This window comes from Schistocerca gregaria, chromosome 3 (genome assembly GCF_023897955.1).
Source record: "Schistocerca gregaria isolate iqSchGreg1 chromosome 3, iqSchGreg1.2, whole genome shotgun sequence".
Lineage (NCBI taxonomy): Eukaryota > Metazoa > Arthropoda > Insecta > Orthoptera > Acrididae > Schistocerca > Schistocerca gregaria.
The window spans coordinates 303815118-303887206 of record NC_064922.1 but is presented as its reverse complement, the minus strand read 5'-3'; the positions used below and the strand labels follow the sequence as shown (position 1 = coordinate 303887206).

At 37.7% G+C, this 72089-nt stretch overlaps 1 protein-coding gene across 1 annotated transcript; it reads right to left on the bottom strand.

Annotated features, from left to right (window-relative positions):
* Positions 1–13575: 13575 nt before the first annotated feature.
* Positions 13576–40259, bottom strand: LOC126354351 (protein TRC8 homolog). The gene is made up of 2 exons (XM_050003925.1): positions 39453–40259; positions 13576–16363 (listed from the first exon to the last, which is right to left on the bottom strand). Exons 1-2 carry the CDS (start codon positions 39688–39690, stop codon positions 14541–14543), a joined length of 2061 nt encoding a protein of 686 aa, XP_049859882.1. The 5' UTR covers positions 39691–40259; the 3' UTR covers positions 13576–14540.
* Positions 40260–72089: the final 31830 nt, after the last annotated feature.

Here is a 72089-nt window from a genome sequence, read left to right as displayed (position 1 = left end):
TCAAAGTCTATTGCATAGCATGTCCACTAAAGTGAATAACTTCAAAAAACAGTGCCCACATACCAAGTGGGTGATAGATTGTGCATGAAATGGAACATACCAAAACCAATTCATACGTAAACTTCAAGCCAACACTTATAAACATGTGACTGCACACGCATATAATTGGTCCAGTTTTGTAACTGTGTACACATGTCAAAACAAGCAATTGTTGAAGTCTCAGGAAACATTTTTCTGTGTCCAGTTTCGTTTTCTTGTTATTAGTTGTCTGTGATGAGCATTGTTTGAGTGGTGGCAAAACAACTAAAACAGGACCTTCTTATGCAGACAAAATGTGGGAGGGGAGGAGATACTGACAACGTATTATAAGACAGTGATTTTGTACTCGACAAAGAATCAGAGGGACATAGCTGGAATGTAGAGAATGCAGAAATTTACCATAGTGAAACTATAACTTTCAAATATATTTAGTGGCACTGCAAAATCAGAAGATATAGGTTATAGTGGAGTTGAAATCAATGATGGTCAGAAACCTGCACTGACAGGAGTAAATAAATAAAACAGCTGACACCTGGTATTAAGTACTATTTGACATGCACATTGTTTATGTACTAAACATGAATATTTGCGTATTATTCTACTAGCACATCAGATTATTTTGAACTACTACTTACATATAGCATATGAACATTTGCAGTTGAAGTGATCGACATTGCAGTGAATATATTTGAGAGAAATTATGAAGGACTGATGTACCATGTGCAACTAAATATCTACTAGCGTACAAAAAAAGAGGAAGGGAGGAAGGAATGATGAGGTAATTACAGGTGAAGCACACATTCAGATTAGGAAAGGGTGGGAAAGGAAATCAGCCATGATCTTCTAAAAGGAACCATCCCAGCAATTGACCTAAAAGATTTAGGAAAAGATGGGGATTTGAATCACTGTCCTCCAGAATGTGAGACCAGTGTTTTAACTACTATGCCACCTCCCTCAGTAGTAAGTATATGAGAAATGTTTGTCTTCTTGGAAATTTCATTTTCAACTGATAATATATATTTTCAAACAATGGACCAATTACAAGACTGCTGAGTAAAAAATCTGCTATTTGAAAATATAGGATATAATTACCTTATGATTACATTTTGTCAAAAATTCATAGCTTGGACATCTCAACAGTGTGGTCAGAAATACAAGGTACTATGTACACTAAACTACACTGCCTGACAACAAAAGCGAAGCATCCAGAATAAGAGCAGCAAATCAAATGAAACTTTGCAGGTTGGCGTGGTATGTGATGTTATTTCAGTGATTACAAAATTGAGTCAAATTTGTAAAAAAATTGGCAGTATGAGCCCAATTATCAGTATGACACTGCCTGGACACATGAACTGCTTCAGTTGTGAAGGGTGCTGAAAAGCTGTTGTATTACTCTCTTGAGATAAACTGGCCTTGGTAGGCAAGATACTGGCACTAGGAGAGAGTTTACATCTAAGCTGGTCTCACACTGCTCTGCCATTCACACTTATGTGCCTTGCAGAGGATTCATTGAATCGATCTTCAGACTATTTCTCAATTGTTCCACTCTAGAAAAGAGTGCAGGAAAATGTACACTTAAATATTTATGACCAAGCATTCATTTCTATTATTTTATTATAATCATCATTCCTCCCCATGGAGAGGGGCATCACAAAATATTTTCACAATTGGAGGAGGATGTTGGTGACTGAAATTTCCTGAGAAGATCTCACTGCAAGAAAAAAATACCTTTGTTTCAATGATTACCATCCCAACTCGTGTATAACATTCATTACTCCCTCTTCCCTGTTTCACGATAATACCTTTCTTTGAACTTCTTCAATGTTCTCTCCCTATCCTATTATACTGCACAGCAGTACTCCAGAACAGGATGGACAAGCATAGTGAAGGCAGTCACTTTATTAGATTTGTTGCACTTGTAAGTGTTCTGTCAATGAAACACAGCCTTTAGTTCACGTTCCTCACATTCCTTATGTGATCATTTCAATCCAAATTGTTCGCAACTGTAATCCCAAAGAATTTAGTCAAATTTACGGGAGGGGGGGGGGGCAGGGGGGGGGGGGGAGTGGATGCGCCTGCAGGTGTTGTTTCTTGGTGTCTGTTTATATCAGCGCCGGCCGCAGTCCCCTTTGGACCGGATTGCCGAATTTTCCTAATTGCAGGATCCCAAACTGTACAGGGATGGTAACCACTGTCTCGATTAATTGAATTTTGATGCAGACGAATTTCAACCACTTCTTTTATCACCGAATCCCAAAATCCAATGGTGCAGCATAACTTTTGTTTCTTCAAATTCAATGGTATGCTTTTTGTTGATGCTGTGTTCCACCACTGCGGACTTGTCAACCAGTCCAAGATGCACATTTCTTATATGTTCCGTATGGCACTGTATAATGAAACATTGTGTCTGCCCTATGTATTGCATTCCACATTCGCATCCAATTCTATGAACACCAGGTGTCATTAGTCCTACTGGGTCGTTGGTCAATCCAAGGATAGCCTCGATTTTCTTTGCTGCATGAAAGACAGTTTTCACTTAGTGCTTCTTAAGGATTCTTGCGATCTTCGCCATTGGTGGTCCCACATACGGCAGAAACACACAACCTTTTGTGTCGTCCTCTTCTGGTCTCTCTCCACCTCTCTTCTTATTGTTCCTCATAGCGCTTCCTATTAGTTTCTCGCTGTAGCCGTTTCTTCTGAATGTTTCCTTTAGATGTTGTAATTCAATCAGTAAGCTCTTCTTGTCGCAAATGGACCTCGCCCTGTGTACCAAGGTGTTAAATACAGAGCTGCGTTGTGCTGGATGGTGACAGCTCCTAGCGTTGAGATTTAGGTCCATATGTGTTTTCTTCCTATCTACCAAATGTTCCAGAGTGCCTCCTGCATTTCTAGTAACCAGGATGTCCAGGAAGGGTAAGCTTCCATTTTTCTCTATCTCCATGGTAAACTTGAAGGATACGCAATCCACTGAAACGTTGCAACGAGAAGACTATGATACTCGGCTGATAACCCGTGAAGATTTCATAGCTGAAATATACCGAGAAAGCCTGCAATCGCATATAGCCTTTAGATTTGTGTGACTTATTGTGTAACTGAAATCTACCCAACTCCTTTTAGTACTCATGTGTATGACCTCATACTTTTCAATATTTAGTCATCTGTCACTTCACACAATATAGGTATCTTGTCTGAATCCTTGCCTGAGCAATTTAGCAATTGGTTTTGATTATCTGGATCTTCACTATATGATACAAGAGAACACCACCTGCAGGAAGGCCAAGGGGTCTGCTCAGGTTGCTTTCTAGATCATTTCCATAGATTAGTAACAGCAGAGTGCATGTAATACTTCCCTGGAAAATGCCAAATATCACTTCAGTTTTAATCACTGATTTTCCATGAAATACTACAAACTGTGACTTTTGTGACAAGAAATCAGAAATCCAATCACGCAATTGAGACAATACTCCACAGGCATACAGTACAATTTGTAGCTGCTTGTTAGGAATGTTATCAAATGCTTTCTGGAACTATAGAAAGATGGAATCAGTTTGAGATCCTCTGTCAATAGTTTTCATACCTCACATATAAAGAGCTGGTTGTAGTTCACGAAAATGATTTTTCTGAATATACAACTTATCGTGAGCAGTTATCTTGATCAGTTTGACTACGCAAGCACATTTCCCATCCAACCCAAATTCCCATGTATTGCACACTACTTACATAGTGTCCTCTGTCTATTATTTTCATTGAGTGCAGCTTTGCCTGATTCCCACAAGAGCTCAAAAGATGAGTGTAACTGCACTGAAGCTATCACTATTTGCTGTCAAGGCACATACATTCAAATGTATGGTGTCTGTTCTTTCAGACATGTCTGAAATCATAATGTTTGAACACAGTACTTGTGCCAAAATGCTACTGTGGATTGACATCAGTGATGAAGGTACGAAACTTGGCTGATTACTCCTTTTTCCTTTCTTGAATACTGGTATGACCTGTGCTACTGTCCAGTCTTCATGTACAGATCTTCTATTGAAGAAGTATATGACTGCCAAATATGGAGGCATTATAATCATAAAGGAATCTAATTGGTGTACAATCTTGACCAGAAAGCTTGGCACAGTTATGCGATTTAAGTTGCTTCACAGCACCGAGGACCTCTGCTAATACACTCATCTTGCAGATATTCAGTTCCAATTCTGGAATATTTACTTCAACCTCTTTCATGCTTAAATTTCATGAACTGTGTTTAGTTACTCTGCTTTAGTGGCAGTGTCATCGATAACATTATCTTGCTATCATGTAGTGTAGATACAAACTGCGTCTTGCCACTAATGTACTTTACACATGACCACAATCTCTCTGGATTTTCTGCGTAATTTCAAGACAGAGTTTCACTATGGAAATATTAAAAGCAATTCACATTGAAGTCCACACTTATTTTGAGCTTCAGTAAAACATTGCTAATCTCTTATTAAATTATTTGGTACATCTCTCTCAATTTCTTTGATTTTATGTCTCATCACGTCTGCACTTATATAATTTGGAAAAGTGGAGTCTCTCTTAGGAAGGCATCTAGCCAAATTTTATCTGGTTCTACATGTTCTATTGAGTACAGCTCTGGGGAGTTTGCTGACCGTGGGAGTACCTGAGCATTATTCAGACAGTTCATACAGACACACACTACGCATGGACAGGCAATGCTCTGTTGAAAAAACGATGCCACACTGTCGCATAAGCAGTAAGATATAAGAATACAGGAAGTCTGTGAGGTACCATTGTGCCCTCTGAGTTCCTTCAATCACTACCAGTCTTGACCTGAAGGGATACCCAACGACTCCTCAAACAATAACAGAAGCAACATTGCTGTGTCTCTCCAAAATAAAGCAAGAATGGGACCACCACTGAGGTCCTCACTCAACAACAACAGTCTTTCAGCATAGTGTGCAATGTGATGCCACTCATCAGCAGCCCATGCTTCCGCATCATGGCAGCAATCCAAAGGCACTGTGCTGTTCACGGTAGCCTACAAAAGGTACACTGATTCCCTTGACAGGCTGCTGCTAAGTCTCCAAACAATTACATGGGATGACACAATGTTGCATGGAGAACATAATTTGTTCTTGGATGGCAACTGCACATGTGAAAGTGTTACAATGTGGTTGGCACACAATGTGATGATACTCCCTTGTGGTGGTCAGATGTGGTTGATCAGCACCTTGGCAAGAGTATTCATGCCCCCCATGTTTCCGTGAAATCCTGTCCCATCTTGACGACCCTCAAATCTGGATAATGAACCGTGTAGACACATTCAATGAGGCCCCTTTCAAACTCTGGCAAGTGTTGATAATCCTGTCTCTCACAATATATCTCTGGATCCTTCACTGTAATCTTTCAACATCTGACACTGTTCACACTCCATATATACCCTACCAGACCAGGTAACAACACTATTGCACTCTGGTGGTCATTTTGTCACACAGAACTGCAATTCTAAGCATTTATATACCTGCCAATGTATGCAAGTGTATGGAGTTGTACTGACATCCACACATGTTTCCTGATTGCTTCACTTCTTTCGTCGGCAGTGTATTTCAACAGTGTGTGCCAATTGTATTGTCTGAGAAGAGACCTTTCTTTGGATGAATAATTAATTATTTGGTGGTAATACATAAAGCCAAAAGCATAAACAGGGCATCAATATATACAAGCTCAATAATCCAGGTGCTTCTGTAACAAAATATGCTGTTTAGAAGGGGTGTTTGATGACATAGGAACAGATGGGGAGTCATGCTAGAAAAGGGGGGGGGGTATTTGCCTTTTTCAGAGAAGCCATACTCTGAGAACAAAATGAGTACACCACTTTAGAGGTTTTCAGTTCACGCTGGATTTACTGTTGCAACAGTGCACACGGAGTATATAAAAGGATAACATTTACAGATCAATAACACAAGTGGTTCTGAGGTACCAGATAGCAAGCTATGCTGAAACACCCACTGCACATCATGTTTCATGGGCAGTGTGTGGGCAAGCTTTATCCTATTGGAACAACACATCACCTTCATGTTGCAAGAACAGCAAAAGAATTCGTCTAACAACATTCTTCATGTACTGAGCACTTGTCAGCATCCCCTACAGAAACATCAAAGGTGTATGATAGTTGTAGTTTATCATACCCCAGACCATAAGGCCTGGGGTGGGGTCAGTGCATCTTGGGTGAATCCACTCTATGAGACAGTGTTCACCAGTTCACTTTGAACACACATATGACCACCACCTGCATGCAGGCAGAATCTGCTTTCATCACTAAAGACTATGGCACGCCATTCCATTGTTCATGTGATACTCTAATGGCTTCACTCAAGCCATGCAGGTCGATGCTGTGGCGTGAGTGGAAGATGGGCTAGAGGTATGCATGCCCATAGTCCCTCTGCTAATAACTGGTTCACAACATTTCATGTAGACATGTCTGGGCTAGCAAGCCCTCTTATCTGTGCTGTAGTGGCTGAATAATCTGACACTGCTGCCCTTACAGTACAACTATTCTGGCAGGTGTCTGTGCTGTGTGGATGTCCAGAATATCCTCTATGGGTGTGAGAATGTTCACATGACTACTGATACCAGTATCATTGCACAACTAACACAGGACATCCAACTTGTGAGGTCATTCTCCCAAAGGACTATCCTGCCACTCTGAAGGGCACAATTTGATGCCTCTCAGACTCGCTTAGCTTGCTGTAAGAAGCACGAGTGCTCTTTGTAGCGTGGTTGACTACTTGATTCACACGTCTGCACACCACACAGCCATCTGGCTACGAGCATTCCGAATTAAAGGATTGACACAGATGGCTCTCTGGCACCTATGCACTATGCTACCTGTTGGCTGATGACACTGAAACCAATACCAGTATATCTACCATCCCACATGTGGCATATGTCGCCATTGTATAAAAATTCTTTCTTTCTGGCTTAAAAAAAGTATTCTTTCATAAAATTGATACGCTATTTTTCTGTCAGCATTACTTTACACCAAATACTCAGTGTAAAGTGACAATGTACAGAGACATAATAAAATAATAAAGAGAATACTACTATCAATGGTGATTGCAATAGGTAAACGGAAGAGACTTAAGAAAAATGCCCAGAGTGGGTTAATCAACAAGTAATTTAAGTTTCTGAGCAATATGCTCACAACAGTCATTTTCTGTAATACTGTCAGAGGCAATGAGCATTGCTGAGGTAGCGTGGAGAAGGCGGTTATTGGAATGGAGCAAAGCCACCCATGCAGTCAATTCTTGGATTACAAATGGGTATAAATAAATATATTTAAGAACTGCCATACACATTTAATGAACTCAGAGTGATGAAACTTACACAATGTGTTGTTATGTCCTTTACATGCCACGATGAGCAAAGTTTTTTATTGTACTGCTACTATGTTGTTGTTGTTGTTGTTTTCAGTCCAGAGACAGGTTTGATGCAGCTCTCCGTGCTACTCTATCCTGTGCAAGCTTCTTCATCTCCCAGTACCATTTGCAATTATTAAATAGATTATTTTAGTACCCTCACCACTGCAAATCCTGATGGACAACCTTGCATGGGTAAAAAAAATGTAGTAGTTCAAGAAACAGCCTTTGAGGCCGTACACATCGCATCATGAGGGCAGACCCATTGACACGAGTGTTTACTTCGCAGCAAGATAAGTGGAGCAGGCCAGTGCTCCTGTGGAGTAGACTGCAGTGGATCTAGCCAAGCAGTCATGCCAAAGGTTGTCATGAGCTCAAGTCATTAGCCGACCATGCCAGCCACGTACCGAGTTACTGCCATACATGTTTATCTCCATGGGTATGGGCACTCTGCTTGCCGAATTTAAATTCGCTCGGCGATTTAGTTCCATTCACAATGTTCTGTTAACCAAGTGTTACTAAGTCACTGTCTGACTGTGAAGTACCATGCCAACCATGTCAAGTAGTGGTGTTGCCACACCTCCTGCAGATACCAAAATTATGTTTAGATAACAGCAAGTGATATCCCCCAGTGGTTCACTGAGTATGTGCCCAGGTGTAGGTTTTGAGCCCAAGTGGGTCTTTGGTTTTTTTTTTCTGCCATCATCTGGCAATGATATGTTACTGTAAAAAATGCCAAGCTACACTGTGGTATGGAATCCAGTTTAAACTGGCAAGTCAGTTCCGATGTTGGGCGAAGGCAAGGGCATACCAGAACCAATATGACTGTGCCTAGTAAAGAACAGCAGTAATCAAACCAACCTTCAGGATGAGGACAATTGTACTTTTCTATGTCAATGCGAATATTAGAAGTTGATTCCTTTCTGAAACATCTATCCTGTCATCAAATGGAAGATATACAGTATACCGATGTATGATGAATCTGCAAGATGAATGTAGCTTGTCCCAAAGAAGTCCAGTTTTGAAACCATAGACAGGTGGAGGGAGGGTACTTTCTACTTTCCATAAAAACATTGTTTAACAGTTTATCAGGTTAACTTGTTGGCTTCTGTGCAGCTATCAAGAAGAATAAAGAGTAAGGGTAACATGCAGAAGTGTCTCTTTATATTTCATCCCAGAATGGAGTAAATTGTGTGTGTGTGTGTGTGTGTGTGTGCGCGCGCGTGTGCGTGTGTGCGCGTGTGCGCATATGCATACGCCCACCCCTTTTTTTTATATGCTTCACATGCATGAATTTTTGTCACATTTTGACAAACAATCTACAAAAGCGCAAATTCAAAGTTTAAATCAACAGACCCCATCCGGTTAGAATGCTATACCTCAATTATTGAATTTGCAGCTGATAATTACAATAGAACTCACAAATCTACATCAAGTAGATTACTTTCAACTTGCATGGTAGAGAATGGATGTGCTGTGTTCTACATCTCAAACTGCCGAAACAAATGTGGACACTTAATTGTTCACTTAATCCAAATATCTTTCAACATGAAATCTTCAGTTAACATTACCACAGTGTACCTGGATTTATACTGTAAATTAAAGAGTTTTGGAAGGCCAGTCTCTAACCTACTAATCAAACTTAACTTTATGGTACATACATACATACATACATACATACATACATAATTTAAGAGAATCTTTAACATATTTCATTGAACTTTAAATTGTACAACTGCCCAATTATCAAATGTAGAGCAGAGAAGGTAACTAATCTAACTGCCAAAACATTTTTGTTTCAAGGAGAGCAAGAACTATTTGGTGGTAAGAATTCAAACCAATTTTTTATTATTTTGTTAACTGTTGACAATGATTAACATTTTCAGTTTCAGCAACTGTTTGAGGGAACCAAATTTTGAAAAACAGAAAAGATGTATGCCTATGCTGAGTTGTTTAATGTGATCTAAGACATATTTTTAAATAAGTTGCTAAGCACTTATAATGCTGATAAAAAATGCCTTGCTTTCTTCACTAAAGAATCCAAGCATAGCACAAAGGTCCTTTTACTTTCTTTCACTCAAGTACATGACAGAAAGCATGCATGAAAATACTTTTGCTCTCACAGAATGGAAAGGACTTCTCATTTCATAATAAACTCTTTTCTTCCACCGTTGGAGGTCACTAGAGATTTTCTTGTAATAAATGACTCTTTAAATATTTTATTTTGATATACAGCTGTGAAATCAGCCCGACAGTAAATCTCAACGTGCCTAGATATTTTCTTGAGGTACTGTCAAAACTGAAGCAGCTTTATCCTGTCCCACGCAAAATCTTGTGTAGGAGATTGTTCAATGCAGTAATGGCAATGTCTTCCACATTCAACAGTTTAAAAATTTCCATGTGTCTCAACTGAGCAAAATCACAATCCAAGGCAGAGAAGCTGTGTCCAGAGATAAGAAACTTATGTTCTACAGCATCAAATGTTTCATTAGTGAAAAGATAAACACCCAAAAACAAATTCACTTCATTTTTATTGACTGCACAGATCTCACTCCACGTACTGACTGTCACATTAATCTCGATGTTGTAAGAAGACAACTGGAGACTTTAACACATACTACTGTAAGTTTTGGGTCTATACACATGATGTTGCAGGTCTGTAAGTTTGAGGTCTATAAATGAGATGCTGCAGGTCTATACACTCCTGGCACAGTTCTACTTATAAAACCAATTTTTATGGTCTTAAATGCTTGCTGTTGGTTTACTCACAGTGATGATGATGATGATGGGAACAGCTGTTGAAAGAGCAAGAATTTTATTATAAATGATGTGGCTTGAGGATTTTATTAACTTTCTCCACTCTTCTAAGCCCTGTTGTAACAGCTTTCTTCTCTAAGACCTGTTGTAGTAGCTTTCTTCTCCCACAATATTCCTGTCTTGAAGAAAGGTATGAGTGCCACAATCATATTTGAATGTTTAAATATCAGTTCACAACTGTGGTAACCTTTTTGAGGCTTTATGGGAAATGTTTGCAGAAATGTTTTTATACACCCTTTCAAATTTCCCTGTCGATCTAGGACAAAGCTTACAGTGTATTGACTATGACTCTGATAATTATCCACCATGGCAACATCTTACAATTGGCATAGTTAGCAGCAGTCTCCATCAAATAACTTCTCTGAAGGTTTTGGCCTCATAATAATAATATAAAAATCTCTGAGTGCTTCTTCATCTTCATTCCCTCTAATTCCTTAGAACTATATCTGCACTTTACCTTAAACAAACAGACAACAAATTACTAACATTTCATCAGGAAAATAACTTTTGTTCTTACTGGCTTATCTTTAAATAATGAAACACTATTTCCAGGATGTCTGCAAATGCAACAGCAAATGAACATAAAAGCTTCAAATGACACTTTAAAGACGTGTAAGTAATAAAAATATTTAAATCTTTGCAAAAATAGTAATAGAAACTAATATTAATGACCTTTAATGATGTTTGTTTTGCCATTTTTCTTTTGTTTACTTCAGCAGTGCAGAACCTCCCACCAATTGTTATGTAGCAGCTTCCTTTTTCACTTCTCCTTCCCATTTCAACTCACACTGAAAGCTTCAACATCCACTCACAAGGTGGTAGATATGTCATGGCACTGTGATCTCTTCGGTGTGCAGCTGCCTCTGGCCATAGCAGCAGCACCATCTGTTAATGTCACAAACCACTACAATGGACGAGTATCCTCTTTAATCACACAGTTCTTCATTGGCGTCAATGTGTACCTTACTATTGAATAAAACATGCTAACTGCCCAATTTTGGAACTTTGATCTATTAGCTTCCTCACTCTACAAATACACTCCTGGAAATTGAAATAAGAACACCGTGAATTCATTGTCCCAGGAAGGGGAAACTTTATTGACACATTCCTGGGGTCAGACACATCACATGATCACACTGACAGAACCACAGGCACATAGACACAGGCAACAGAGCATGCACAATGTCGGCACTAGTACAGCATATATCCACCTTTCGCAGCAATGCAGGCTGCTATTCTCCCATGGAGACTATCGTACAGACGCTGGATGTAGTCCTGTGGAACGGCTTGCCATGCCATTTCCACCTGGCGCCTCAGTTGGACCAGCGTTCGTGCTGGACGTGCAGACTGCGTGAGACGACACTTCATCCAGTCCCAAACATGCTCAATGGGGGACAGATCCGGAGATCTTGCTGGCCAGGGTAGTTGACTTACACCTTCTAGAGCACGTTGGGTGGCACGGGATACATGCGGACGTGCATTGTCCTGTTGGAACAGCAAGTTCCCTTGCCGGTCTAGGAATGGTAGAACGATGGGTTCGATGACGGTTTGGATGTACCGTGCACTATTCAGTGTCCCCTCGACGATCACCAGAGGTGTACGGCCAGTGTAGGAGATCGCTCCCCACACCATGATGCCGGGTGTTGGCCCTGTGTGCCTCGGTCGTATGCAGTCCTGATTGTGGCGCTCACCTGCACAGCGCCAAACATGCGTACGACCATCATTGGCACCAAGGCAGAAGCGACCCTCATCGCTGAAGACGACATGTCTCCATTCGTCCCTCCATTCACGCCTGTCGCGACACCACTGGAGGCGGGCTGCATGATGTTGGGGCGTGAGCGGAAGACGGCCTAACGGTGTCCGGGACCGTAGCCCAGCTTCATGGAGACGGTTGCGAATGGTCCTCGCCGATACCCCAGGAGCAACAGTGTCCCTAATTTGCTGGGAAGTGGCGGTGGGGTCCCCTACGGCACTGCGTAGGATCCTACGGTCTTGGCGTGCATCCGTGCATCGCTGCGGTCCGGTCCCAGGTCGACGGGCACGTGCACCTTCCGCCGACCACTGGCGACAACATCGACGTACTGTGGAGACCTCACGCCCCCCGTGTTGAGCAATTCGGCGGTACGTCCACCCGGCCTCCCGCATGCCCACTATACGCCCTCGCTCAAAGTCCGTCAACTGCACATACGGTTCACGTCCACGCTGTCGCGGCATGCTACCAGTGTTAAAGACTGCGATGGAGCTCCGTATGCCACGGCAAACTGGCTGACACTGACGGCGGCGGTGCACAAATGCTGCGCAGCTAGCTCCATTCGACGGCCAACACCGCGGTTCCTGGTGTGTCCTCTGTGCCGTGCGTGTGATCATTGCTTGTACAGCCCTCTCGCAGTGTCCGGAGCAAGTATGGTGGGTCTGACACACCGGTGTCAATGTGTTCTTTTTTCCATTTCCAGGAGTGTATTTGTTTCAGAGAAGGACTCATCTTTCTTGGTATAAATTCTGTAGTGGCAAGTTCTGGATGAAACACAAATATGGAATGGGCAAAGGTAACCACTCACTGTACAGCTGAGGCACTGAACAGTCAACATGCAAATAAAGGCTAATACCATTGCTTAGCTCTCAGTGTTCTACCTGACTTGACACTACAAACACGTAGCATGTGCAATTGTATGTGTGTGTTTTGTTAGCTGTTAGCTCACAAAAAGAATATTGCCCGGAAGCTAAGGAACAAACAAGATTCAAAGTGTTCCTGTCAACTCCTCGATTATACAGTAAGTGGTTACCTTTAATTCCATTATTTCTTCACATACAACTTGCCTTGTATGCAGATTCATACAACAACCACACTGGAAGTATGAGTTTCACTATGGATTCTGCTCCTAATGAATCATCTTGAGCAACATTTTAATAGCAGTTACTTCCAACTTTAGTAACAGTACTAACTATTTAGTACAAACAGCACATTTACAATATTTTGAAAAACAATAAGGAACATCAAAAACTGATGAATACTATATCAATTAAGATGACAGTTGGGTACTATTGCAATTCAGGTTCACAAATGCAAATGTCATTATCTTTTGCCTGTAATCTGCTTCAGAATATGCACCAATACATACAAACCATTCACACATGTTCAATGCATCCATCCTCTATACAACAGTGCAAGTGGAGGTACCTGTTGAATACTTCTATCTCTGTGGAATTTTCAACTGAAAATACTTACTTGTCCCTCTCTATTTCTGGCATGAAATTTAACATATTACATCGGGCAAACTGTGATCTACTGGTACTTCAATAAATCAAACAATTTAAGTAAGTGCAGTAAATCCAAAAATGTTTATATTTTCATATTTCAGGACAAGTTCAGAATGCATTAGCATCTAATGTAAGTGCAAAATTTATTTTTACTACGTACACAGTAATAAAATATTGGAACTTCAATGTGTTTGAAAATAAAAAAATTTGCTTTGTCTCACTAGTTATGCTATCAGTCTCATTAAATGCATAGAACCAACAATACGACAATTCTAAAAAAAATAATTAAAAGAAAATAATTTATTTTCACACATTAAACAGTTTACACATCTCATTTCTCAAACTGCTGATTTAAAATATAATAAAGGTTTCTATGTACAGTCACTTCAAACTCAAATAAATTAAGAAACTAAAATATGTTTCAAAAAATTCTGCAACAGAAACAGAAATATCGTCCAGTCTAAAATCACAGTTTTTGAAAAAAACATCAAATAAAGACCTCAAAAGCAAATTAATTTGTGGTCCACAAAACGCCCTTTGCTCCCAGTACTTTTAATTTCTGTTTTTTTAGTAAAATTATTAGCTTCCCTTTCTATGAAACCACTTCACCAAAAAATATTGTTTACCAATATCGGCATCAATGACTAAATAAAAATAAAGCAGAAGTCTTCAAAAAATAAAGAAAGCAACACAATGAAGATGTGTAATTGCCAAATACAACTTGATGATCTGAACTTTTAACATTGATTTTGTAACAAATCAATAATTTCTTTCAGTAGATGATAGCATGTAGCATCTCTGACAAGAAACTGAATACATTGATGGTATAAACAAATAACAACACACACATCATGCATTAAAATTTTCATGACATTATGGAACTGGCAGTCTAATGAAGGTTCCTGATTTCCAAACAAATTGGTAACACATCAGAACCTGGAATTTTGTACACTGATGAATGCACGAAGTGTTCAACATCGATGTCAATGTTCAAAAATATTGCTCCATAAAATTTATTTAACTTCATCTTGGTACATTTTCTAGGTCTTCTTGTCTTTGCCTCACATCTGGTACCCTTAACGTACGATCTTCTTCGATGTCATTTATTCTTGCTTGCAGCTGTGCAGCTACACCATTGGCAACCTCTGGAACATTTTGTGGATCCTGTGGAGCAGCATTGTCCTCAATGCCTCGTGCATCAGTCCCATCTTTGGGTGTGTCTACCTGATAAAGGATATTGTGACAGAGGGGGCACCTGTCTTGCACATATAACCATTTCCTCAGGCACACACCATGAAAAAAGTGATTGCAATGTGTAATTTTTGCACTTTTCATCTCTTGATAACAAATGGCACAGACATCATTTAACTCAACCAGCTGTTCTGGTGTGGCCTCAAGAAGTGAATTTATTTTATTTACTGCAGTGCGTCTTTTCTTAAACACGCTCCAGCCAGCTCGAGCTTCACACCAAATGTTGAAATATGCATGGACACACATCATTATGGCACGTATTGCACCACCAGATTCGAAAAACAAAATCCACGCTCCATTGAAAAACAGGAATATGCCAAAGCAGAATTCTACTGCATTTCCTGAAGCTCTAATATAATATACATAATCATCCAACTTCTCCCAGAATGTACTGCGGTATGCATCAATTAAAAAGAGAGAGTATATCAGGAGTGATACAACCACTTTTACTATCACTTCTATACTAAATGCTGAGACTGCAAACAGCCAAGTGCTGGTAGCATGCTGAGACCAAAGGTAAGTAAGGAGAGAAATTGGGAAAAGTATGAGGAAAGCACAGACTAACAATGCCCTAACATGTCTGTGTAGTGACGGATTGTGGGAAGCACTTAGAGACATTAACAACGGATTGACAATATTGTGTATAAAATGTAATAGGGCTGTAAATAAAAGACAGAAATTACGGCAAAGCCGAACAAATCTTTTCTCTGGGTCCAAACCAGTAAGTCCAGTTTGTAGCGCCAATATGTAAAACAATATTGCAGAGACAGTGCCAATACTTCGATCATCATCTTCCTCTATTAAGAGGACCCACTGGAAGAAACAACCAATATAGTGACAAATGTAAGAAACAACACTTGCCATTCCAAGAACAGCCATCAATGTCTCGCAACCACTTATTAGAAGGCTTTTTGCCATCCCAAATAGTGCTCCTATTGCTGTAAGACTGCTTCCATCTTCTGCCAAGTGATCCACAAGCAAGATGCTGGCGTGTTCCCAAACTCTGAGAATCCAGAAAGTGCGAAGCACCGTAGGGACATTCAAACGGGTCCATTCAGTTTCTACAAGTGCTGAGAGCCCGTAATTATTTATGAAAGTCCTTGTGTTTTGGTATCCACTGAAAATTGTCTGAACAACTGCCAAAGCACTGTACCACAACACGAATTTCACTATTGCTAATGGAAGCAAAGCTGCAAAAACAGGTGCATGGTGCAGTACTGATGGTGGTAGTACTGGTAGCACTGCAAGGACCGATGGTGCCATAAAACTCACAGGTATGAGTTTTTGCACCAAACTGTACCTTGGACCGAGGTGAACATAAGTAAAAACAAAGGCTAGGAGGCACTGTATGAAATAATTCTGAACTACTGCAAACCCGCAACCATTTGGATCAAACAGTTTGGTCAAGTTCAGAGAAAGAATATCTTCTAGGATGCTAGTATCACTTTCATCCACCATTGATGTTATAACAGTCTTCATTGTACTAACATTTGTCCAGTATGAGACAAATACAATTCCAACAGACATCAGGTACATATAAACAATCATCAGATGCTTCGTTCGCAGCATAAATACGCACATGGCTGCTATGATACCTGGAAAGAAAAGAAGAAAAAACAATGGTAATTAAAAACATTGAACCAATCACATGTACAACAAGTTACTAATATATTCAACATTTTTATGAATTCCCCGTCTTCTGAAAAATGATAAAACCCCCCAATGCCATAGGTGGTGAGGACAGACAAAGAAGTTACTATACTGGTACATACACTCCCAGTGATATTGTATGGTGAATGGCGGAGACTATGTACAAACAACAGAGACTGGGCAGATAAATTGCTACTGCAATAGCATGACAGCAAAATTTAACAAACTGCAACTAACTTACTAAATTTCTTGCACATCTAAAAGATCACATAAAAACAGAACTGAGATAAAAGGATTAATGATTCATATTTACATTCTGTGTTATTTTACTGTAGTATTCCTTATGCACATGAAGTGTGCACCCTGCAAACCATTTAACATTTGTTTGAAAATACAAAATGTTCTTAAAATGAACTTTCTCTAAACAATATTGAATTGTATAATGGTGAATCTATTTTAAATGTAGTGATGCAGCATAAACATAAGCTTCATAACACTGAATTTTAGTTGGTCAATATCATCCACATTATTACAGACGGTGTTTAAAACATACAATACCCAAAGTACCTGCCACCACACACTGGAAAGTAGGTGTCTGTGTTATTTTGTCCATAAAGCAAGAAGAATTTACGTTTTAAATGTTTTTGTGATGATTAAATATACATTTGTATGATGACTACACTCCATAAAATGTGTGTATTGTAACAAAAAATGCATTTTGACACCATTCAACAGCCAACGTAAATAGATTATTTTTTCTTTTGTTTTTTAACTAAAAGATCTGCATTTTCAAACGTTTGAATATTGTGATAGATAAATAAAAATATTAAAGTCACATAACATCTACTGCTACATCCTGTCTCTTACCACCAAGTTGGTGAACCCTGGGAACCCTTGTGAAGGATTGGGTACCCTACCCCAGCAGGAAATGGGAGTCAGGGAAGACAAGAGCAGAATAAATGGTCCTCTGAAAGATAAGGGTTGAATGTAGGGCCAACACCACTCCCTCAGAAAAAAATACTGTTGCACATAACTTAGCAGAGAAAGCCAGACTGCCATCCTGGAGACAAAATAATCTAAGGAACAATGACATGGGAATAGGACTCAATTTGGAGAATGAAATATATGTACCTTGCTGCAAACAGGAGCAATGAAAAATGTAGCCAAAGAAGTGTGTTGAATTAAGGATTGGAATTAGTTGCCCTCCAAGAGATCAGATGGAAGCTTGAAGGAGAAATACGGAAGCAAAATTTTACATTATATTACTCTGGGAGAGATGATTGACATCGAAATGGTGTTGGGTTCATGGTAACAAAAATATGCGCAAATCTATCCTTCCCTTCATGTCATGTAATGACATAATATGCATCCTCATGTAATATCACATTCTACTATGGAAATAATTGTGTCGTATTCTGTGTTGTGTTTAAGAACTAAATATGTTGCTCTTTGCATAAGAAAAGTGAACATTATCTTTGCATTATCTCTGATTTTTATTATCTCTGTAAAATGTAATATTAATGATTATGGTTTTGCTATTACCAAGATAAAGATGAAGGGAATTTGTAATTGTGAATATTATGTATTACAATTCAATAGCAAGAGCAAAAGTTTTATTTGAGGAAGGAAGAAATGAGTGATCAGCTCTGATAAATAATTACATGAAGCTCAATGTAAATATTACTTTTTCTAGTTATTCTAATTACTACAGAAAGTTTCAACTGCATTGTGTCAACATGTAATTGGAAATACGCAGGGGAGCATGGCGCACAGATGTGCAAATACACATGGCGACTTTTCAACGGACTCCAGAGCATGCAACAAGAAATTTGACGTAGTTCAACATATTACCACATGAGAAAACACACACACACACACACACACACACACACACACACACACACACACACACACACAGAGGCACGTTTAGTTTCATTGGACATTTCAGTACACTGTCTGAAAAATAAGAATACATGCTAATCTTTTCTATAAAACCATAAAATACAATAAAAATAATAATAATATATCAGAATAAAAGGAAGATTCCATAATACGACTTTTGCAAACATGTAAACTCCAACAGAAGGATCAGATGAGGATCTGGTTCACAAGTTTTACAATCAACTGCATGAAGTCTGTGAAAGGTTACCTGCATATGATGGGGGGACTACAATCCAAAGTTTCAAAAAGAATGAACTTTTCATGCCAATTTTGGTAAAGAAAGCTTATGAGGAACCAAGTGCTAGTGGGCCAAGACCTGCCCAGTTTGCACCTGCCAATAATCTTAAAGTAATAAGCATGTTTCCCACAAAAAATATTCACAAAGGGCCCTGGAAAACTCAGGAACAAACGATAAAAATCAAAGTGACCCCATATTGGTATCCAAAAGGTGGGCAAGCAACACTAAAATGTGCGCATATTTCAGGGAGCAAACTCAGACTCTGCAAAAATGAGGCGAAAGACTGCAAAGGCATATAAAGGGAAAACTAGGGGAATTCTGAAATGGAAAGTAAACAAACTGGGAGACATAGGTACAGTATTTGGATATAAGAATAAATTGAAACTAAAACTGCAGTTTGTGGAGCACAGTAATGACATAGATAAGGAATGGGAATGTACTAAGAATATAACTGTGACAAAGGGCATAACAGATGAATCCAGAATGACTAGAAATGAAGAGTGATATGAGGAGGGATGTGGTGCAACAGAATAAAAAGCAAGACTGAAATGCCTGCAATGACATATGAGAATTAACCAGGAAATGTATAATGAAAAGAGGGTAGAGACAGCAAGGGTATGCAGAAGAAAGAAAAAGAAAAGTCTTAAAAAGAAATGTAAAGACATGAAAGATCATTATAATAGGAATGAGAGTACAAAGTTTGGTAAGAAGTTAAAAGAAGGAACACGAGGATACATACTTAAAATAATAGGATGCAAGGATAAAGATGGAAACCTGATGACAAAAGAGGCGTGATGAACAGATGGAGAGAATATGTTAAATAAATGCTGGATGGTGATCACACTGAAAAGAAATCAACCGATATACCATACAGTAGAATGAAAAATGGAAAAGCTTGCTTTTGCAGAATTACAGAAGGTGGTGAATTGTAAAAATCACAAATCTCCATGAAATGACACAATAATTGCCGAACTGTTAAAGAGAGGAGACATTACACAAACAGATACATAAACTTATCTGTTTAATCTGAAATTAAGAAAGAACTCCAGAAAAATGTACTATAGGCGTAAATGAACCCATACATAATAAAGGCTACAAGGCATGTTGCTCTAAACTGCAGAGGGATCACACTGTTGAATGTGGCATACAGGATTTTATCTGGATTACTATACAATAGTTTAGTCTATATGCAGAAGCTATATTGCATGATTATCAGTGTGGCTTTAGGCCTAATAGATCAACTGTGGACCAAATATTTGTTCTGAGGCAAATACAAGAAAAAGTGTATCAAAATAATTTAAAATTCAACAATATCTACACAGACATTAAACAGGTCTTTAATAGACTAAACAGAGAAGAGATGTTAGAACATACCAGACTGTTTGTATAGCATCCAAATATATTTCTGTTATTAACACAACCCCGGCTGATTCACAGGCAAATGTGAGTGGGTGTGGAAATAAGGGATTGTTTTAATTCCAATAAAGGTTTTAGGCAGGATGATGATCTTCCCAGAGTGTTTTTCAATTTGACTTTAGAAGTAATTTTATGAAAACTGCAAATATCTGCACAAATAGGCAAATTGGCTGCATATGCTGATGACATTTCAGTTGCTAGTTGATGAAGAATGTCACTGGAAAGAGTAGTGGTGGAACTGAAAGAAGTTGCACAGCACAGCGAACTGGAAATTAATCAAACCCGAAACTAAATATATGAAATTCCATAGAACAGGGGACAATAACCTGGATAACTTGCCAGCAGAAGGTTTTAATTTTCACATGCAGAGGATTTTGAATACCTAGGGACTAATATTCACAAAGTAAATTCTATGTCCCCTGAAATAAAAGCCCGAATTGTAAGTGATAATAGGCGTTGTTATACATTTAAAAAGCTAATGACAATGAGTATGATAAACTGAGAGGATAAACTGACAGCTACAAATAGTTATATGTATGGTTACTGTGGTGTCACTGCCAGACACCACACTTGCTAGCTGGTAGCCTTTAAATCGGCTGCAGTCCGGTAGTATAAGTTGGACCCGCGTGTCGCCACTATCAGTGATTGCAGACCGAGTGCCGCCACACGGCAGGTCTAGAGAGACATCCTAGCACTCGCCCTGTTGTACAGCCGACTTTGCTAGCTATGGTTCACTGCCTACTTATGTTCTCATTTGCCGAGAAGATAGTTTAGCATAGCCTTCAGCTACGTCATTTACTACGACCTAGCAAGGCGCCATTATCAGTGACTATTGATATTATGAATCATGTACCGTGAAGAGCGATGTTCGTCATTAATGGATTAAAGTTAAGTATTCCACCAGCTACGTCCGTTGTTTCTAAATTCTAATTTCCTTGTCCAGTTCCAGACCTCACGCCAGCCTGCGCGAGCTAAAACACGTGCGTTTTGCCCTCCTCTGGTAACACAGTGTTGGCTCTCCTGCCTACCACAACAGTTATGATTAGGCCAGTGATTACATATGAACGTGAAACATGGACACCAACCAGCAATGACGAACAACTCAGAGTATTTGAATGAAAAATACTACGCAAAATTTATAGAGGTGATGGTACTTGGAAAGCAAGGACCAATTATGAGTTGGACCATCTTGTACAAGGAACTGATATTGTCGCAGAAGAAGCTGAGTAGCACAGTCACCGTGGTTTAGTGGGTATGATACCAGACTGTTGCATGGAGGGTCAGGAGATCAAAACTCACCCAAACTGTAAAATTTTAATGTCTATATTCAGTTTGAGTACTTTCTAAAAGCATCCACAAATGTCAAGAATCATTATACTGGAAGGTTCTGTAGCTGTACATATACCGTACGTGTCCTGGTCAGAGGCAGTTTGCTCCGCACTCTTGTATGGGCAAGTGCTGAATAAACCTTTGTTAAGTGAAGTTAGTGTTCGTCATTCATCTAATGTGACATTATTCTGGTGGAGAATATGGATATTGGAACTTGTGATCGTGCAAATTATCGACAACACAGACTGAGCTGCCGTTTGTATGACGAGAAACCCAAGTTCGAGCCATATTCAACAGATCGCAATCTATTGGAGACAGAAGAAGTGACATTACGACAGCAACTGTGTGCCACCACATGAGACATCCTTCCAGGTTCTCTGGTGACGATGGCCAAGATCCAAACAAGCGCAAAAAATGCAAATGGTTCAAATGGCTCTGAGCACCATGGGATTCCAAACAAGTGACTGAAGGTATTATAGTGTATAGACAAACTTAACAAATGGAATGACACCTTGTGTTTGGCTAACATTTTTTTTTTTTTTTTTTTTTTTTTTTTTTTTTTTTTTACTTGGAGTGTAAAGGAAAAGGACAGTGTTCTGCTCATGGGTGATTTTAATGCCAGGATTGGAAATCAAACAGAAGGGTATGAAATGGTTATGAGTAAATTTGGAGAGGATATGGAGGCCAACAGAAACGGGGAATAACTCTTGGATTTCTGTGCCAGTATGGGCTTAGTAATCACAAACTCCTTTTTTAAACATAAGAACATTCACCGGTATACTTGGGAAGGCAGGGGAACCAGATCTGTCATTGACTATATAATAACAGATCAGGAATTCAGGAAGGCTGTGAGGGACATACGTGTATTCAGGAGATTCCTTGATGACACTGATCATTATTTAATCTGCAGCGAAATTGGTATTGTGAGGCCGAAATTGCAGGAGGTCAGGTCCATATGTAGGAGGATAAGAGTGGAGAAACTTCAGGATAAGGAAATCAGGCACAAGTACATAACAATGATTTCAGAAATGTACCAGTTAGTTGAATGTAGTCAATTACAGTCATTGGAAAAGGAATGGACAAGGTACAGGGACACAGTACTAGAAGTGGCTAAAGAATGTCTTGGAACAGTAGTGTGTAAAGGTAGGCTGAAGCAGACAGCTTGGTGGAATGACACAGTCAAGGCAGCCTGTAAAAGGAAAAAGAAGGCATATCAAAAATGGCTACATACTAGAACTCAGGTAGACAGAGAAAGTTATGTTGAAGAAGGAAACAAAGCCAAACAGATAATAACAGCATCCAAGAAGAAATCTTGGGAAGACTTTGGAAACAGGTAGGAGATTTTGGGTCAAGCTGCTGGAAAACCATTTTGGAGTGTAATTAGCAGCCTTCGAAAGGGAAGTAAGAAGGAAATGACAAGTATTTTGGACAGGTCAGGAAAACTGCTAGTGAATCCTGTGGATTCCTTGGGCAGATGGAGGGAATATTTTGAAGAGTTGCTCAATGTAGGTCAAAATATGATCAGTAATGTTTCAGATTTCGATGTACAATGGGATAAGAATGAGGATGGAAATAGGTTCACATTTGAGGAAGTGGTGAAAATAGTCAATAGATTGCAGTGCAATAAAGCAGCTGGGGTGGATGAAATTAAGTCGGAGCTCATCAAATACAGTGGAATGTCAGGTCTTAAATGGCTACACAGGATAATTGAAATGGCCTGGGAGTCGGGGCAGGTTCCATCAAACTGGACAAAAGCAGTAATCACACCAATCTTTAAACATGGAAACAGAAAAGATTGTAACAACTACAGAGGTATCTCTTTAATCAGTGTTGTGGGTAAAATCTTCTCAGGTATTGTTGAAAGGTAAGTGCGAGTGTTAGTTGAGGACCAATTGGATGAAAATCAGTGTGCGTTTAGGCCTCTTAGAGATTATCACGACCAGATCTTTAGCTTACGGCAAATAATAGATAAGTGTTATGAGTGGAACAGGGAATTGTATCTATGCTTTATAGATCTAGAAAAGGCATATGACCGGGTTCCTAGGAGGAAGTTATTGTCTGTTCTACAAGATTATGGAATAGGAGGCAAACTTTTGCAAGCAATTAAAGGTCTTTACATGGATAGTCAAGCAGCAGTTCGAGTTGACGGTAAATTGAGCTCATGGTTCAAAGTAGTTTCAGGGGTAAGACAAGGCTGCAACCTGTATCCACTGTTGTTCATATTATATATGGATCATATGTTGAAAACAATATGACTGGCTGGGTGAGGTTAAGATAGGTGAACACAAAATAAGCAGTCTTGCATATGCGGATGACTTAGTTGTGATGGCAGATTCGATTGAAAGTTTACAAAGTAATATGTCAGAGCTAGAACAGAAATGTAAGGCCTATGGTATGAAGTTTAGCATCTCCAACACGAAAGTAATGTCAGTGGGAAAGAGGTATAAATGGATTGAGTGCCAAATAGGAGGAACAAAGTTAGAACAGGTGGATGGTTTCAAGTACTTAGGATGCATATTCTCGCAGGATGGCAACACAGTGAAAGAAGTGGAAGCGAGGTATAGCAAAGCTAATGCAGTGAGCACTCAGCTACGATCTACTCTCTTCTGCAAGAAGGAAGTCAGTACCGAGACTAAGTTATCTGTGCACCGTTCAATCTTTCGACCAACTTTGTTGTATGGGAGCGAAAGCTGGGTGGATTCAGGGTACCTTGTCAGTAAGGTTGAGGTTACGGATATGAAAGTAGCTAGGATGATTGCAGGTACTAGTGGATGGGAACAATGGCAGGGGGTATCCACAATGAGGAAATCAAAGAAAAACTGGGAATTAACTCTATAGATGTAGCAGTCAGGGCGAATAGGCTTAGATGGTGGGGTCATGTTACATGCATGGGAGAAGCAAGGTTACCCAAGAGACTCATGGGTTCAGCAGTAGAGGGTAGGAGGAGTCGGGGCAGAGCAAGGAGAAGGTACCTGGATTCGGTTAAGAATGATTTTGAAGTAATAGGCTTAACATCAGAAGAGGCACCAATGTTAGCACAGAATAGAGGATCATGGAGGAATTTTATAAGGGGGACTATGCTCCAGTGCTCCAGACTGAACACTGAAAGGCATAATCAGTATTAAATGATGATGATGATGATGATACTTGGAGGGTAATGCCAAGCGATGGTATGAGAACGAGAAGTTCACAAGCTGGGAAGTATTCCAGGCGGAAATGCACAAGTATTTCGGTGATACACAATGACTGAAATACAAGGCTGAAGATAAAATAAAGTGCAGGGCACAGCATCCAGGAGAAACTACAGCATTCCACATTCAAGACATCTTGCAGCTGTGTACAATAGTGGATACTAGAATGAAGGAAGAAGATAAGGTTGCACATCTCATGAAGCTAGCCGCTGGAGAGGACGCTCCCCAACATGGCGATCGAGGTCTCCATCATCGTTCAGAAACTCCAGCTGATCACCTAGCTGCCGCAACCTGGGAAACTAAAGGGTGCAACCTTCCTTTGAGGTGAAACTGCCGAAGAGATCACTACAAAAATGACAGGAAACTATGTTGATATCCTCATGGATGGCCGACCTGCCCAAGCTCTTGTCGACTCCGGAGCAACATACTCAGTCGTTTTGGAGAAGTACCGTTGCCAGTTGCAGAAAGCTGTATTCATCGACACCAAAACATCTCTGCTATAGGTGGATAATGGGAAATATATAAAACCTACAGGAAGATGAGTCATTCATGTGGGTGTTGGTGGCCATACACAGCCCTTAGAATTCATCCTCTTACAAGAGAGTGTGGTCATGATGTCATTCTTTGATGGGACTTTTTGAAAGCTTCTCAGGCAAGTATAGATTGTGGTTGCTCAAAGATTATGCTACATGACACAAGACACTGTGGATGAGAAGATGCACATCTGAGTGCGTGGAGACTGTGCGCTGGATGAAGTGATCATTCCTGCAGTCAGTGCTAGAAAAGTAAACGTTATGTGTCATGCCATGCATCAACATACGTAGTGGAATGTAAGAGAAGCACACCACTGAAGAATAACTTGGTCATCCTAGCCTCTGTCATCTCACTTAACAATGGATTCGGTGAATTGTGAATAGTTAACTGTTGCCAAGAACCGTAGAACCTTCCAAGACACATGTGCGTAGCAAATGCTGAGCCGTTAACTGCTGAACAGCTGAGCGTCACAGAAACCTCCCATGCCGAGTCTGTGAGCGAAATTGGCGCTACCACTATGAAACAAAATCTCCTAGCTCAACTGTCACCAGATCTCACTACGGAACAACTGAAGAAGCTACTTGCCATTCTTCAAGAGTTATTTGAATGCTTCATCCACAACAGAAGAGCAAATTAGACAAATCGACAGTGAAGCACCGGATTAGCATTGGAGACCATCAACCAATAAGCCAGAGAGCATATCGTGTGTCAGCAACGGAACGTCGAATTATTTGTGATGAGGTAGAAAAAAGGATGAAGAATGACATCATTCAGCCTTTTCAGAGCCCACGGTCATCACCAGTGGTTCTCATCGGAAAGAAGAATGGCAGTTGGCGATTTTGTGTTGATTAATGGAAGCTTAATAACATAAATAAAAAGGCCGTTTACCCCCTTCCAAGAATTGACGATACACTAGATTGTCTAAAGGGGGCTAAGTTTTTCTCAACCATGGACATGTACTCTGGATACTGGCAAATCAAAGTAGATGAGGTTGATCGTGAGAAAACTGCCTTCATCACCCCAGAGAGCCTGTATGAGTTTAAGGTAATGCCGTTTGGTTTGTTTAATGCACCAACAACTTTTGAACCTGAAGTGGACGATGTGTCTGTTATTTAGATGGCAGTATAGTGTTCTCAGACACATCTGATGAACACATAAAAAGACTGAGGATCATTCTTAAGTGTCTCTAACAAGCTGGACTGAAACTTAATCTAAGAGAGTATCTCTTTGGAGCAAAAGAAATCAAAATATTATGACACCTTGTGTCAAACAAAGGTGTGCAGCCAGACCCAGAAAAGGTGAGATCTATAACGAGATTTCCTATTCCTAAATGTCTGATAAAAAACTTTTGTATCAAAGCCAGTCGATACTATATTTATCTGAGATGGTGCTTAACAAGATTCTTTCAATGTGCTGCGAAAAGCTCTGACAACTGACCCTGTACTTGGTCTGTATGATGAGAGAACATCAACAGAACTACACACAGATTCCAGTTGGTATGGGATCGGTTCTGCTTTGGTGCAAATTTTGCATGAAAAAGAGAAGGTTATAGCCTATGCTTCTACGACACTTACAGAAGCCGAGAGACACTATTTAACTACATAAAGAGAATGTCTTGCTATGACCTGAGCCGTGTGCAAATTTCAACAGTATCTCTATGAAAGGCCATTCTTTGTTGCTACAGACCATCATTCACTTTCTTGGTTGACAGGTCTTAAGGATCCAACAGGACGACTCACCAGGTGAGCACTATGTTTTCAAGAGTACGACATTACCACAGTGCACAAAAGTGGAAGAAAACACCAAGTAGCTGACTGTTTCTCAAGAAATCCTGTGCAAGACAATCAAGACTTTGATGAAGATAGTGACTGTCTCGCTGCACTCCAGGATCTCTCTGCTGAACACAAGAAGAATGTCAAGATATCTCAAATTATGCTTGCCTTAAATTGGTCAGAGGATGTGAAAGGACAATTTAAGGTAGTTAATGGATTACTTTGCAAGAAAAACTTTGATCTGTTCAGAAAGAGATGGTCACCAATTATTCCTAAACACATGAACTTAGATGTTCTAAAAATTCCATGATGCATGTGAGGCCGGACATTTAGGATTTATAATAATTCCGATCCCAAAGAAAGCAGGTGCTGACAGATGTGAAAATTACCGAACAATAAGTTTAATAAATCACGGATGCAAAATACTAATGCATATTCTCTACAGACGAATGGAAAAACTGGTAGAAGCCGACCTCGGGGAAGATCAGTTTGGATTCCGTAGAAATATTGGAACATGTGAGGCAATACTGACCCTACGAGTTATCTTAGAAGCTAGATTAAGGAAAGGCAAACCTATGTTTCTAGCATTAGTAGACTTAGAGAAAGCTTTTGACAATGTCGACTGGAATACTCTCTTTCAAATTCTGAAGGTGGCAGGGGTAAAATACAGGGAGTGAAAGGCTATTTACAATTTGTACAGAAACCAGATGGCAGTTACAAGAATCAAGGAGTACGAAAGAGAAGCAGTGGTTGGGAAGGGAGTGAGACAGGGTTGTAGCCTATCCCCTATATTATTCAATCTGTATATTGAGCAAGCAATGAAGGAAACAAAAGAAAAATTTGGAGTAGGCATTAAAATCCATGGAGAAGAAATAAAAACTTCGAGGTTCGCCGATGATATTGTAATTCTGTCAGAGACAGCAAAGGACTTGGAAGAGCAGTTGAACGGAATGGACAGTGTCTTGAGAGGAGTATATAAGATGAACATCAATAAAAGCAAAACAAGGATAATGGAATGTAGTCGAATTAAGTCGGGTGATGCTGAGGGAATTAGATTAGGAAATGAGACACTTAAAGTAGTAAAAGAGTTTTGCTATTTGGGGAGAAAAATAACTGATGATGGTCGAAGTAGAGTGGATATAAAATGTAGACTGGCAATGGCATGGAAAGCGTTTCTGAAGAAGAGAAATTTGTTAACATTGAGTATTGATTTAAGTGTCAGGAAGTCGTTTCTGAAAGTATTTGTATGGAGCGTAGCCATTTATGGAAGTGAAACATGGATGATAACTAGTTTGGACAAGAAGAGAATAGAAGCTTTCGAAATGTGGTGCTACAGAAGAATGCTGAAAATTAGATGGGTATATCATATAACTAATGAGGAGGTATTGAATATGATTGGGGAGAAGAGGAGCTTGTGGCACAACTTGACTAGAAGAAGGGATCGGTTGGTAGGACATGTTCTGAGGCATCAAGGGATCACCAGTTTAGTATTGGAGGGCAGCGTGGAGTGTAAAAATCGGAGAGGGAGACCAAGAGATGAATACGCTTAACAGATTCAGAAGGATGTAGGTTGTAGTAGGTACTGGGAGATGAAGAAGCTTGCACAGGAAGAGTAGCATGGAGAGCTGCATCAAACCAGTCTCAGGACTGAAGACCACAACAACAACAAGACTTATGACAGGATCCATGGGAGATTTTTCTGGCCAGCTTTATTGAGCAGTGTCCATCACTATGTGTCGCACTGTTGAGAGTGCAAAAAGCTGTCGAGAGTGCGAGAGGAAAAAGGCAGTGCCTCAGGAACCACCTGGCCAACTCACACCAATTCCACCAGCCGAAACACCTTTCCAGCATGTTGGGACTGACCTCCTCGGATGATTTCCAATGTCTGCAATTGGCAATAGGTGGATCATTGTTTGCACTGATTATCTGACATGCTACGCCATAACAAAAGCTGTGGAAAGAGCCGATGCTTTCGAGGTAGCCAAGTTCATCGTGGAAGACATTGTATTAAAACACGTTGCCCCAAGGTCGTTAATTACAGATTGAGGAAAAGTTTTTCAATTGAATCTTGTGACAGAGATTAACTGTCAGTGCAACATTACTCATCACATGACGACTGCCTACCATCTGCAAACTAACGAGTTTACTGAACGCCTTAGTAAGACCTTGGCCAACATGCTATCAATGTTCGTCAATGTTGAGCAGAGCAACTTGGATGAAGTGCTACCTTTCATGATGTTTGCCTACAACACCGCCAAACAAGACACCACATGATTTGTGCCATTTTTCCTGGTGCATGCGTGTGAGGCGACTACTGCGATGGACACTGTGTTCCCGTTACATCCTGATGACGTGGACGATTACTACATTGGTCAGGTGTTAAACAGAGCTGAGGAAGCTCGGCAGTTAGCTTGACTCCAGACACTGCGGGCTCAAGAAAACAATCGCCGAAGGAATGACACGAGCCGCCACCCTGTTGTCTACCATCCTGGTAACCTCGTCTGGATCTCCACTCCTGTTCAGAAGGTTGGTCTCTCTGAGAAGCTCCTCAGGCACTACTTTGGACCTTATAAGGTTGAAATACAGTTGTCCAATACTGCTTATGAAGTTGAAGATTTTGACCCCCGACACAAGACGAAAGATAAGAGATACGGACACGTGCTTCTAATGAAGCCCTATAAGGATCCTGTAACCCAGGGTAAATTTGAAGTTCCAGTAAGCATAAAGATGATGAAGAGCGTAATGGCAAAGGAGGTTCTAAGAAGATCACCACCACAGCAAATATCAGTCATTGAGAGTTAGAGTATGCACGACCGATTACCCGTTCCCGGACTAGAAGGAAGTAACATTGTGACACTGTTCTCTTAAGGAGAGAGTAATGTCGCAGAAACAGCTGGACTGCAAAGTCACCATGGTGTAATGGGTATGATACTAGACTGTTGCATGGAGGGCCAGGAATTCAAAACTCACCCGAACTGTAAAATTTTAATTTCTATATTCAGTAAAGTACATTCTACAAGTATCCACAAATGTCAAGAATCATTGTACTGGAATGTACTGTAACTGTATAAATACCATAAGTGTTCTGGCCAAAGGCAGTTTGCTCCGCACTCTTGTATGTGCAAGTGCTGAACAAACCTCCGTTAAGTAAAGTTAGTGTTCGCCATTCATCTAATTACACCTTCTTCTACATGAAAATATCATAAGGCTAATTAGAAGTAAAAGAATAGCCTGGCTGGGACATGTCCCGAGGATAGAGGACACAAGAACTATAAAGTAAGTCTTTCAATGGAAACTAACAGGAAGACTATGTAAACAATGGTTGGACATTATCCTGCACATACAGATGTCCTGTGGGTGTCAGTTGTGGATGTTCTCACAAAAGTGAATCCATTTATTCCGACAGGGAGAACACACATTCTTAATGAAAGTGATGTAAGCCAAACCCAGTCAGCTTTATTAAAATGTAACATGTGAAGTTCCAAGACAATTTATTGGGAAACTGCTTTCAACTAAAAACTTAATTTTTGTCTCAGGTTAGTGTTAATGTATATTTTATAGAAAGTTGTTTCAAAATTACTGTTAGTACCTATTGTGTTAAATTTAGCTATGTACAGATACCTGTTACTCAAAAACAAGCATTATGTATTTAATTTGTTTAATAGTTCCATTTCAAACATCATAGACCAGAACTATTATGTAAACACTTGTACTTATTCATACTTTATTTCAGTTTGTAGTTAAATGCTCAATTCTTTGTTTTTGTTATATCAGTTAATATACTGTTAGTGAAGTTGTATGAAATTAAAATAAGCAATCAACTTAATTATAAAATATGCCAATTAGTTTTTGTTTAAAAAGGTGATGTTTTGATATTTCAAATACTTTTTTACTTACCTTTCAGTATATTTTAAAGAAATTCCTGTTTGTTAAAGGTCAGTTTGGTCAAACTAGGGCCGTTAGTGAAAAACAAGAGTCTGAAATTTTTTTTTTTAACAATGAACCCATCATCATCCCAGATTTATATTTTGCCATGTGATTTACAACAGTATGAAGTAGTTATGAAAATATTTTTAAAATTTTGAATTATGTACTTTTTGTAAAAAAAAAAAAAAATTAAATCAAAATATTAATTAGTATTTTGAAAAAGGTTATTAATTAGAAGCTATGTTTTGTTGTATATCCCTGGAAAGATCATGCAAAATGACTCCTTTCCAAGTTTCCAAGTTCTCTAGCTCAATTAGGGCAGCTCCTATGACAATTTAAAAAAAAAGTCCATTAACACATTTTTGGCTGGTTTTTGAAAAGTTTAGGAATGGTTTGAGATAAAGATTGAAATTTGGTATTTTTCTTAGTCTCAGTGCCCACTATAAGTATACCAACTTTCAGCAAAATCTAAGAGGGTGAGGTAAAATAGGTGTGTTGATTTGACATTGAGTGACTCAGGATGTCTTTTCTGAAAGTATTTGTATGGACTGTGGCCATGTATGGAAGAGAAACATGTACGATACATAGCTTAGACAAGAAGAGAATAGAAACTTTTGAAATATGGTGCTACAGAAGAATGCTGGAGATTAGATGGGTAGATCATGAAACTAATGAGGAGGTACTGAATAGAATTGGGGAGAAGAGGAATTTGTGACAACTTGACTGGTAGAAGGGATCGATTGGTAGGACATGTTCTGAGGCATCAATGGAGCACCAATTTAGTAATGGAGAGAAGCGTGGAGGGCAAAAATCGTAAAGGAAGGCCAAGAGATTGAGTACACTAAGCAAATTCAGAAGGATGTAGGTTGCAGTCGTTACTTGGAGATGATGAGGCTTCCACAGGATGGAGTAAGCAGCATGGGGAGCTGCATCAAACCAGTCTTTGGACTGAAAAAGAACAACAACAACCTTTGCTGGTTACATTCCATGTACTGACTAATCAGGCATGGCTGTGTAGCAGTAAAGGACGTGACTGGAAACAGAGGTTACAGTATTGAATCCCAGACAGATCACAGCAATTTTCAGTATCCTTTTAATCTAACCTTTACCTCTCCATGATGAGAAGAGAGACCAGGAATGATACACAATTTGAATTTCATGTTATACCATAGGCTTCCTTTCTCTTATTAATAACTGGGATAGATTGGGGACATGCAAATTGTTGAAGTGGGGTCCAATTGGATGACATACATTGGTCATTGAGTCACACAAAATTATTATATCCTGACTGAGCAGCAATGACAAAATCTAAGTGACCAAACTTCAGACTAGAGTGACCTTTCTTTCACTCAATGTGTCCAGGATTTATATTTTTTTTGGCATTCTTATTGCGATTAGGCATTCTTTCGGAAAAAAAGCACGCCATTATGAGGCAACTGTGTTTCTAATTGCACCATGATGTACCTTACGAAGAAAAATAAGGGTGGGGGGGGAGGGGGGGGGTTAACTTACTGGAGTGCTGCTGCCAACATTATGATAATACAGCACTGTTTGGTCTCAGAATCTACATCATATGCCATCATCTCTATACAAACACTCTGCTATTACAAACTACTTAAAAACATTGTGCATCAGTTGAAACTTGCTATGGGTTATGGCAGGAACCTTCCTTATATACTGGACAACTTCATGATGGCCAATGTCAAAGAGAGGTCAGGCATTGCACAGCAACATTTCAGCTAACTTGTGGATGGCATTCCTAGGAGGATTCAAGCATTTTAAAATACTCAAGGTGCTGCTGCATTTCTACAAACATGAAGATTGCAGTATTATTAAAAATCTTTACCATAAAATGAAATTAAAAAATCCAGATTGAAGGCAACCTGTTTGAATGTGTATATCTGTGAAATTTATAACTGCTACTGGATAATATTCAATACAATCTTACTAAAACTCAAGCATTTTAAAATGCTCCTATGACCCACACCACATTTTGACTCGTCTCTAGCATGTCCAATCTACTACATACCAGAAAATAATGAAGATCATTCCATTTAGTTGATTCCCACCACACGAGGCAGATGTGCTGATGAGCCATCATCATGCAAGATGAACCCGTCCCCAAAATGGGTTGAATGTTCCTGTCAGTGTGCAGCCCTCAGATTATGCTCAACAGCGATGAGATAAGCCATAAATCTGGATGGGATACCGGCCCGAAATAAGACTGATTCACCTCCCTGCCAATATGGGACTGCATGTCTGTGTCGTGCAGTGGTATATGGCCACCCCAAAACCATTATGGTGTTCATCAGGAGTCAGAAAAAATTAAATCTGTCAGTGTGGATAACTCAAAAATCGAGTGTTCCCTGTTCTACTCCAGACTCCCCCCCCCTCCCAGAAACCATGGCTGTGACTGATCGTGTGGAGAAGGTTGCAAACCGTTTATTGACACGGCCTTCCCAATTGCTTAAAAAGAAGATGGTGTGCAAATCTCTTACTTTCTCCTCTGAGTACCAAAGGACCATAATTTGTAGGTACCAGTTATCAGCTTGTGTTGCATGCAGGCACCCCACTATGAGGCAGGACTCTCAACAGTGACTGAATGGTGTCTACTAGTGTATGAAATATTCTGCAGGCAACTTCCCATGTAAAAGTTATGTAAAGTGATAATGCTTGCATGATTAAGCTTGAAATCACCCTCCAGAGTATTTCTCAGGACTCTTGTGTCCTCCAAGGTCATTGTTGCAGTGCTATACCATATTTTCTGGAGGCAGTTTACCACAGTTACACTTGTCAATAGCGCATTTCTAAATTCTTTTATTTAACTGAATTCAAGGGGTCACCAAATAGTCAATTTAGATTAAAGACATTTGAGTTAATGAGTTTTCTTGTAAAGCTCTGTGACTGTTCAGTTCACTTTTTCTCTTGTTATGGATACCAACAAATGACGGTGGTCTATTTTCAATACCTCTAAGAAAAGATTAAAATAACTACTACATTAATTCCATCACTTTTGTAATTGAGAAAGAATATGTACATACTGCCAAATGCTTGAAATTTTTTTAAACAATACAATTATAAATATATCACTGAACAATATTGTACCCTTTGAATAATTAGTGGATCATATAATATGGCAAATGATAATCTTGAGAAACACTTCAGTTTACAGTTATTTAACACACTAAGTTTTAATCACAGCATGCTTAGCTTACAACTACTTAGCCATTATACATTTTACTTCTATATATTAATTTGGATGGAAAAAACCATCAATTGTTGTTTGTCATAATATTATTGCACTCTCTGACGACACAACATCCACAGCGGCCTGAAATGCCATGGAGACATCAGGAGTGGCGGTAAACCTGTCAAGAACACCAGGTGCAGCTGCAATTTCAGTGCGGGTTGATGGTCTCATTATGTTCCTCCTCAGATGATGAGGACAGTAAAGCATTATCATTCTCTTGTGCATCATCAGTAGAACTTGTCAAGAGTTCTTCAGCAGCGCAGATTTTGTCATCTGCTAGCATTCTTTGTTCCATATTAAAGGTACAAGGGGGGGGGGGGGGGGGGGGCACCAATAGGCTTTACGCCTGTACAAGAGCAACACCAGAACCTAAAGTTGTACCCGCATTATGAGGAAGTTCAGATACTGGATGATCAGTTCCCTCTTTAGTCTCAGCAGCATTATCAGTTGCTGTCCAGGCCTTCTTAAAACCGGTAGTTATGATGTCTGTAGTAGCTTCATCCCAAGCAGCAGGTTATGTTGTGGACAGCTTGCAGTACATTCCAATGTGGAACTGCTTCTTGTATTTCAGTTGTACTGATAACATCCTTAAGAAGTCTGCATCTAATTATGCTTCATTGAGGCAATTATTCTTTGGTCCAATGGCTGCAGATGGCTCGGTGTTAGCTGGTAAGAAGACAACTTCCATGTCTGGAAGTTCCAGGTCATCAAACTGATGTGCAGAGCAGTGATCCAAAGTTAGAAAAACATTTCTGTTCCTCGCAGTCATTTGTTGCTAAACCTTGAACAACCAGCATTGGTAGAGAGATGTGGTCAGCCAAACTTTATTGTTATTCTCATAGTCACATAGGAGATTGAATAGGTTGACATTTTTTAAACCAAGTGAATTTTTGTATTTCCTGATCAGTAATGGTTTGAGCTTCTCAGATGCATCCAAATTACAACACAGGATCACTGCCGACTCTCCTTACTGAGTTTTCCTCCGTAACATTTTTCACACTTGACATGTAATGTTTTTTCAGGCATCAAGTTGCAGAAAATGCCAGCTTCATCCTCTTTGCTTCAAGCATGGGGCAGGATAACAGGATATGATGTGAGCTCCATGTGTTGAAACCATTCAAACAGCGAATCACCCACTTCTTCAGATTTGGCTCCCTTCATGTGCTTGCCATTATCACTAAATAAAGAGCTTCCAGGCTTGTCTGCGTCTGCTTTCTTCAACTTATTATTGATGAGAGAGAAGACTTCAGGATACGAAAGTGTTCTCTCCAGTGCCCACCATATGTAGAAGTTGCTGCTTTTGTTTTAACACCAAAATTTTATGAGGTGGTCTCTATTTTTGCTACACATTATGAATGATTGTGTTTTTACTAATCACTGTTCACAAAACAGATGAAGAACTCTGTGGATTGTGGCATGCTGAACACTGTGTGGTCTGCTGAATAACCCATCTCTTCCCCAGCACCTTAAGCTGTGGAAGTGACACAGGAGCAGTAAGCAAGCAGTTGGGCCACTGCTGTGAAATTACAGTACAGTATATTATTGAGAAAAGCATGTGAAGTGCATTATGGAAAATACTGTACTGCAAAGCACTACGTAAGTGCACATTTATTTGTGTTTAGACAAAGAATAAGATATGGAGGAATATGTAATGCGGGGCCCAAATTTTAGTTTGCTGTATGAATTACCTGGAATTTGGTTTGAGCGGTACATTTTTAGAGGTAATTCGTCGGGGAATGAACAGCTAGTAGGGTCAACCAAGTTTTAGTGTATGCAATTTCAAAATAACGAAGGTCTACAGTATCCCGCTATAAGCGGGAAATTCAAAGTACTGAACTTCCTCATTATGATCAGGTCAATCCTCAATTAACTTATGATTATTTTTTTTAAAACTCACAGACACTGTGATAAAACAAAATGGCCCTTTTCAAAGTAAGAGTTGTTTGAGTAACTGGCATCAAATGAAAGTGTAGGACTAATTATTCTGTGTGTGAAAATACTGCAATTTTTGTTCCTCACCTCATGGTAAAATGATAGTAAAGCTTTGAGGATTTAAAGGAAATTATGTAATTGGAAAATGGATTGAGAAGAGGTGCCTATACAGACCACAATGTTAGCAAGTGAACAAGGTCGGTTGGAAACCACATTTTTCTCAGTGGGTTCTTTTTACAGAATATTGGGTCATAAGGCAAGCATCATTATTTTGTGATGTACACAAAACCCGCATTTACAGCACACTGAATTGGATAGCTTAGGAACACTACATTACTGTCAAGGCCGCCGCCTCACAATGCCCATATTTCACAACCCCTTGATGTTTTATTGCTACAAACACTCACCTGTAATATAACTCCTTTGGCATTAATAGCAATAGAATTACAGACATGAATGTCATCCTAAACTAGACTAACACAGCTCATTTAGAGTGCACTATATACACTATCCGGGTACATTTTCTCTAAAATCTTTAAGTAACTGGGTTTATGTTAAGAGAGTAGGGTTGTAACTCAAACTTCCAGGGAGTTTTAAATACGATATTTCAATGAGCAAGTTTCAGTCTATAATAACTGACTACTTTAAAAATTATTTTTAATAAAACATATGAAATGGCAGGGTTTAAAATAAAATGGATGAAGTTCATATTGTAACACTGTGATCCAGTTACCCCACATTTCTTTATATGCATATACTCTCCTATATAGCCACACTTCAGACACAGCACATTCTGTGGTGTTCCTAAGAATTTGGCCATGAAATGTATGATACTACAGCAGCAACATTTTTCCATCTAAACTATATAGGCCTACATGCCACACTGGTAGCACATTCACAGTCAAAACAAAGAGAGAGGAAATCAGAGGGGAAATATGACATATTTAACATGATATGCTCTCATTGTGATCATCTCTTTATTATGAAACATAGTTAGCATCTTCTGGACCCTCTAAAGTCAAACAAACAAATAACTACTACCAATACTCTTGATCACTCTTAAGCAGTTTGAGGCACAGTTAAGGTGGTTTAGGTGAAATGCAATAGGATGTATGTTACCCATGTTACAGTAAGACAACTTAATTAGCCATACAGTACAAATTTGTTACCTTGCGAGAAAAATTATTTTCTGAGAACTTTTCCTCTTGTAAGCTCCAGAGTGTTATGGCTATACCACGCATAAAAGCTGTTGCAACATGAAAATGAGCTCCCACTGTTTACATTTTGTTAATGTTACCAACACCATCACTCGCCCCCTTCAAAGATCAAACTGGTTGTAAGAAATTAATTATTGGTTCAAATGGCTCCGAGTGCTATGGGCCTTAACATCTCAGGTCATCTGTCCCCTAGAACTTAGAACTACTTAAACCTAATTAACCTAAGGACATCACACACACCCATGCCCGAGGCAGGATTTGAACCTGCGACCGTAGCAGTCGCGCGGTTCCAGACTGAAATTAATTATTATTTAAGATATTAAGACTATTATACGGAATTTAGTACCTGACATTTTCCTATGCCAGGAATTACAATTTCTACCAACTGCTACCTGAATTTGAGATGATAACCAAGGCTTCCATTTCTTTGTGTTACATCTACATTACGCTACAGTCTAAGGCATATTTCTATGACTAATGTTTCATCTCCAAATCGACAGATGACAAAGACTAACTCAAACAGGCTCAGGAAATCAAAATATTTTTCTTGTATACTTAGTTGGGCACCACTGCAGAAATAAATATGTACTGATATAATTTTAAGTAGCTTAAGCAGCTGACTGTCAGTCTTAGTAGACCTTGATAAACAGGAAACAATATGAAAAGATACTGGGTTCAAACTGGATAGAGATGCTGTACTGTATACTCAATTTATACATCTAGTACTTCTGAGCCATTTGCTCAGACTGACAGAACTAAGACTTTCAGTGAATTTCAAGACAGTTTTCATACATTATGTGCAGGGAATACTGGCCCCTCCCCCTTGAGAGTCTCTTTGTTTATGCATGAATATACACCACCAAGATATTCAGGACATTTCTTAATTACATTACACTGCTTTCCTGAATTTATCTTTGAGCTTTAATTGTTTACAATGAAAATCGAGTTATAAACAATTTAAATGCACATATTGTGCTATGCTACAAATCAATGTTACCACAATCATAATTCCATATTTACAATCAATTACCTTCTTCTAACAACCAACCTAATTGTCACTTTACAAAATAAACCAGGTATTTGGCTACATTACAGATCAGAATATCACCACAGCCCATATTTCTAGAGGGGGCATTACCACACTTAAAGATTACATCAGTCAATTTTGTACTATAAAAAGCTGAAAAACATATGAAAGTAAGGATTTCATTGTACTGTAAAAAACATTCCCCACTTCTAGTTGGAAAGGATTATTCCAGATTACCACACTGTCCTCTGATAAGAACAATCATACTGCTATAGCTACAGTCCACAAAATAATTGAAATTCAAGATATACTCTCTAAGAATATGCTACCACAAATGTATTGTGTCTATGAAAGCCTACTAGGTTCAGTGATAGAAGACTCGCACTCAGTTTCACATGAAAAGCTTGTACTTGGAAACATTTGGAGAATTTTGACTATGTTGTACTCTCAGTGTTGTCCACCATAAATTATACCTAATAAAAAATATTTTAAAACAAAGTGACACCATCTAAAAAAATCCTCCTCAGAAAATACAGCAGTTGTTGCTTCCACAGAACAAATCTGCTCAGGTCTCTGGTTAGGAATTAAAGGAAGTGACAGTTTCAACTGCACAAAATCATGTTATTCAAAACTGCATCAGAAGAAGAAATTTGTATAACCACTACGGTTGTTAACAGGACACCACTACCGAGGACGAAGTAAAAACAAGCTTGAAAGAAATTACAGTATGCAAAACTTATGTTCCTTTTCGGGCTCATTTTTTTTTTTTTTTAATTTTCGGAATGTTCCTATGCAGACAACAGCTATCTATTCTTCAGCTTGAAATTAAACGGGCAATACAATGATTTGCTATTTAAGCAACTCTGTTTGCAACTCAAAGCGTGTTGTTTAAAATATAGTTAAGTATCATCAAGGTGATGACATTTAAAGTAAAACAGGTGGCTAACATCAATTATAATAAAAGATATTTTACAACATGTATCATATGACATCATGCGAAAACTTGTCATATTATGACAAACGATGTTTATCGGGCCTTAGTTCACTAGACAATTTGTGTACGTCTCTTGTCACAATAATAATTGCACTAACTGAGTGACAGCGTACAGTAAACAAACAGGAACCAAAATGAAAAGAGATGTGCGTTCCCAGCGTATACTGACACTGACAGAATTAGTGACAGAAGTAAAGCATTATCTCGGGTACATGATGCGGCAAAATATTAACCTACGTCATTCTGACACTTAACTTTGTACTCACCAAAACCGGAGAGTATGAACTTAACAGCTGCGATTATGAGAACTTCGTAAAATCTGTCTTCACCAAAGCTGTCAATTTCATCAACGTTCTGACCATTGGTTTCGAACGATGAATTATCAGAATTACTTTCGCCAATAGGCAAACCATGTCCAATTCGTAAAAGTTCGTCTATGACAAACAGTGGTGGTACACGAAGAATGACGTCCACTAGGCTAAGAAACCTCATTCTCATCGACATCTGTAAATTCTTAATTTAAAAACTGTACTAGAATTTGATGTTCGAAACACCCTCCTAATACACCAATTCCTCTTGTTTTCCACACAACCACACTAAGCAATGATATTATATACACAAATGCAACAGTCACTTCAAAGAAAATATATCTTGTAAACAGATGTCGCTGACGCACGAAGTCTAAGCTAGTCTCTACACAGACCGCTAACGACCCCATTAATGTTGAAACCAGCTGGACTGTGTTTTGATCTACGTAATCCCAAAGAAATGCATGTTTGAAACCTGCCGTTCCTGAGAATATGGTGCCTCGAAAATCTGAATGTCTTTAATTTTTAAGGATTAAAGAGTGTAAAACTGTACGGATAACAATGAACAGTTCCAGTTTGAGGGGCCTACATAACAGTTATTAAATAAACATTGCATAAAGCACGAAAAAAGGAAGTTGTGCTGAGGCAAGCAAAGAGAACACAGATTTAATTTCACTGGAATAAACAAAATGTCATACTAAACACGGAAACAGTAATTGTATACATATTAATATGTATGCTCTCTACAAACACAGGGCAATAAGTGGCAGATATTCCAATTGAGTGGTTAACAATGCTATTGGTTACGTGAGACATGATATATTTCATTAGTGTAATCCAGTGTAGAGTACTAGAAAGTGGACCATTAGTCTCATAACTTGTTCCATTTATACCGGAAGCCACGGTAGACCATGTTGTAGGACGAAGTTCAGAAATATAATGTGTGAACTTATTCACATGCGGTACCGTTACTTCTTGTTACACATTGATTGTTCGTATGTTCCATGCTAAATAAATCGTTTACTAGTATCACTTGAAATACTTAGTAGTAAACTGAATTTAAGTCACACATAAAAGTGGTGCGCCTACACCAGATTAGAAGGACGATTAATATTTTCGGTAACAGTTTCAAAGACTGGTATTTACATTGGTATATCGCTACATTACAGTTAGTATCTTTTATTCCTGATCTGGAGACTCTAAGTTTAATATCTGTTGTTAAGTAATTAATTTCGAACCGTAGTTTTGTACTTTTTCTGTTGTACATAGTTATAGATTTTTCATTCAGTTTTTGTTGTTACTGTCGATTCACATATGACAAAACGGAACTTCAAATATTCCACTATGCAATTCATATGGGGACATCTACACAGGACAACAGAATGAGACAGGAAGGAACTGGACGTCACGGTCAACAGTGGTGAGGAAGAAAGTTCTGACATCGACGTTGATAGAGGGAACGTTGTAGTCGTATGCGAACATAAAAAATTAACCTATTTTCACGGCGCTCGCTCATATTATATTAGCAAATTTGCCTCTACTCAGTTTTTACTTTTATTATTAAATTTTTGGTGGCACGTCACAGTGGTTCCTGGCGACTTGGAATTTTTTTAAAAATAGAGTGTTTCTACAAGAAAGGTCAGATATGTGAAAACTAAGAATGAGTTACTTTTCACAACAACTGAACAGAGCTGACACTTAGTCTGTGAATAAATAAGAAAATAAACAAAAGAAGCAATTTTAATTAAATATCCCTTCTTTAAGTGTAAAACTCAGCTCCATTGAAGGAGAAAACCAATTGTTTCTGACATTATTGGTTTTGTGGGGGAAAAACCACATTCGATACAGTAAACAGGCCATATGCATTTGATTATAAATATTGTTTGTTGTATCAAAAGAACGGAGACAGGTGACAACACTATGATATGGTGGAATGTTCACACTAGAAGGAATGTCAACATGCTGTCAGTTCACTTAACTAACTACTGAACTTTGAAAATTAAGTTATGAGATACCATCTTTGACACAAGTCAAAACAAGTATCAGAATTAAGGAAATAACTATGGTAATGGTTATTAATGACCAAGGCAAACTTAATAATGGCTGTTCTTTATGGGTTTTGCATGATAAAATGCTGACAATTAAGACAACAGTTCAAAACTTCGATATATGCTTTCTAACGAAAATATATACATACAAACGCATAAAACAGTATTTGTAAGGGAATAAATAGAGGCTGTTTACTTCATTCTTTCTGTTTTCTGAATACAAAGTAAAGAACGTCAGAGACAACTATATTTTTCTGCTCGAATAGAGATTAGTTTTATACTTAAAGAAGGTTATTTAAAGAAAACTGCTTCATATATTTATATTCTTATTTATACATACCCGACGTGCTAGCTCTGTTCAGATATTGTAAAGCCTATATCATTCTTTACTTTTGGATATCTTACCTCTATTGTAGAGGAACACTAAAACTTTAAAATATTTAACTAATCATGGAACATTTGCAAAGAACCCTGAAAGGCAAAATAATAAAGATTAAGAAGTCGCAAAACATGAAACACACTATCATAAGATGGGTGAGCTTGGCGAAAATACGTTAACTTGCGACATAAGTAGATTATGAGACCACCCCAACTTCAGCATCCAAACTTCATTCCAAAGGAACCTTAACATTGACGTCCAATGCTGTAGCACTCTGTTTGAGTCCTGTGTGAGTACCACCATTTGAAATGTGTTGTAGAATGTTTTCATGTTCCATTTTGTACCATTTTGTTTCATCAAGTGTGAACATGCCATTTATGTCGGTGTTTTGAAGTGCGATTCCACTTCTCATTAGTTCGCCATGCAAATTTTATCAAGAATGTTCATTATAAAGATTCCTTTGGGCACTTATAATGCGTTTCACATCTAGTTACTTAGATCTGACACTATATTCTCACACTCTGTATCATGGTACATTGTTTGGCACTGGGAAAATCAAACCAACATCATATCTGATGTGAACATTCTACTGTTTGATCATAGCAGTGTATAAGTACCGGTCCTAGCTCGTGTGATTCAGTCCTGGATCCTGCCAGGAAAAACCCAAGTTATTCAGCATCTGTATTTATATTTTACTGTAATACACATTTTTAGACATTTTCATTTAAAAAAGGCCTATTTTGTATTAAATCACTGAGAAAATGAATAAAAATGATTATTTTTGCTAATCACATTCACCTATTACAAAATAATTTTTTTTCATACAGAAATTGAATGTAAGAAAATAAATTTAATATTTTTTTATAAAAGTTGCATGTAAGAAAAATAATTAATTCATTCTCACAAAGAATAATTCATATTAAAATTTTACTGGCTCTCCAGTTCTGTTAAAAAGTGATTGTATGTAAATAAATAAAAACTGCTCTATTCCTTACCTACAATTTTTCAAATTCTTTCTTTGTGAGTGGCCCTAATATTTTTATGAACTGTCGATTTCTAGTGATTTTTTTACCTATAATTCTACCACATTCACAAGTAATCTTAATTTTGTGCTAGTAAGATACACATTCTTTACAAATCCAACTATCTCAATCTTTTCAATACTTATCTTTATGAAATTCATTAATATTCTGTTTATTCAGACATTCACCACACTGCCTTAGCTGATTGGTATTATCCATTTAAAGATTATAAAATGTACTAGGAAAAATAATATTTTTAACTATTTTTGCAGCATGAATTACGTATCATGAAATTCATTATTTATATTCTTAAGATTTTTCCTCCTTTATATTTGAGTTTAATCTGTTTTCTTTTAAGTTAATTGAAAATTCCAATCAGTAATTAAATTAAATCTGTACCTGCTAAAATAATCTTAAACTCATTATTAAGTCGCATACAGATTTTTTTCTCCATATCTGGTTTTTAAATATTCACAGCCAGTAATATTATATAAAATATTTATCTTGAACTCACTTAGTTTTTAACGTCTTTCGAGACACTTGCGTTATTGAGCTTAGAGTCTCCATTTATATAGAAAAAATTTTATTAGATTTTTTAAATTTGTAATCTCTTTATGTTAATGTATGCAGACACAAAATTTTCCTGGGTATGGTACTGTGTCATAATGTAGAAACTACTGCTGCTGGAGAAAAACCCATGTTTCTGCCACAGTTGGAGCGGTCTTCTTCTGGGTCTAATGGTGCGTTCTAGCTATGCAGTGTCCTTTATATTTTGTTGTTACTGTTCACTGCGCATGCCATTACGTCATAATTTTAAAAAGATAGTTTCATTGGTCAGTTAAGGAAATAGGAGAGGGAACTTTATTTTAATAGGTTCTTGTGGTGGAGAGAGAACGTAACTTCTGTTGTGTATTGGCTTTTGTGTTATGTGCCATGACTGGTGGTCACCATCGAATGAGAAGTTGGCTGCAGTTTACCAACTGCTGGATGTCAGCCATGCGGCGGCAGTTACTCACCAGTAGTGCTTGTGTCTCGTGTTGACAGTGTGATCTGTTGGGCTCTGATTGCTGGCAGCCAAGATGGGGCAAGCCTGAGCCCATCCTCCCTGTTCATATTAGTACGGTGCTTAAGTATTTCGATGGCCTCTCTGATTTTGCGTTTTGTCATAATTGGCGGCTTGGTCAACATACAGGCTTCGCTGAATTTTATTTCTTTTCCACAATCTTGCTGATGTTCTGCCACTGTGGATTTGTTGTGTTGACCTAGACGAATATATCGCTCATGTTCCCGAATGCGCGTTGCTATTGGCCTACCAGTCTCGCCGATGTATGCCTGTCCACATTTGCATTCCACCTTGTAAACGCCTCCAGTATGTAATGCATCCACCTTGCCCTTAGTGGAGCCTAGCACGTCCTGGATCCTACGATTACTATAGAAGACAGGCTACACCCAAAAGCGGCGAAGGTGTTTGCCTATCCAGTCAGTAACATTTTTCACATAAGGTAAGCGCACTGTTGGGTGCAGTTTGTCTATTTCTTGCTTATCATTCTTAGTTGTATTCGTCGACAAGGCTGTGTGGATCGACTTGTGGCTGTAGCCATTGGCTAGAAACGTTGTGTGTAGCCTTTTAAGCACAGGTGTGATGTTTTGAGCATCACTTAGGCACTCCGCATGGATTGCCAGGGAATGGATGACAGAGTTCTTCTGTGCTGGGTGGTGGTAGGATTGGGAGTGCAGACACCTGTCTGTATGTGTAGGCTTGTGATTGTCCTCCAGTATGCCCTCCGTTCTCCTGTATACTTCGACATCTAGAAATGGAATTGCACCATTCTTTTCTACAATGAGCGTGAACTGTATCTTTCTGTGCATATTGCTCAAATTTTCGTGAAACTTGTGTATCTCCATTTCACTATGAGGTCATATAGCGAACGTGTCGTTCACGTATCTGAACCAGCAACGTGGGCGTGCAGGAGCTGAACCGAGAGCCAGTGCTTCAAAGGCTTCCATGATTATGTTGGCTGCCAGCGGAGATAAGGGAGACGCCATTGATACGCTGTCTATTTGCTCGTAGGTTTTTCCTTGCCATTTGAAGTATGTTGAAGTCAGGCACAACTCAACCAGGTCGCATATGTCTGGCGGGACATGCTCCTGAAGGATGCGGATAGTTTCATCTACTGGCACGTTCTTAAATAGTGATTACACGTCAAAGCTGGCCATGATGTCCGTAGGTAAAATTATTTCTCCCCTTAGGCGTTCTGTAAAGTGCCTCGAGTTCTTCACATAAGAGTCTGTCTTTCCAACTAGGCGTCTCAATTTGCAGGCTAGATACTTTGCCAAGTTGTAAGTAGGCGAATTGATCCCATTCACTGTTGTCCTCAAAGGATAAGTTTCTTTATGTATCTTTGAAACACCATAAATTCTAGGAGAGGCTGTTACTCTGGGAATAAGACCCTGGCTATGTCAGTGTCAATTCTCGAGTCCTTAATCGCACCCTGCGTCTTTCGAATTATCTTCGCCGTAGGGTCCGCCCTTAGTTCTTCGTAGATGGGATCATTTAATAATTTTTTATCTTGTCTTAAAAATGCAAGGTGTCAAAGAGGTCAGTAACATTGCCTTTGTCTGCTGTTAATATCACAATTTCGTCGTAGTTCTTCAGTTCCTTGATAGCATCCCTTTTCTCTCGGTTAAGTATGTGTTTCGATGGCTTGGCACGTGGTAGAACTCGAACGGTTTCCTTTCTAATTTTCTCAGCTTATATCACAGATGCGTGCAGGAGTGCTTTTTCCACGAATTCGATAATTTCTTGCATGGGAATCCCCTCAGGTGTGACGGAAGTTTAGTCCTTTAGCTAGTGCTTCTGTAGCTGTGTTGCTGATGGGATGATATGAAAGGTTCACCACTGTTCGAGATGTATCCAGTAGAGGCGAAGTGTTCTGTGTCGTCTTTGCGAATTGCTCAAATTTCTTCTTCTGGCGAATGGCGGCTTAAAAAAAATGGTTCAAATGGCTCTGAGCACTATGGGACTCAACTGCTGTGGTCATCAGTCCTCTAGAACTTAGAACTACTTAAACCTAACTAACCTAAGGACATCACACACACCCATGCCCCAGGCAGGATTCGAACCTGCGACCGTAGCAGCGGTGCGGCTCAGACTGGAGCGCCTAGAACCGCACGGCCACAGAGGCCGGCGGCGGTTTCATTAGTTGCGTATGCTTGCAGGTGAGTGATTTGTTTGATGTTATTCCAGTCGATAGGCGATAACGTAGATGATAGCAGAAGATGTATTTGCAGCAATTTTTGTTGTTGAAGTCAAGTTCTCTCCGCACCTGCTAAATACGCTCCTTCAGAAGAAATTTACTGGCTCACCTGTAGATGCTTCTTGCTTTTTTAGTGTCGATGTCAAATTTAAACTGAAGAAATTTAGGTACAATGTCATGATCCTGACACCTCCTCAAGTAGATAAGATCGTTGAGAAGCTTCCCTTTCTTCTTCCTGAATGTTTCCAGTTTGTGGATGTTGCTGTGTGTTTCTTGCCTATACAGGTTGCTAATATAATTGCATAGGCTTCCGCGGCCAGAGTCAGTCAACATAAAAGTTTTCTGGGTATGGTACTATGTCATAATGTAAAAACTACTGCTGCTGTAGAGAAACCAACGTTTCGGCCACGGTTGCAGCGGCCTTCTTCTGGGTCTAATGGGGCGTTATAGCTGTGCACTGTCCTTTACATTTTGTTGTTGTAGTTCACCGCGCATGCCATTACGTCATGATTTTAAAAAGATAGTTAGTTTCATTGGTCAGTTAAGGAAGAAGGAGAGGGAAATTTATCTTAATAGAAATAAAATTCAGCCAAACATATTGTTGGACAAGCAGCCAGTTATGACGAAACGCAAAATCAGAGAGGCCATCGAAATACTTAAACAACTTAATAACGTGAACAGGGAGGGTGGACTCAGGCTTACCCAATCTTGGCTGCCAGCAATCAGAGCCCAACAGACACACTGTCAACACGAGGCACGAGCAGTACCGGCGAGTAACTGCCGCCGCGCGGCTGACATCCAGCAGTTGGTAAACAGCAGCCAACTTCTCATTCGACAGTGACCACCAGTCACGGAACATAACACAAGAACCAATACACAACAGAGGTTGCATTCTACCTCCACCGCAATAACCTATTAAAATAAAGTTCCTTCTCCCTCTTCCTTAAATGACCAATGAAACTAACTATCTTTTTAAAATTTTGACGTAATGGCGTGCGTAGTGAACAGTAACAACAAAATATAAAGAAAACTGCATAGCTAGAAATCGCCATTAGACTCAGAAGAAGGCCTCTGCAACTGTGGCCGAAATGTTTGTTTTTCTCCAGCAGCAGTAGTTTTTACATTATGACATGGTACCATACCCAGAAAACTTTTATGTCGACTGACTCTGGCCGTGGAGGCCTATGCAATTATATTAATGTATGTATTTTATTTTTCCAAAACATATCATTTCTCATCATGAGAACTCAATGCTTTCTTTTTTATTTAACTCTATAGACCTCATGTTTTTCACTTTGAATCATATAAAGCTTTCTGTACTCTTCTCCATCGTTAAATAAACAATATTTATAATCTTCTAACTTTATTCTATTTTTAATAATACATTTCTTAACTCTTTTAGAATTTTTCTCTGTTTTATCACTGGGTTTATAAGCATGCATTTTTGCTCTCTTATATTATTTTTCCACTGCATTCATCGTTCATTTTTCCTGAAACTTTCTTGTTTACTTGTGGAGTTCCACAAATATTATTTTCAAGATACCACTTGTATCAAAGTAATCAATCATCGATTTCATATCTTTAAAAAATCTTCAGTTTTAATATATATATTAATATATATTAATGCATTGGCGTATGTATATTTAATGTCAGTCTTTTATCCATATTTTGGTTTCATTATTCTACAGTGAAAATCATACATCAGTTCTTTAGATAAATCAAATATATTCATAACAACATAGATGGATTTAATAAACTGTTTTTGTTTTATTCATATGAATACCAACAAAATTTTCGTTAATATAGTTCTTCCTTTACAGTTTGGTTTAACTATAAGTTCATCACATTTATCTCCATCTGACACTAACTTTACAAACACTCTGTTTCTTACATTTTCCATCTTTTTTGGAAACACTGAATTATTCATCAGTTGATAGGAATCTTTTTCAAAATAATTTTTGGCTTTAGTTCTAATTTCTGTATATAAATTTGTATACTTCTTTAACCAATTCGATTGTTTAAATTTTAAAAGTGTATGTATTTTTGTTGCAAGAGACAGACACTATTTAAGATTTCTGTCGTGAACTATGTAAATATGTTTGTCATTCAGAGTAGTCAAAAACGTGCTTGCTTTAGTTTCCGTGGAATTTTATTTTCAGAAGCTAATGGTAAATGTTCATGTGAATCATGTAATTATTTTAGATATTCTTCTTCAAAAATATATCTGCATCAAATATATATCCAATTTCAGTAGTATGTGATACTTAACTTATTTTTGTACAAACAAAATTATTTGCTTCATCCTATTCAAATCCTCCATATGGTAAATATTGACTCATAGCGTAAACATATAAATCATTGACATTTAAATATGCCAAAATAATTCGATATCTTTTTTAACATCAAAATTTTTCACATATCTGTTACGACACTATGATATTCCTCCTCTTTCCCGTTTTCAACCATTAAAATCATATCACAGTCATGTAATAAACCTAGTGGCTGTTTAGACATTTTCAACATTGCATCCCAAGATAATCCTGGTCCAGTAAAATACCAATACGGATCAAGATCAAATGCTTCTATACAAGTTTTATAACATTTTTAGATACATCAGACAATGACAATGCATCTGTTTTAAGATACATATCATGATATTCAAGTACATTTTTAATATTAAATTTTTCCAAACTTTTATTGTATGCTTGTAATCTTCTTCGCTTATTTCATAATCATTCAGTTTATTATAAATACCACTTTTTCTGGTAATTGTGTCTCTTCAAAGTTCTTCCTAGAATCCACGTAATCAGTTGGGTGTACACCTTTTCTGATCGCTCTTGTGGGAAACATTTTCATGTTTTTCATTTGATATCTCTTCAAATTTGATGAAAGTTTATCAACTGAAGAAGCCATAAATTTAACTGTGTTAGTAAATCTCATTTCTAAACTTCCTGTTCTTTTACCAAAACTACTATATCTCTCTTCATTACGTGGTATTAAACATATTTCTTTTTCATCATAATCTAGTTCTTTCACAAACAGATGTGAATCGTATCCTGATAAATTATGTAAATGAATTGGTACAACACGCAGATGTGTTAACTGTTAATTACATCTTTTACATAATGAATTAATATATTTACCAGTTAAATTATCCTGATGTCGAACATTTTTTTTTCTGTGTGTAATGTGTACAAATACTGTGTACAAACTTCAGATGTATTATGTCCTGATGGTTTTCCAGGAGTTAATGGTTTCATTTCTTCAATTTGGGAATAAATTATTACAATATTTTTAACCTATTTTTCAATAAATTTCTTTTGACAGTTTTTCAATAAATTTCTTTTGACAGTTTGGTCCTCTATAAACAACAGGATATTTATAGTGTCCATTTATATATTTAATATAATAACAGAACCCACACTTTTTTGATATTTCATTGTATATGGATTTTCTGGATTTGGTTGACAGTTTCCCATCTTCATTAGTAAACTTTCAAAATCAGCATAAATAACAAATGAAACTTTCTGTGTATGTTGTTAATTTTTAAAAAGAACACATGAATCTTGATTTGGCATTTCTATTTTTAATGGTTTGTTAATTAAGCAGCTTGGTGTATCATTATCCAATATTCTTTACTGGTGATATGGAGTAAACATAAATCACAAATTTTGCTTTTTTGTCTTAAGTAATTTGACGTGAAAGACGCATACATAAATTTTTTATATAACAACAGTGTAAATTACTCCCATTCTTGAAATAAAGGACATTTACTTGTTTCAGTCTCTTGCCTTTTGTGGTTTTTAATGAATACACTTGTTATTTTCCATCAAATGAATAAACATTAATAGATAAATTAGTTTTATTCTCAATTTTTGGAATATAATAAATAACTACAAGAAATTCAAATTTTTTAAGTTTCTGATTGAAGATCCAAACAAGCATTTTAATATTTTGTAACTCTTACTGAATTTTTATCTACAAGATATAATGCATACTTTAACACACACAAATACATTTTTGACCTTTATTTTTTACATTAATACATTCTTTTAATATTTTCTTATTTTATCCGATAATTCAGTGTGAGATGATCCCCTCAATGGAACATACACACACATGAAAAAAAAGTTTAGCGTCAGCCTGGTCCTCAGTACTCCTCAAGATAAAATGTTGACTGCGGATATTGTATTACAGGCACAGTCACTGTGACTGTTTAGAGATGTCACTAAACCTGCCCAAAGATGTAAACAACCATGCATGAGTAGCGCCTATTAGACGGAGGGGGTCTGACAGCCGATCAGTTCCAGTCATTCCTCCAGGAAGGAGGTATGCGGCTCGCATTGTCTGCAAATAAACAATGGCTAGACGGTCAATACCGCGGTTCGATCACATCCACATTGTTGCTTTGTGCCAGGAAGGGTTCTCAACAAGGGAAGTGTCTAAGCATCTCAGAGTGCACCAAAGCGTTGAGGTGAGGACATGGAGGAGATAAAGAGAGACAGGAACTGTCGATGAAATGCCTCGCTCAGGCCGCCCAAGGTCTACTACTGCAGTGGATGACCGCTACTTACGAAGTATGCCTCGGAAGAACCCTGACAGCAATGCCACCTTGTTGAATAATACTTTTCGTGCAGCCACAGGACATCATATTACAACTCAAACTGTGTACAATAGGCTGCATGATGAGCAACATCACTACCGACGTTCATGGCGATGTCCATCTTTGCAATGATGACACCATGCAGCGTGTTACCGATAAGCCCAACAACATGCTGAATGGACCACTGAGGATTGGCATCACATTCTCTTCAACGACGAGTGTCGCATATGTCTTCAACCAGACAATTGTCGTAGATGTGTATGGAGGCAACCCAGTCAGGCTGAATGCATTAGACACACTGCCCAACGAGTGCAGCAAGGTGGAGGCTCCCCAGTATTTTGGGGTGGCATTATGTGGGGCCGATATACGCCACTGGTGATCATGGAAAGCGCCCACTGATAGTGCAACCATATCGGAAGTATATCGGCGAAGCATTCGTCTTCATGGACGACAATTCGCGCCCCTGCTGTGTACATCTTGTGAATGATTCCTTCAGGATAACAACATCGCTCAACTAGAGTGGCCAACATGTTCTCCAGACATGAACCCTACCAAACGTGCCTGGGATAGATTGAAAAGGGCTAGTTATGGACGACATCGCCCACCAACCACTCTGAGGGATCTATGCCGAATCGCCATTGAGGAGCGGGACAATCTGGACAACAGTGCCTTGATAAACTTGTGGATAGTATGCCACAACGAATAGTGGCTTACATCTGGGCGTTAGAGGTACCGGCGTGTATTGAAACCTGGACCACCACCTCTGATGGTGTCGCTGTATGGTGGTACAACATACAATGTGTGGTTTTCATGAGCAATAAAATGGCGGAAATTATGTTTATGTTGATCTCTGTTCTGTACCAGTACTCTCGGAACCAAGGTGATGCAATACTTAATCTGATGCGTGTATATTAATTCCTAGCTTTAATCTAATAGTTCTGTTTAGTGTCCATCCTGATCCATGTGCTTGAGAATCACCCTTTTTGATAAAACATTTTTTTTACTAAACTTAAAGTTTTCAACCCTCTCTTTCATTTTCAATACTATAGTTTTCTGTCTGGAAATGAAATTCCATTATATTTATGTTTGTCTGCCTTTGGTGCCATCAAAAAATATTAAAAGCTACTTTCAATCAGCGCTGTATGTCTTTTACAATTTTCATAATTTTTAGTTTTGCTGTAGCCAAGAACTGATCAGGTTCAATTGAATTTATATTATTTTCAAAATTTATAATTTGTTATGTCATTTGCAAATGCGTTATCATGTAGATAATCATGAAGTGTTCTTCTGTTTTGTGGTTTCTCAAATAAAACAGTATAAAAAGGAAATAATGTTTCATCATAACTTTAAGTTTTTTTCACAAACATATCAGTAAAAAATGTAAATACTTCCTTCATTGATTTAATTTCATTAATTTGAAAAATTTCACTAATGCTTCCAATTTTATAATAATATAGTTGTTTCCAAACAGTTCCACCTTGCATTAGATACCTAATAATAAATTCAAACACATCAGCATTATTTAATGTACAATAACATTGTAAATTATTCCCTGTAAAATAATCACAAAGTTGAATAACCATGAAATTCTGCGTTTGGCATTCCTATTTAAATTAAATAAAATTTATTAGATTTGTAAAAAAAACGTTCAAAATTTCGATTCGTTTGTAAATAATTCCTAATTTTCGGTTACCATACGTTATTCGCCTAATTGCAGTTGCAGCTATTTTTGATCCTAATGCTTGCATACATTCTCTCTTTTGCAGCTAATTAAAGTTTTTATCAGCTGGATCGTTAAATCTTCATGATTACAATAAGTGGTTTCATGTTGCTTACATGTTTCATCTAATTTATTTACTGCTTGATCACCTCTAGCTAATATTTCATCTAATTTAGTCTCCAAACCAAAAAATGTGTACCCAGGTAGATGCATTTCAAATGGAAGTTTGTTAATTAATGTATTTATTAATCCTTTTCCAAATTTTTCACTTTTCCAATATTTATGTGGAGTATTATTTAATATTCTAATAAAATATAGTATAACTTCTGAATTATTGATAATTTGATCCCTGAATTTGTTTGTGACTATGTTTGTTATTCCTACTTTTTATTGAAATAAATTTTGTTGTTAACAATTTATGGTTCATGAATAATTGTTAATCTCTCAATTAAGTCAAGAACATGTTTTGTTGATTTCCAAAATGTATGTGGCAAAACAATTCCAAAAATTAATGAAATGAGGTATACCTTTCGGACTGTTGATAACAAAGTCACAAAATTTATCCATGAACATCTGTTTTATTCCAAATTTTTCAGTATGATAATTTTTATTTCCAGCTATTTCTTCGCTATGGATTATGGCAAATCTGTCTATTAAACCTCTAATATCATTTAGCCAAACATATTCGATTAGTTTTTCGGTATATTTCTTTATTAAACGTTTACTTTTTTCTCAGGTGAACCTATTTCTGAACAATCTGGAGAGTCTATAGTTGATTTTCGTAAGTTTAGGAAATAGTCATCACTAATTTTTTATCAAATATTTATATTTATTACCTATAATCGATTTCTTTTGGTTGCTCTCAGAGTATAATGCTTCAGATTTATATAATATATCTGCAAAATTAGATAAACGAACACCATCAAATATTTCACCATATCATCCATAGTAATCTGTTTTTAGTTAAAACATCCATTAATCCATCTGTTGCTTCCTATGTCTTTTCGCCAACAACTAATTTATCTCCCTTGATCTCGACTGGTAATTTACCATCATATTTAAATATACGAAAGGTTTCAATCCTAAAACTTCATCTTCAGTATGATTAATATCATTTAACATTCTGTCACTAACATTTACTTCTATAGCATCACTATTCATTATTTTTTAATGTCTTGTTTTTACTTTTAGTCTCTTCTTCATATTTCTCCAATACACCTGTATTTCTGATTCAGTTAATGTATAATCACACTGTGGAATTTCATAAGATTTAATTTCTGGTATATTACCAAAATCTTTTGTACAATGATACTAGGGAATCATTTGTTTCTCTGCTTCTCTGTTTTCTTCAAGAGTTTTTAACTCATTGGTACCTAGTCCTCAGTTCCTTGTTTTATTGTTTAATAGCATTGATAACTGACTGATATTCTTTTTTATGTTTATTGTATTCTGTTCTTGACTTTTTTTAAGCTTGAATTATTATTTCAGTTCTCCAACTTTCTTCTTACTTCGTTTAGCTTTTTTAACAACTTCTGTGACCTATTTTGCTACCATTATTTAGAGATGAAAACACATGAATTAAATATTTTTATGTCTGACGTTTTTGTTTAATATTCTTGTTTAACATTAATAATATGTTAATGTTTATGTTTTGCATTTATGTTATGAAATTCTGTATTTCATTTCTGAACTTACCTTCATTACCTTTTCTGGTCATGTATATCGCAATAAATCCAAACAGATCAAACCAACATTTAAAATACATTTCATTAAATCATCAAATTATTAATCACTACCAGGAAACTTATGACATTTATGATTGAAATTTGTGTCATTTTGTCTGAAAATATCCAAAAACTTCTAGTAAAATATTCTCTAACTATATCCTGATTTTCAAGAATGAGGTCATAAACTACTACTACTGAATAGTAGATTCATTAATAGTGGCAATGTTTTGTTAAGCTAATCTTAAATTTTTTTAAACTGAGTTTTTGGTTGCTTTTAAACTTTTTGAATAAACATACAAATGATTAAGTTTATTCCAATTCAGCTACCCTGGGGTTAGAAAATAATTGTTGTGGTCTTCACTCTTGAGACTGTTTTGATGCAGCTCTCCTTGCTACTCTATCCTGTGCAAGCTTCTTCATCTCCCAGTATGTACTGCACTCTACATCCTTCTGAATCTGTTTAGTGTAGTCATCTCTTGGACTCCTTCTACGATTTTTACCCTCCACACTACCCTCCAATGCTAAATTTGTGATCCCTTGATGCCTCAGAAAATGTTCTACCAACCAGTCCCTTTTTCTTGTCAAGCTGTGCCACAAACTCCTCTTATCCCCAATCCTATTCAATACCACCTCATTAGTTACGTGATCTACCCATCTAATCTTCAGCATTCTTCTGTAGCACCACATTTCGAAAGCTTCTATTCTCTTACTTTTCAAACTATTTATCATCCATGTTTCACTTACATACATGGCTACACTCCATACAAATACTTTCAGAAACGACTTCCTGTCACTTAAATCAATACTCGATGTTAACAAATTTCTTTTCATCAGAAATGCTTTCCTTGCCATTGCCAGTCAACATTTTATATCCTCTCTACTTCGACCATAATCATTTATTTTGCTCCCAAAATTGCAAAACTCCTTTACTACTTTAAGTGTCTCATTTCCTAATCTAATACCCTCGGCATCTCCTGACTTAATTCAACTACATTCCATTATCCTCGTTTTGCTTTCGTTGATGTTCATCTTATATCCCCCTTTCAAGACACCATCCATTCCATTCAGCTGCTCTTCCAGGTCCTTTGCTGCCTCTGACAGAATTACAATGTCGTCGGCGAACCTCAAAGTTTTTATTTCTTCTACGTTGTTGTTGTGGTCTTCAGTCCTGAAACTGGTTTGATGCAGCTCTCCATGCTACTCTATCCTGTGCAAGCTTCTTCATCTCCCAGTACCTACTGCAACCTACATCCTTCTGAATCTGCTTAGTGTAGTCATCTCTTGGTCTCCCTCTACGATTTTTGCCCTCCATGCTGCCCTCCAATACTAAATTGGTGATCCCTTGCTGCCTCACATCATGTCCTACCAACCGATTTCTTCTTCTGGTCCAGTTGTGCCACAAACTTCTCTTCTCCCCAATCTGATTCAATACTTCCTCATTAGTTATGTGATCTACCCCTCCATGTATTTTAATTCTTACTTTGTATTTTTCTTTTGTTTCCTTTACTGCTTCCTCAATATAAAGATTGAATAACATCAAGGATAGGCTACAACCCTGTCTCACTCTCTTCCCGCCTACTGCTTCCTTTTCATGCTCCTTGACTCCTATAACTGCCATCTGTACAAATGGTAAATAGCCTTTTGCTCTCTGTATTTTACCCTGCTACCTTCAGAATATGAAAGAGAGTATTCCAATTAACTTTCTCTAAGTCTAAAAAAACTAGAAACGTAAACTTGCCTTTCCTTAATCTATTCTCTAAGATAAATCGTAGGGTCAGTATTGCCTCAAGTGTTCCAACATTTCTATGGAATCCAAACTCATCTTCTCTGAGGTCGGCTTCTACCTGTTTCTACATTCAGCTGTACAGAATTAGTGTTAGTATTTTCCAGCTGTGACTTATTAAACTGATAGTTTGGTAATTTTGACACCTGTCAGCACCTGCTTTCTTTAGGATTGGAATTATTATATTCTTCTTGAAGTCTGAGGGTATTTCTCCTTTTCATACATCTTGCTCACCAGATGGTAGAGTTTTGTCATGACTGGCTCTCCCAAGGCCGTCAGTAGTTCCAATGGAATGTTGTCTACTCCTGGGGCCTTGTTTCGACTCAGGTATTTCAATGCTTTGTCAAACTCTTCTCGCAGTATCGTATCTCCCATTTCATCTTCTTCTACCTCCTCTTCCAATTCCATAATATTGTCCTCAGGAACATCGCCCTTGTATAGACCCTCTATATACTTCTTCCACTTTTCTGATTTCCCTTCTTTGATTAGAACTGGGTTTCCATCTGAGCTCTTAACATTCATGGAAGTGGTTCTTTTTTCTCCAAAGGTCTCTTTAATTTTCCTGTAGGCAGTATCTACCCTACCTGTAGCGATACATGCTTCTACATCCTTACATTTGTCCTCTAGACATTTCGCACTTCCTGTCGATCTCATTTTTGAGACGTTTGTATTCCTTTTTGCTTGCGTCATTTAATGCATTATCAATCATTAATATAGACTTTCCACAACCACTGAGATGTGTTATTGGACATCAAATACAATTAGGTTAAAGTTTCCCACATTTATTTTTTGATTTCTTGCCCAGAATTCTTCATTTTAGCCCCAATCTTTCATATATTTACATTAATTTTTATTAATAGAAATGCTGTGTCTATTTTAGTTGAGTGGTAAATCATCTGTTATTTAAAAAAAGATTAACTGTTCCAGCAAAAGAAACTTATTAAAATACTACTTTAGGTGATTTTTACAGAGCTTTTTCAACTCCAAATATTACATCAAAAAATAATAAACTATGCTGTGATGGAGAAACGATAGAATTTTCTGTAGATCAGTATAGTTTAAAAAATTCAGAAAAATTAGTTCATTCGACAATTCCAAATATTCACATGACATCAGATGAAGTTTTGAATAGAATTACTGTTGATAGTGGTGTAAAGTAGTATATGGACATAAAAGGTAGTTTTGCAAGTGTGCCTAGAATTAGTAAACCAACTGTTGAAGCCAATAAAAAGACTATTGTAAGGATATTTGTAAAATTATTCCATTCGAATTAATTAATACTGAATAACTTTGGTTCCAGCTGATGGAATGTTTGTTATACAGACTGATCATTGTCACAGAGATTGTTTTTAATATTAGTTTGGTGCACTAATAAATCATGAACCACATTATCCTGTAGATATTCCTATTTTTGATTGTTCAAGATTTAGAAATTACTATAACTGAAGAAAGTGGCAGTCTGATTGACTTAAATGGTGCTTATTTAATAGTTATTTTAAAAAGCCTTAATAAATTTTATATTTTTAAATAATGAACAAAATCGAGAATTATCAGTTCTACTCATGAGAAAAGTAAAAATGATTTAAATGCACCCAAAAAGGATATAGATATTGAAATAAAGATTGGTGACAGAGAACTTCATCCAAATTATGCACAATTATGTATGAACTTTAGAATTGTTGTAGCTAATCATGATGGATCAGAATCAGATTATGCAAAATATTATAGAAAATCCAATAAACAATTAATTGGTAGTTCTGTGACAAAATTGTTTGATTTTGTGACCACAAAGAAAGGGAATAACATTTCATATAGAATCAAACACCCTTTTATGTCGTCAACACATATGTTATTTTTTATTCCTGCTAAAACTGATAAAATAGTCTTAGGATGACATATGGCTAATAACGGAAAAATAAGCAGTAGGAAAAACGAGGTACATTATCTGCTTGGACTACTTGGTGTATTTTTAAAAGATAGTAGAGAAATAATGTCGGAAGGAGATTTAACTGTAATTTTTACTAGGTCTTCTAGTTCAAGAGAGGCAGGTCTTAAATGGCTTAATGATAATGATGCTGGAATTGAAATTAAAGATACACTTTCTAAGGAAACAAAAATTGTTATAGAATCGATGGGAATTCGTGTACCAATTGTTAAATATGAACCAAATTACCAGTTAGAACAACAAGAAAATGCCCTAAAAATCCAAAAATTCCAATATCCTTTTATGAGCTACAAATTGTAGAAGTTACAGGATTGTATGGTAATAAAAGCTTTGAACTGCACATTATAAGTTATTGCAACACTGCAGAATTTGATATAATATATTTTGTATTTGTTTCATTTCATACAAATTGTAAAAATAATCAGTTACTTGGCTCTTCATTATATGACCACATTGATCTACAGAATATGTACTTGAAAAATTTAAGAAACGGTATTTTCCTGTAGAAGATGAGGAATATTAATCCCCTAAACAGTTTTCTCAAAGCATATGATGCATTCCTCGATTTTAAACAAGTTACACTACTCAAATTAGACACTGACATAATTCCATACTATTTCTTTTCAAATTCTCTGATCTATACCATCAATTAAAAATTCCTTCAGAGACTTTAGAGTATGTAACAATGTATGGTAAGAAAAATTTAACGTATGATGGACAGCACAGAATACTTACAGAAAATTTTTAGTTATATAATGAGAAAAAATTAGGAAAAGTTATATGTCAACTTCATGTTTAGATTTTAAGAAAAATAGAAGAAATAATAACTGAAAAAATTTAGTATGTCAATTAGAATATGATATTTCATATAGTTCCTGTTCTGTAGACTATGTTAGCATTTCGAATTTTCAAAATCGTTTAATATTTGCATGAGATCGATGTGTTTTCACCTCACATCGATACAAAACAACATAGGTCTCACCTGTGTAAGCCCTCTCAATCAACAGTCAGCTCTGGGAATTTATAGTTTGTATTTATCTGGCAGCATGTGGCCTTTTGATAAGAAAATAATAACCTAGCAGAACACTTTCATCAGTGCTAGCGTTAGTGGAAATGAGATAAGCCATGCACCAGCTTTTCCTTTTCAGTCTATCTTGTTTACACATTCTGTCTGCACCATTCACTAAGTAGTTGATAACTTCATTCAAAGATGGCGCAGAAGTAATTACCATTTACAACTGTAGAGTAAATAGTTAATTTTTAATGTACAACATTCTTTTTTAATCTTATGTTGACTGTTGTAAAGAAATCTTACATATAGTTTACATTTCATTGCATCAAATAAACTACAAAAATGTGGTGAAAATAATTTCTTTACATCCAAAAGAAACTGATGAAAATAGCATTTTTAGAATGTACTTTGTCATTCAGAATGCAAGTATATATACAAACTGCATTTGAAAACATTTGGTCCTGGAGTGCCCCAGGCTGGGAGTGGGCTGACCACACAAGCAGTTAGAATCATCAATCATCAATTAGCTGCAGTTCTAGCTCTGCCACTCTTAATTAAGGCTGATGGGACCAGATATAAGGAAGGACAGGTACCTGGACTGCGAGATGGAAAAAATACAGAGATTGGAAATAAATAAAGAGAGTAACAAGTAAATATAAAGCCCTTCAGGTTTCCTTCATATGAGGCCAAATGTTGTTGGAGTTTTTGTGAACATATTTTTTATTTAAATTAATTATAACTTCCCAGCTAAACAATAAAATACACTGGACTCAAGAACCAGTAAATTTTTAATGATTTATTCTTTGTGTAAATAAATTAATTTTTTTCTTCCATGCACTTTTAATAAAAAGAATAATAAATTTATTTTCTTATGTTCATTTTTTGTATAAAAATAGATTATTTTATAATAGGTGAATGTGGTAAGAAAATATTCATTTTTATTTATTTTATAAGTGATTTAATATAAAACAAGCGTTTTTAAATAAAATGTGTAAAAATGTTTATTACAGTAGAATATAAATGCCAGTTCTGGATAACAGGGGTCACTTCTGGTGTGAGCCAGGGCTGAGCCAACTGAGCAAGGACGAGTATTTATATTCTACAGATGGTGATGCTGCCTGTCATCCTAGTCCATTGACAGCTAGTATGATCGACCTTTATAAATTCATATAAATTTTGTGTTGTTGTTTTTTTGAGTGAGATGTTCATTGGCTTTCTAAAAAAATTAATAATACTAAATGGCTTTCTATGTGTTTTATTCACTATGTAATATCTCAGATATTATTTCGTACATTTCTTGTGGCACTGATCATCTAAAGAAACATTCTAGGCAAATGTCTGATAAAACGATAAAATTAAAGTTTCAGTGGATCATTCAACAACTCATATCTGGATCATTAGACAAAACATCACTCAGTTTACTCGCCCTATTTTTCCAATATCATGTCAGTTATTTTCCTTAGCTAGTAAAACAGGTATTTGAGCTGTAATTAGTACTTAATTTAGTAAAGCAAGATGGTGTCACATCACAGTAAAAAAGTTTATTCTTGAAAATGAAAACAGAAATCCGTCACCACTAAAAATGCTGTTGTGTTCTTTTCAATGATCAATTTGTACTTTGTTGGCAGAGACAGTGTCAAAACATCAGCTTTTGAGAAGACATCATTACACTGCACAATAAAATATATAAATTACAGTGATATACTATTATATTGTTTACATGTTGCGAGCAAAATAGTAATAGTGAAGATAATTTGTGCTAATAGTGTTCTATTAAAGCAAAAAAATTGGAAGGAATGTTATCACAACCAAGGTTAAGGAAAATTACACCGGCACTACAAATGAGAAAGATTTTTAGAAGCTATGAAACAACAAAATTATCATGGTAGAGAATTCCCTGCAAATAAGAACAACTGAATTACAACCAATAACTAAGCAACCATTGCAAGGTAATACTAAGGAAATCGAAAAACAATTTCCAATTTTGAAAATAAGTGAGATATCAAAAATTCAATTTTTTAGTGTGTATTCCAAAAACTAAAGTAAGTCTTTCAGCAAAGAACATTACAAATGGTTGTAAAACCAAGGTAACTTCATTTAAAGTAGATTTTTATAGAAAATTTGAACATGACAAGCTAATCTGGAAGAAATGAATTGTAAGAATATTGTTATTCAGCAAAATGTAATGTTTATAATGGAAATGAACTATTATTATTAATATTTATTCTTTGATAATTTTGTACAGTGACTTAGATGTCTCAGACTGTAATCAGTAGTACAATCTGGCACACAGACTGGAGATAATATAATATGAAGGCAAAATTATCTCTTTCTTAAGCATATATATATAAAAACAACAAAAATGCGGCGTTATTATTCTTCTGCAATTCTCATCACCTTTGTGTACTTGCACTGACACACATCTGTTCATACTATGCAACCCACTATACCTCTCTCTCCCTATTAGTATTGCTACTCACCAGACCCACTTTGACAGAATAGTGAGTACCCAAATACAAAGAAACAATGAAAGAAAAAAGCAATAGCAGATCATTCACATCTATAAAAAACATATTAAACTCATCACATACATTTTTGAAAATATGTCAGACCTGTGTCAATATAAATAACTTACAAATCTGTATGTTATCAAAACGATTGGATATTACCATCTTTTTCAATTATCTTTTAAACAAGCTGAACTTTTAATGTCTTTATACTGCTTTTGGTAAAGCACCATAAATTATTTAGGGTAGATTTAGCATAAATTTCTGATATAGTTCTAACAAAAGAATTCTTTATGAAAATCATTCAAACTTATACTTTCTCATTTGTGAAAAGAGGTTTTGATGATGAACACCCCTTATGTGATATCAGGAAAAACATGTATTCATACACACCAAGAGTGATTTTTTATATGTAGACAAAAATCGAATGATATACAGATAATACTGAAATAAATCGAAAAATTATGTACTATTTTTCGGTATTTAAAGACTGGTCACTACTCACTTGTAGCTCACAAACAAGTGAGGAAAACATAAAACTAATTAATTCATACTGAATTCAAACTAATTAATTTAAAGTGACCACATCATAAAAACATTCTTGAGCTTCTCCACCTAAATGGAGCATGTGGTTATAAAATGCACGAAAAGTTTCAGTAGTGCACCACCTGATTATGCTGATGATGGTAACCATTTAAACACCTTATTTCCCCTGGTCTTGGCTTGAAGTGTAGCTTGGTGAATGTTGTCAGTCAAATATGGCATACTCTCCTTATACATATCCCTTATGTATTGTTGACGTGATCCAAGAAGTCTTCTGCTTAACTGCTTGCTGCAGTATCTGCATACAGCATTCTTACCAAGCATATGCCATTTCTCATGATCATCTCTCTAACCAATAAATTATAATGTTAATGATTGTGCAGTTGCTCTTTGAGACCTTGACTGCTTTCGGTGGAATAAACTGAGGCCACAGATTTCATCTGTGGCACACTGGAGTAGATGGTATCACTAAATCAGTTACTTGGAAACTCAGCGCTATTATATTGTTTATTTGTGTATATAATGTGACTACTTCCAGTATGAACCATAGACATAGGTGAGGTTGTGTGGCTGCCATGCCTCAACGTTACATATTACTGTATCTTAGGTGTAACCACAAGGGAGGGGTTTCTTTGGAGAGACCAGGTTAACTTGTGGTTTCCAAAGTAGGGCAGTAGCATTTTCAATAGTTACAGATGGAACAGTCAGGATGATTGATTGATTTGGACTTGCAACATTAGGCAACATGGCCTTGCTGTGCTGGTATTTTGAAAGGGTGAAACCAAGGGAAAATTGCAGCTCTTATTTTTTTCTGAGGTGTTCTACAGATCGGAGGGTGGAATGTCAGATTCCTTAATCGAGCAGGTAGGTTAGAAAATTTAAAAATGGATATGGATAGGTTAAAGTTAGATATAGTGGGAATTAGTGAAGTTCGGTGGCAGGAGGAACAAGACTTCTGGTCAGGTGACTTCAGGTTTATAAACACAAAATCAAATAGGGGTAATGTAGGAGTAGGTTTAATAATGAATAGGAAAATACGAATGCAGGTAAGCTACTACAAACAGCATAGTGAATGCATTATTGCGGCCAAGATAGATACCAAGCCCACACCTACTACAGTAGTACAAGTTTATATGCCAACTAGCTCTGCAGAAGAAATTGAAGAAATGTATGATGAAATAAAAGAAATTATTCATATAGTGACGAAAATTTAATAGTCATGGGTCACTGGAATTCAATAGTAGGAAAAGAGAGAGAAGGAAATGTAGTAGGTGAATATGGATTGGGGCTAAGAAATGAAAGAGGAAGCTGCGTGGTAGAATTTTGTGCAGAGCATAACTTAATCACAGCTAACACTTGGTTCAAGAATCATAAAAGAAGGCTGTATACATCGAAGAAGCCTGGAGATACTAACAGGTTTCAGTTAGATTATATAATGGTAAGGCAGAGATTTAGGAACCACATTTTAAATTGTAAAACATTTCCAGGGGCAGATGTGGACTCTGACCACAATCTATTGGTTATGACCTGTACATTAAAACTAAAGATACTGCAAAAAGGTGGGAATTTACTCAGATGGGACGTGGATAAACTGAAAGAACCAGAGGTTGTACAGAGTTTCAGGGAGAGCATAAGGGAACAATTGACAGGAATTGGGGAAAGAAATACAGTAGAAGAAGAATGGTCAGCTTTGAGGAATGAAGTAGTGAAGGCAGCAGAGGATCAAGTAGGTAAAAAGACGAGGGGCAGTAGAAATCCTTGGGTAACAGAAGAAATATTGAATTTAATTGATCAAAGGAGAAAATATAAAAATGCAGTAAATGAAGCAGGCAAACAGGAATACAAACGTCTCAAAAATGAGATCGACAGGAAGTGCAAAATGGCTATGCAGGGATGGCTAGAGGACAAATGTAAGGATGTGGAGGCTTATCTCACTAGGGGTAAGATAGATACTGCCTACAGGAAAATTAAAGAGACCTTTGGAGAAAAGAGAACCACTTGTATGAACATCAAGAGCTCAGATGGAAACCCAGTTCTAAGCAAAGAAGGGAAAGCAGAGAGGTGGAAGGAGTATATAGAGGGTCTTTACAAGGGCGATGTACTTGAGGACAATATTATGGAAATGGAAGAGGATTTAGATGAAGATGAAATGGGAGATACGATGCTGCATGAAGAGTTTGACAGAGCACTGAAAGACCTGAGTCGAAACAAGGGCCCAGGAGTAGACAACATTTCATTGGAACTACTGACGGCCTTAGGAGAGCCAGTCATGACAAAACTATACCATCTGGTGAGCAAGATGTATGAAACAGGCGAAATACCCTCAGACTTTAAAAAGAATATAATAATTCCAATCCCAAAGAAAGCAGGTGTTGATAGATGTGAAAATTACCGAACTATCAATTTAATAAGTCACAGCTGCAAAATATTAACGCGAATTCTTTACAGACACATGGAAAAGCTAGTAGAAGCCGACCTCGGGGAAGATCAGTTTGGATTCTGTAGAAATATTGGAACACGTGAGGAAATACTGACCCTATGACTTATCTTAGAAGCTAGATTAAGGAAAGGGAAACCTACGTTTATAGCATTTGTAGACTTAGAGAAAACGTTTGACAATGTTGACTGGAATACTCTCTTTCAAATTCTGAAGGTGGCAGGGGTAAAATACAGGGAGCGAAAGCCTATTTACAATTTGTACAGAAACCAGATGGCAGTTATAAGAGTCGAGGGACATGAAAGGGAAGCAGTTGTTGGGAAGGGAGTGAGACAGGGTTGTAGGCTCTCCCCAATGTTATTCAATCTGTATATTGAGCAAGCAGTAAAGGAAACAAAAGAAAAATTTAGAGCAGGTATTAAAATCCATGGAGAAGAATTAAAAACTGATGATGGTCGAAGTAGAGAGGATATAAAATGTAGACTGTCAATGGCAAGGAAAGCGTATCAGAAGCTGAGAAATTTATTGACATTGAGTATAGATTTAAGTGTCAAGAAGTCATTTCTGAAAGTATTTGTATGGAGTGTAGCTATGTATGGAAGTGAAACATGGGCGATAACTAGTTTCGACAAGAAGAGAATAGAAGCTTTCGAAATGTGGTGCTATAGAAGAATGCTGAAGATTAGATGGGTAGATGACATAACTAATGAGGAAGTGTTGAATAGGATTGGGGAGAAGAGAAGTTTGTGGCACAACTTGACAAGAAGAAGGGACCGGTTGGTAGGACATGTTCTGAGGCATCAAGGGATCACCAATTTAGTATTGGAGGGCAGCATGGATGGTAAAATTCGTAGAGGGAGACCAAGAGATGAATACACTAAGCAGATTCAGAAGGATGTATGTTGCAGTAGGTACTGGCAGATGAAGAAGCTTGCACAGGATAGAGTAGCATGGAGAGTTGCATCAAACAAGTCTCAGGGCTGAAGACCGCAACAACAACAAACAACAACTCCCATGTATGACTTAAGGCCTATTTAATCCGCTTGCATAAAATGTTCTGGAGGTAAAATAATCCCCCATTCATATTTCCATGTGGGGACTATTAAGGAAGATGTCATTATCAGGAGAAACACAACTGTGGGTCAGAATGTGGAACATTCGATCCCTTACTTAGATACATTAAGTAGGAAATTTAAAAAAGGAAATGTTTAGTTTGGACTCACTAATAGAATGAATTAGTGAAGTTTGGTGACAGGATGGATGTGGCTATAGACCAGTTACGTTCCTTTCAGTGTAGGCTGATATAATAGCGCCATACTTAGGAATCATATACAGCTGCTCACATGCTGAGACATCTGTACGTAATGTCTGGAAACTTACACAGGTAATACCAACATTCATTAAGAGAAACAGGAGTAATCCACTGAACTGCAGACCCATATCACTGATATCGGTTGACGGTAGGATTTTGGAACGTACACTTTGTTGAAAAATACAAATTATCTCACAGAAAACGAGCTATTGACAATTAGTAAGCAAAAATTAATAAAAGTCATTCTTGTGAAATACAAGTATTGTGTGCTGCTGCCAGGGATCTCAAATTGATTCCATTTTTGTATATTTCCAGATGGGTTTTGACACCATTCCATACAAGTGACTTTAAATCACATTGGGTGTCTATGTAGTATCATCTCAGTTGTGCAACTGGATTCTTGATTTTCTCTCAGAAAGGTCACAGTTCATAGTTTTTGACATCAAATCATTGAGGAAAATGTAAATGATATCTGGAGTTTCCAAAGGAAACATTATAGGCCACCTAATCTGTACTAAGGAATTTCGAGACAATCTGAGCAGCCTTCTTAGATTATTTACAGAGATTGCTGTAATTTTCCATCTAGTAGTCAATCCACTATCAAAATCAATTGCAAAATGATTTAGAGAATATATCTGTATGACGAGAAAAGTGTGAATTGACTCTAAATAAAGAAGAGTTTCTGGCCATCCACAGGAGTGCTAAAAGGAATTTTGTTAAAATATTGCACAAAAATCTTATCCATGAATTATACAGAGTGGTCTATTGATAGTGACTGGGCCAAATATCTCACGTAATAAGCATCAAACGAAAAAATTACAAAGAACGAAACTCATCTAGCTTGAAGGGGGAAACCAGATGGTGCTATGGTTGGCCCACTAGATGGTGCTGCCGTAGGTGAAACGGGTATCAACTGCGTTTTTTTAAAATAAGAACCCCCTATTTTTTATTACATTTTCGTGTAGTACGTAAAGAAATATGAATGTTTTAGTTGGACCACTTTTTTCGCTTTGTGATAGATGGAGCTGTAATAGTCACAAACATGTGGCTTACAATTTTAGACGAACAGTTAGTAATAGGTAGGTTTCTTGAATTAAAACAAAGAACGTAGGTACGTTTGAACATTTTATTTCGGTTGTTCCAATGTGCTAAATGTATCTTTGTGAACTTATCGTTTATGAGAACGCGAGCTGTTACAGCGTGATACCTGTAAATACCACATTAATGCAATAAATGCTCAAAATGATGTCCGTCAACCTTAATGCATTTGGCAATACGTGTAACGACATTCCTCACAACAGCTCGCCATTAGTAATATTCGCAGACGCATTGGCAATGCGCTGACGCATGTTGTCAGGCGTTGTCAGTGGATCACGATAGCAAATATCCCTCAACGTTCCCCACAGAAAGAAACCCGAGGACGTCAGATCCTTCGAACGTCGGGCCACCTGTCATGAAATGTGCTATTCAATACCGCTTCAACCGCACGCGAGCTATGTGCCGGTCATCCATCATGTTGGAAGTACGTCGCCATTCAGTCATGCAGTGAAACATCGTGTAGTAACATCGGTAGAACATTACATAGGAAATCAGCATACATTGCACCATTTAGATTGCCATCGATAAAATGGGGGCCAATTATCCTTCCTCCCATAATGCCGCACCGTACATTCACCCGCCAAGGTCGCTGATGTTCCACTTGTTGCAGCCATCGTGGATTTTCCGTTGCCCAGTAGTGCATATTATGCCGGATTACGTTAGTGTTGTTGGTGAATGACGTTTCGTCTCTAAATAGAATGCGTGCAAAAAATCTGTCACCGTCCCGTAATTTCTTTTGTGCCCAGTGCATAACTGTACACGACGTTCAAAGTCGTCGCTATGCAATTCCTGGTGCATACTAATACGGTACTGGTGCAATCGATGTTGATGGAACATTCTCAGCACCGACGTTTTTGAAATTTCCGATTCTCGCGCAGTTTGTGTGCTACTTATGTGCGGATTAGCCGCGACAGCAGCTAAAACACCTACTTGGGCATCATCATTTGTTGCAGGTCGTGGTCAACGTTTCTCATGTGGCTGAACACTTCCAGTTTCCTTAAAAAACGTAACTATCCGGCGAACGGTCCGGACACTTGGATGATATCGACCAGGGTACCGAGCAGCATACATAACACTCGCCCGTTGGGCATTTTGATCACAATAGCCATACATCAACACGTTGTCGACCTTTTCCGAATTGGTAAACGGTCCATTTTAACACGGATAATGTATCATGAAGCAAATACCGTCCGCACTGACGGAATGTTACGTGATACCACGTACTTTTACGTTTGTGACTATTACAGCGCCACCTATCACAAAATCGAAAAAAGTGGTCGAACTAAAACATTCATATTACTTTACATACTACACGAATATGTATTAAAAATGAGTGTTCCTATTTTTTAAAAAAACGCAGTTGATATCCGTTTGTCCTATGGCAGCGCCATCTAGTGGGCCAACCATAGCGCCATCTGGTTTCCCTCTTCAAGCTAAACGATTTTCGTTCTTTGTAGTTTTTACGTTTGATGCTTATTTCGCGAGATATTTGGCTCGGTCACTATCAATAGACCACTCTGTATACATAATGAAATCGAACTCCACATCATTTTGTCGTCATGTTAGCTGGGTACTTACCACACAACATAAAATGATCAATTTTTTGTTCTGGTTTAAGTACAGCAATGGTGCCGCTTTTATCCAGCTTTCACAACTATTCCAATCGTATTTTAAAGAAAATGTAGGAATACGCATAAAATTAAGTAACAGTTTTCTTAAGTAGGCTATAATTTATTTTATTTAAAACTGTACAGTTGCTACATAATTTTAAAAAATAACAGTTTTTCTGGGTGCCAGATGTATCTGCAAATGCACCACTCTCATAATATCTTTGGTGTGTTCATTGATGTAGACACTGAGAATTCTTGTTATTTTGCGCTTTGAAACAAGTAAATCACGGTTGGGGATGTTTTCTCACATGGCAAACAGTGCATGGTATCTTAAATTTATGCCTTTGTAGTGCTCGTCTTTGTATTTACACAAACAAGGTCACTTTGTCTGTAGTTCAGTGAGCTGTATAATTGTTGCTAATGATCAGTTACTAGAGATTTTTTGGTGCTGCAAAACATATACATGCTAAAATTAGTAACACAAAGAAGTATCAAATACTTCCACCAATGGTGCTTGCAAACTCAGCCATGTTATGGCAGTCGAGTTATATTAGTTGGTGACAAGCGAATGAAAGTGGCATCGCAAAATTAAAGTGACTAACGTTTGCGGCATGGCTATAAGTAGTGTCATTCATAGGAATTTTGATGTTACCACACACAGCTTCAGTGGCGTTACTTTTGTTACACCTTGATTCACAGACCACATTAAACAGTATGTCCCACCGCAACTGGCAGAGTCAGCCCGAGTTAGCAATGGCATACCACCTCCAATAAATACATGCCTAGTAAAGAAATGAGGACTTCAGACCAATGTTCAGATTAAGCACAGCATTACTTTATGTTTCAATTTTGCATTTGCTTTCTCCTGACATGGGATGCAAAAGATATCACAGCAGAGGAACTATGTCTCTATGGTTCAGTTTCAGTTTCAGTGGGAAACAGCTCCTCAGACATATTGGTAAGAGGGAGGGATGTAGTGACAAGACTTCTCCCTACTTTCTGCCTCCCCTGTACAGGGTCCCTGGACCTACCACTGGCACACCAGTCAAATCGACTGGAAGTCTAACTTACGAGCTATACCACATGTAAAAGTCGCTTCACAAATATAGAACCTAACATTTTACTTTCAAATTAAATGTACTGTTCCCCATTACCTTTCACTGATTGTATTACAACTCAACATATGCCATGATATACTGTGTGTCTGTTAAAGGCCAAGTCACACATGTCACGTTGTGTCCCATCAAAACATTCACGATGCATTTCAAATGGTGGCATCTACACTGGCTACCCCCTATGTCACAACACGTCATGCTACCATCAACGTTTCTTGGGAAGAAAGTTTTGGTGGCTGACATCATCTGTTCATTGTTGATTACATGACCCCCAAAGTCATTCCAACCACCAACCGACTAGTAGGGAGACATCGGCATGAGAACAATTTCGATGTCAAATTGATATCAAACTGATGTGCAAATAAATTAAATTAATCGATTAATTACCTGCCCAGCTACACCCATCCCTACCCCGACCCCTAGATGTTGTCATGTGTTTTTCTCAGTCCGGACATGCTTCCCCACCCTCTCCCCTCCCCACACCTCCACCTCATCCTCCTCTACATACCCTATTAGCTGGAATTCACAATTTTGGTGGGAATTTATATTTTTCGAGGAAATTTCGAATTTTGGTGGGAATTTCTTTGTCCCAGGGCTGTGGTGACGCCCCACCACACCTCACCACCACCCGGGTATTGGTGGGAAATTAGAAATGGCGGTGCCCTTTCTGGGACTTGAAACCTGGTTCTTCTGGACGGAAAAGAATAAGTGCATCTCACAACACATCGAAACTGCCCAGATGCAGGAGAGGAAAGGTAGGTTAGTACAGTTTATTTATTTCGGTTGAGGAGCTGATGTAAAGATCGGTCTTAATTACGTAATTAATCACAAAGAGTGGCCCTAATTACACAACTATATGCATAGCGCTACACTGCCTAAAATCGTGTCATCCTGTTGGGAAAAAATTTCACAATACCACTCGAAACTAGTGGCAGACGCATACAAGGTGGCAGCAAAAAGGCTGGAGTGGTGGGTACTATCTTTATTTTTTTGATTGAGAATATATTCAACTGCTGAGATGCTGGTATTGAACAGGGGGGAGTGTAATAAGTGTATTATCTGTAAGCATATAGCTCAGGACTGTATCTATCGCTATTTGACGACAGACTTCGGTACAGACGCCTGTTCGACAATCGCCCTGCAGCTCAGGTAATCGAAGCCACTGTACACTACCACAACTGATGGATAATTCTTCACTGCTCTAATTATACATCGTAGTTGTCGTGAAATAACCGGCACTCTTAATGAACCGGTCATAATGCAACACATGTACTGGGGATAATCGTTGTCCCAAAAGAGTGAAAAGGGGGAGTTGTTAAACATGGGTTCTGCTTCATGTATGATCACAAACTGCCGAAATTGCAGGTCCTCTTACCTGCCCGCGTCCGTCCCTCTCCTTCGCTCCCGCCACCTATGGGGGACATAGGACTTTTCAAACAGCCAACTGTGACTGCCGCGGATTTATCTCTGACACATCGCCTTCCTGCTGACAGACGAGCGTCATCTGGCCCAGCTTAAGGCGATGGTTCAGTATAGGCCCTTCGTCAACACAAAAGGATATAAAGTCAGCTAAACAATAGGAGATTAATGGAGGATTTCCCCAAGTGCAACTTGTTCCTTCGTCTAAAATTTAACGGCGCAGCCCCACCACACACGCTGCACCCTGGTCGGGCACAGCTGCCTAGAGCGACCACACACAGCCCCCACAAGTACCTACCATTCTGAACATGAAAACACTACACTGTAACAATTGTATTTAACTTCAACGCATCTCTTATTATCAAGTATCTATTAAAAAGGAAAACACAGTCATGGCGATAGTAAATCTCCTCCTCCCACGAAAATAGGAACAGTCCATTTTCTTTCAGTTCTATGAGAGAAGTTGGTACAGCTTTTATGTTCGACTGCAGGATATAGTTCACATCTCATTATTTTGCGACATCGAATGAAGTGCACCGCCGACGATTACAAACATTCAAACAGCAGAGTCATATGTCACAGTGCATACAATTGGGGAAAAAACATCCACTATTCCTGTGAAAACGACAGATCGCCACAGAATGTCCTCCTTATTTGGAAACTGTCATTGAAGTAAAGAAAAAGTAAGAATTATTTAAACTGCGAAGAAAAAACATCTAGGGAAAGCAATTTCTTTCAGCTTGATGGATAAATTACACGACCTGAGAGCATCTCTCGCGTTCAAATCAGTGTTTGTAAATAAACTGTCAAGCAAGTGTTTACAAAAATTTCTTAATAAAAATACGATCAAATGAAGTGTCAAACGAGATTTGTGACTTGATTGAGGAATTCTTGCTAGAGAAGATGTAACATATTATTTTGGAAGGAGATTTATTAATCGACGTAGGAGTAGCTTCAGGCATGCCACAAAAATGGTTGAAATGGCTCTGAGCACTATGGTACTTAACATCTGAGGTCATCAGTCCCCTAGAACTTAGAACTACTTAAACCTAACTGAC

Excerpts from the sequence above, each read along its gene's own strand:
- LOC126354351 (XM_050003925.1), bottom strand. The coding sequence starts at position 39,690 with ATGTCGATGAGAATGAGGTTTCTTAGCCTAGTGGACGTCATTCTTCGT. Across the intron at positions 16,364-39,452 it reads GTTCATACTCTCCGGTTTTG|GTATCATAGCAGCCATGTGC; the intron begins GTGAGTACAAAG and ends TTTTCTTTCCAG.